The sequence below is a fragment of the Ylistrum balloti genome, unplaced genomic scaffold (assembly GCF_031769215.1).
Source record: "Ylistrum balloti isolate Yb309-2 unplaced genomic scaffold, AGI_CSIRO_Ybal_v1 Utg370488, whole genome shotgun sequence".
In the NCBI taxonomy this organism is placed as follows: domain Eukaryota; kingdom Metazoa; phylum Mollusca; class Bivalvia; order Pectinida; family Pectinidae; genus Ylistrum; species Ylistrum balloti.
In genome coordinates, this window is record NW_026782318.1 from 6,074 (window position 1) to 78,162 (window position 72,089).

At 35.2% G+C, this 72,089-nt stretch overlaps 3 protein-coding genes and 1 non-coding gene across 4 annotated transcripts; 3 read left to right on the forward strand and 1 right to left on the reverse strand.

Annotated features, from left to right (window-relative positions):
• Positions 1-5,819: 5,819 nt before the first annotated feature.
• Positions 5,820-8,431, forward strand: LOC132555436 (innexin unc-9-like). The gene is made up of 2 exons (XM_060219786.1): positions 5,820-5,848; positions 7,031-8,431. The coding sequence occupies exons 1-2, from the start codon at positions 5,832-5,834 to the stop codon at positions 8,325-8,327; spliced, it is 1,314 nt and encodes a 437-aa protein (XP_060075769.1). The 5' UTR covers positions 5,820-5,831; the 3' UTR covers positions 8,328-8,431.
• A 17,787-nt stretch (positions 8,432-26,218) lies between these two features.
• LOC132555440 (innexin unc-9-like) lies at positions 26,219-32,900 on the forward strand. Its single transcript, XM_060219791.1, has 2 exons — positions 26,219-26,235; positions 31,544-32,900. Exons 1-2 carry the CDS (start codon positions 26,219-26,221, stop codon positions 32,898-32,900), a joined length of 1,374 nt encoding a protein of 457 aa, XP_060075774.1.
• Positions 32,901-43,539: 10,639 nt separating this feature from the next.
• Trnaa-agc (transfer RNA alanine (anticodon AGC)) lies at positions 43,540-43,612 on the forward strand. Its single transcript has one exon. It is a non-coding gene; the product is annotated as a tRNA-Ala (tRNA).
• Positions 43,613-65,963: 22,351 nt separating this feature from the next.
• LOC132555419 (uncharacterized) lies at positions 65,964-71,168 on the reverse strand. The gene is made up of 3 exons (XM_060219770.1): positions 71,114-71,168; positions 69,183-69,362; positions 65,964-66,112 (listed from the first exon to the last, which is right to left on the reverse strand). The coding sequence occupies exons 1-3, from the start codon at positions 71,166-71,168 to the stop codon at positions 65,964-65,966; spliced, it is 384 nt and encodes a 127-aa protein (XP_060075753.1).
• Between the last annotated feature and the right edge of the window lie 921 nt (positions 71,169-72,089).

The following is a 72,089-nucleotide window of genomic DNA, read 5'->3' on the forward strand; positions in this document are numbered from 1 at the left end:
GATGTTTTCCATGCAATTAATTTTTCCTAACTTTGAGGCGTGTGTGGCTTAACGACAGTAAAAACCGTTTTGCTAAATATACACTACAAGCAGTTAAATGATTAGTGCAGTATAATGAGTCACACACGTGACTGAATCTCACCCTGTCAACACGAACACATACACGTACATGTGCAAATAGATGCATGCACAGAAATATACAACTGCAAATGTACCATTGAAGATGATAATGCCTACAAACATGTAATACATATCCGTTTGTGAGTCACAAATAACTTTACTTTGTGTTGTCATGGTTACTGTCCCTTTTTTTTTCCTTTTGACGTGTATAAACAAATGGAAACGGTTATTTTCTTCAGTCATATTCACATTAAAACACGTCATACTGACCCTATTACTGGGGCACGTGCATTTGATTGACAAACCAGAACTAAGAATGCAAGCAGCCGCAGATTTTCCCACAAAAAAATCATCATCAATTTTACCAACTAAAAATATCGATAGATAGTTTAAAATGTCGATCATAGTTGTACCTAAACTGTGTTAAGTCATTTTAAACATTTAGAAATCCGGACCATTAGAGGCGTTAGTGACGATCACCTGTCAACCATAACAGAATTAACTATGGTATACAACTTGCGATTTTTCTTCATTTCCTACATATTTTATGTTCTGACACAATCCGTATAATCTTACTTTCTAACGATAACATATACGCGCCGGATGCCTACTTCCTTTTCCCGTGTTTCGGAGCTCTTGAACATTACAACTCTTAAATGATTCCTACAGACAAGCATGTAACAAAATCGAAATGAACAAAATAAAGAGACATTATCTAAGTCTTTTATCTTTTGTCTAAAGAAGTACCTATACACGAGCGACACAGATTTGTACCTGTATCCGTACATAAAGGTCACACATGTGTTATCTGGCAATGTATCCTCTCCACACATCTATGGCCTTATTTGGTCCGCGACGTTTAACCTTTTGCATGCCCCGTTTTAATTCATTCGAATTGCGTCACGGTTCAGAATACACGTATGTACTTGAAGTTTTTCTACAATTATCAGAAATATGAGAATTATATAGGACTGACGATTCCTAGAAGGACGAAACAGCTGTATGATGCAGTTTAAGTCATGGTTTAGGGCTACTCTGTCTAAACTATTTCTTTTATGAAATGTTGCTAATCACTTTTGTACTTTTGTACAATTCTGTTGAAAACAAGTTTACAATTCTTTTTCTGACAGATTTTCCAACAACTCTTACCAAAGAGAGTAAAAGTTGCTGTTTTCGCTGGAACGAAAAACAGTAAAAACATACATATCTAAAAACAGATTATACAAAAACAGTTATATGACTTTCGTGGAAAAATCGTCCTTTTAAGTTTCTTTGGCGAAATTTTGACTTCAAAATGAAACAATCTTAGTCGTTATTGCGCGGAAACTAGGAACGAGCGTGTACTAAAACGTAATTATTAACACACTGATCCGCGTTTAGTTGGCATTTATGGTCTTATGAATGTCAATAGGATATGGCTAGCTTCCTTCATGTTTACTTTATTTTTACCCAGTTGGCAATCATAAACCCATGAATGCCAACTGAAAGTAGTTCAATGGTTTTTTTTTCACTTGCAATATTCCTTTGCTGTTGGGAGTTCATGAGATGGTAATTCAGAACTGACCTGGATAAGTGGATAATATTACATCGAAGCATTATCATAGAATGGTAAATTTATACAATGTGAGAAAGGATGTATGCCGATAAATGTCTCACTCCTGGGATATAAATGATCGTAAGCGTTCCCATCACGTGCATTCTGATTCACACACCCCGCTCTCAAACATCACTAAAACACCCTTTGTCACCTGTTGTCTGACAGTAAATATTAGTAGACCTGACCGACTATACATCAACAGTTTAAATCCTACCAAACTAATACTGGATAGTTTTTGGTAATACATACTAGTCATTGATAACATCAGTAAATATATGTACAAATGTAACTTATTGTATTGATAACATTAGTAAATACATGTACAAATGTTTGTATTGATAACATCAGTAAATATATGTACAAATGTTTGTGTTGATAACATCAGTAAATACATGTACAAATGTTTGTATTGATAACATCAGTAAATATATGTACAAATGTTTGTATTGATAACATCAGTAAATACATGTACAAATGTTTGTGTTGATAACATCAGTAAATACATGTACAAATGTTTGTATTGATAACATCAGTAAATACATGTACAAATGTTTGTATTGATAACATCAGTAAATACATGTACAAATGTTTGTGTTGATAACATCAGTAAATATATGTACAAATGTTTGTGTTGATAACATCAGTAAATACATGTACAAATGTTTGTGTTGATAACATCAGTAAATATATGTACAAATGTTTGTGTTGATAACATCAGTAAATACATGTACAAATGTTTGTATTGATAACATCAGTAAATATATGTACAAATGTTTGTATTGATAACATCAGTAAATACCTGTACAAATGTTTGTATTGATAACATCAGTAAATATATGTACAAATGTTTGTATTGATAACATCAGTAAATACATGTACAAATGTTTGTGTTGATAACATCAGTAAATATATGTACAAATGTTTGTGTTGATAACATCAGTAAATACATGTACAAATGTTTGTATCGATAACATCAGTAAATATATGTACAAATGTTTGTATTGATAACATCAGTAAATACCTGTACACATGTTTGTATTGATAACATCAGTAAATATATGTACAAATGTTTGTATTGATAACATCAGTAAATACCTGTACAAATGTTTGTATTGATAACATCAGTAAATATATGTACAAATGTTTGTATTGATAACATCAGTAAATACCTGTACAAATGTTTGTATTGATGACATCAGTAAATACATGTACAAATGTTTGTATTGATAACATCAGTAAATATATGTACAAATGTTTGTATTGATAACATCAGTAAATACCTGTACAAATGTTTGTATTGATGACATCAGTAAATACATGTACAAATGTTTGTATTGATAACATCAGTAAATATATGTACAAATGTTTGTGTATTGATAACATCAGTAAATACCTGTACAAATGTTTGTATTGATAACATCAGTAAATATATGTACAAATGTTTGTATTGAAAACATGAGTAAATACCTGTACAAATGTTTGTATTGATAACATCAGTAAATACATGTACAAATGTAGCTAATTGTATAAGTTGGTACGTACTTTTTATTGCCATTTGCTGTTATTTACCTTGTAAGTAAAATTCCATATCTTACAAAGCTATATGTGGGTACAAAAGTCAGATCATCGTCATGGATTTTGAAAGATAAAAAAAACCGCCATATTGTGTGTCAGATCAGTGTGACATTTCCGCATCAGATATCCTATATATAAATCAGTTTAACTTTCAGGAACAGTTGGTGCATTTATTGTCTACTATTTCATATAATTACATAGGCTCACCTTTCAGGTCAGTGTGCTGACGTCATTCTAAAATAAATGAGAAAGTGTGTTTTGTCCAAAGTTTGTTGTATTCCATGTAACGCGCTAAAGAAGAGATTATATTACAATTTATATCTTGATGGAACTAAAGGTCAAGTATTTGAAGGCCGGATGACTATTGTTGTACAGGTATAATGCCAGTTTTCTATTTTTAGAACTGATGGAAGGAAGTGTGGAAATTTCCTATTTTCTTTCATTTCGTTATTTTTTATAAGAATTAATATAAAATTACAGTGTTAAATTGTACATATGTATTAACGATAAAAACATATGTTCTCGTTTTTTAACAGTCCTCTTACGTACGAGGATTGACAAACATTAGAAGACGCTGACACTTCAGGAAAACGTTATCTTATTCTCCGTGTAAATGTTTCTTCTCCTATTCATTTTTGCCATGGTTTCATATGAATTGAGTCCAGATCATGATTCTGTTGACACGAGTAAAATCCTTAACCAATACTTTCTGTAAATCACTTTTGTTATGTAAGTACGTTTTGAAGGTAGGTGAAGATTTTTATTTATTTATTTATTCGCATTCGGGCATTCCCAATGATCACATGAATTCAGGAACATCTTCCTCGAAATAGAACTGATGTGTAAACATCAACGATTCCTATACGGATCTGCATTTTCATGCTATGATTAATATTGTACCACATGACTATATAATGAACGAGATACTAGATATCAAGAGATCGAGTTTATATACATATATGTATAAACGTTTTTGGTAAAATGTCCTGGCGAGTGGTTTGAAGTCTGTCACTGTCAGCGGATGTTTCATCTTAGCGCCACGACAGTTAAATGTCAAAGCCTCGACACGGCAGGATGACACAACATCCAGTCATGTTATACTGACAAAGATCCTTCCACGAAGTACTGTTTGTATGACTTTTGTATATCACTGTTTAGAGACATAGTCTTACGTTATGGAATTTGAGTGTGAATTATAATTATGTTGATATATTGGTATTTTATTGATGTTTTTGGCGGCGTTTAATCCAAAATGAAATAAAGTATAATGACCGAAAGAGGTGACAACATTTGTGATATTATCATAATCTCATTTCTAAAACGTTTTAGACGTTGACACAACCTCGTTTTTGGACTCAGTTGACTTGTGACTTTGTGACTTTGGATTATGTTGCCTGGCCGAGCCATAACAATTTTTGAAAATAAAAGTTATCGTCGCCTGTTTGTCGTTCAGCACAATGGTGTGGTCTCGACTGGTTCATTGTTGTCTGTACAATGGGACCAGGCTGTGTGTCCTGCTGAAGGCCTTGGCAGTATACTTCAGTATGGTAACACTATGAAGTCCATTACAGTTCTGCAAAATGCAGCCTTTCAAAAATACAGTGGAACCAACTGGCAAACAAACATACACTTTTAATACATGGAGTCACTTCGCAAACACAGGGAGGATGTCTGTAAATGGGCCTGGCTGTTGTTTGAACGTCAAACGATATATAAGCAAACCAGCCAATACAATTCTTCCGTCTTACCTACAGGCAGTGACGTTCACAACAGGGTTTTATGACGTTCACAACAGGAATTTATGACGTTCACGTCACGCAGGGTTTTATGACGTTCACGACAGTGTTTTATGATGTTCACGTCAGTGTTTTATGGTGTTCACGTCAGTGTTTTATGACGTTCACGTCAGTGTTTTATGACGTTCACGTCAGGGTTTTATGGTGTTCACGTCAGGGTTTTATGGTGTTCACGTCATGTTTTATGGTGTTCACGTCAGGGTTTTATGGTGTTCACGTCATGTTTTATGGTGTTCACGTCAGTGTTTTATGGTGTTCACGTCAGGGTTTTATGGTGTTCACGTCAGTGTTTTATGGTGTTCACGTCAGTGTTTTATGGTGTTCACGTCATGTTTTATGGTGTTCACGTCAGGGTTTTATGGTGTTCAGTGTTTTAGACAGTAACTATTATATATGATGGCTGATTACGGTCATCCCATGTCGTCGCCTTGTCGCGATTTGAAAGCGCAACAAGACGACATTTTATGTACTAAATCTAGAGTTGTCGCAGTTAATGAATGCGAAAAGACGACAACACGACAAAACGAGATGTTCGTAATCGGTCGCAATAATCATACTCTTGGTGATCAGTCCAGGTATGACCGATTTTTAGTGGGCTTGTGCGAGAGAATGCATGTTGATACGCCCCAATAAACGTCACGTGACAAACGTGCACTGGCGTGTAATGTTAATAATCATATGCATACTAAATAAACATTTTGTCTCTTTCAGATTAATCGCCTAAAGACGCCTACGTTCCTGCCATGCCTCTTGTAACACTGTAAGTACATAAAGGTGTTTACCATAACGTTACACTATTTTCTACCTTACTGTACAAAGGGTTATAGAATAGCCGAAAAGGCTGGTCATTATCATACCACCTTGTTCACATTAGTGTTAGTCCGCTGCACACTGGTTATCAATCTGACACTCAAATGTTCGAAATGTTCTTGACTAAAGGCTTTTTAATATATATTATGTAAAGGATGCTGTGAATATTATTCAAACTCGAAGAATGTTGAGATATTTGCTTAATAAGAAATTATTATACTGTAATTCTTAACAGACAAGTTTATCGCACCTCAGACAGGGATATCACATCATCCTAGGTTTTCCCGTCTCCCTATCTAGTACCCTTACATGCGTTTTCGCGGAATTTTTTTACGCATCGGTGTATTCATCCGCGTGAAGGTGTAGGTGGTAACTACACACGTGCATTAAAAAGTGCATGTTATATCGTTTCAACGATATAATATTTAGAGTAGATGTTGTAGACAAAGTAAGATCTTCAATGTAAAATGTGTTGTATTTTTCGTAAGTGCGGCCTACATTGTTTACGCGGCATTATCCAATCGTTGTTTAAAAGTAAAGAGGCTATGTGGGTAGTTTGAGGCTCCCGTGGGATACGCCAAACGCTGATGGAATATTGAATATCACTGATGAGTCCTAGAAGGACGAAACAGTTGTATGATGTAGCATCACTGACGAGTCCTAGAAGGACGGAACAGCTGTATGATACAGTTTTATGAATTATTTGGCTCTGCCGCATCGACGAGTCGGTATCGACGCTTGTTCTTCCGGAACACATGGTCTATTAACTTTGTACTTTTCCACGGGTATCAGTGTAAATTATTCTTTTGTTCATATTTTCCCCGTAGTTAGCGAATGTCGGTATTTTTTTTTTTTTTTTTTTTTGTTCAACATTGCAGATTTTAAGTTCACAAATGTTAGAAACGCCATGTTACATGTACCAATCTTTAAAGTTTTTGAAATATTGACGTAGTTTCATGTACAGAAACCGAATTACCATCTCAAGTTACACTAACAATCCGTTACCAAAGAATTGGACATCGTACATAAATATATTGTTGAAATACAGAATTGAATCAGGAAAATTCGTGCACGTGACTTTCCTTCTGGAAAGTTGTTTCAATAGTCACTGCCTCTTTTCTTTCTTTCACAGAATCTACCAGGTGATCAGAACTAATGGTCGGTCAGCTGACGGTAAGCGTTATGTGTATGATGACAACATAATCGACAGACTGAGCCATTATCACACAAACATGCTTCTGATGATGTTCACGGCTTTAGTGGTCACTAAGCATTACGTCGGCTCGCCAATCCAGTGTTTTTGTCCTGCGCATTTCACCGCTGTCGAGGTAAAATACACGAACAGAGTGTGCTGGGTATCGAACACGTACTATATCCCATTTACACGGGAAATCCCTTCAAACTATGAAGTTCGAATGTCAACAGAAATCACATACTATCAGTGGGTGCCGATCATATTGCTGTTAATGGCATTGTTTCTAAAACTGCCACGACTTGTCTGGCGACTAGGTCTGCAGATGTCGGGAATTGCTGTTAAAAACAGTCTCAAACTAACCCACTTGACTCAAGACCTCAGTCCGGAGGATCGCGAAAAACGACTTAAGGATCTGTCGAAATATATCGGTCGCTGGGCAAGCAGTGGTGGATCGCCATATAGATCCGGAATATGTGGTCCTTTCCGAGAACGGCTTGGAAATTACTGTTTCCTTGGCTGTGGCCGCCATTACGGAAACTACTTAGTAAGTCTTGCGATATTGATTCGAACATTGTACTTCATCAATAACGTCGGAATGTTGTTTTTCTTAAACGAATTTCTCGGAAACAAGTTTTATTTGTTTGGGTACGAGGTTATTGCTTCTGTCCTGAAAGGTGAGGAATGGGTCATGTCTCCGAGATTTCCTCTGGTGACTTTGTGTGACCTTGACCTTCGACAGATGACAAATGTTCAAAGATGGACTTTGCAGTGTGTCCTTCCCACAAATTTTTACAACGAACGTTTCTTCGTGTTTCTGTGGTTCTGGTTTACAATGCTTGCTGTGTTAAGTTTCGTTAACCTTCTAGCTCTTTTGTTTTCCACGGTGGTTCCACAAAATAAAGAAAAGTTCATCAAGAAATATCTGTTGTTGAACAACTTAGATCAGTGGGAAAATAAGAGCGCATTTCCAAAATTGATTACAAAGTTCGTTGGCGGGTTTCTGAAACCTGATGGAGTTTATTTATTGAAATTAATAAGCAGTAACTCCCAGTCCACTGGAGTTTCCGATATTATAAAGTATCTTTGGGAAGACTTCCGGGAACAGTCTAATATGACTAGCAAAAATAGAGTGGATTTGATCCGGAAATATGGACGCCCTAATGCGGAATCTTTGGTGCGGCTCGTGAATGGAACCGGAACCATACACAATCGATATAAAGAGTATTTCTTGTGAGCATTTTTTTCCCTGTTAAGACAAAACTGTTTGTGCGCGCATGCGTGGTTGAAGTACAAACATATCATATTCTATAGTCGTGTGAAATATATTATTATACTTGCTTGGCCTGCTTATGTAAAAGAGTTGGTATTACATTCTTGTAACTATTTTTATGTATACAGTCATATGTACTAACCCTCTTAAAGTAGCTAGTGTTGATATAAACTACTAAATATAGACCATATAGGTCTTACGTTTGATTACATACACGAGTCTAATTCAATGGCAGATTTCATCTTTGTTACAGAAAAACATCCAAACATTCCACAGATCATTTTCACTCTTGAAGTGGTACCTACCAAATTAATTCTTTATGTATAATCGACTGGCAGATTTCCTTGGAAATTTCATTTTCTCCCTTCCTGAAGAGGGCATCTGGCTAACGTGTGTCAATTTTAAACTTATGATTCCACAACCTTCCCTCGTCTCTCCTTCCTGTGACTACCACTCTTTATACAAAACGACTTTCTTAGCTCACATCAACAACCTCCTTCAATTTCCTAATCTCTCCTTCAGTTCACTACTTTTTGCAAATCTATATTCCTAACCCACATCACCAACCTCCTTCCCTTTTCTCTTTTCTCTTCATCCGTCACTTGACTGTACAGACAAATCTCCTTAACTCATATCACCAACCTCCTTCCCTTTTCTCTTTTCCCTTCATCTACCACTTGACTGTACAGACAAATCTCCTTAACTCATGTCACCTACCTCCTTCTCTCTTCTCTCCTTCAATCCACTACCGGTACTTTACTTTACACAAATCTATCTTCCTTACCCACATTACCATCCTCCTTTCTCTTTCTCTCCTTCGATCAGCCACCTCACTTTGTTTTTTTCTAGAATCAATACAACTTAGTGTTGACATGTTTTAACAATATTTACATATCAATCGTATACGATTTATAATTCCGTTGTCCTGTGAATGAATTCCAGATATACAGAATCAGGACCGTTGGTCATTCCCAGCTATCGCACAATTTTCATTAATTGTCTCCCTTTGTTTAATTCCGCTTCCAAAGCAAGTTTCTAGACAACTCAAAAGTAGTTTTGAAAAAACCCAAATACCATTTAGCCATTAATCCACTCTGTCTAATCTTGTTTATTCATAAACTACAACCAATATCGTGTTATAGGTGAAATTCTCTGGAAATTTTTTATTACTGTCTTCGTTTTATGAGATAAATAGTTTTTATTTAAGTGATTTGTATATGTGTCCAGCAATGCGATAACAACAGGTCAAGAATGGAAATTCATTGTAGTGTGCATGTTTAGAAATAGAATGCACAATTGTTCATTTCTTTTCTTTATCTTTTTTTATGTTTTTAATGGATGAGGGGGCATATAGCCTTACCCATGTTCTTCCCGTCTCGTCCCCTCCCGTCCCAATCCAATGTAAGCACTTAGCAAATTCATTCAACAGATTTTGGTCAAACTTTATACAGATGTCAATAATGAATATACGTGTACTTTGGCCACTGTTGTGTTTCATGGGTCAAAGGTCAAGGCCAAGGCCAGTAGTGCTTTATAATCTTATAGAACATTGACACTGATTTTGCTAGGCGGCGGTGACATTGATGTCGGACAGAAATTTAAACTGTCTTACTGACAGGCAAATGTTGCTCTCCAAACTTAAACAACTAGGTTGTTCATATTCCTGGATAGTTTCAAAACGTCTTGTATATCAATTATAACTTTTGGCAGATTACAGCGATAGAAAATGCATGGTAGACACTTTTTACAATGAAATGTTTTTAGTTTTTGCACATGGCTCGTTTATATGTGTAAAAAGATACTGTGTCAGGATTTTAGTGTGAAACATCTGTAGTTGTTCCTACATAGTCATAGGGTTGTGTTGTACCGATGTATTGTGATTACGTCACAGTGTTACAAAATGTTGTGTAAAGGTCTGATGGACACGAAATCAGGTCTAAATGTAGGAACACTTTACAATATTGTCTATAGTGTTACACCAGAAAGCGTTTAAATTATTCCATTTAGTGTTTCCATACTTCAAATTATCTTATACACAATTGTTTCTTACCTTCTGTACGATAGTTGAGTAGTTCCGACACCGTTACTATGAAAGATGACGCCTCCATATCTTAATTACAATTTGTATTTTTTAATTACAATCAATAAATCAAATCTAAAAATATCTATTGAAGTTTTTGTTGTTTTTAGATGAATTTAAAATTGTTTATCTGACATGTTGATACCAACATGTACATATAGAAGAGAGGGTTTTGGAATAAAACCGAAGTATATAACATCAAAATAGGATTATCTTAGTATCTCACTAATTTATAGGCTGTAATCAATTATGATATATGGGATAGCAAAAGAAACACGTGTTTTATAAAAGTGTTATTTTCCGAGCAAAGATTTGCGTAAGTATGTATACGCCTACCCAACCCAGTCCTGAAGCCAGCAATGACAACAGCTCATGTTAAGGGGGATAACTCGAATCGATTTCTCGACAATCTTGTATTTGAAGAGAGTATCACAGTGATAAGATTATTTCGTTCATAATTAACGAATCTAATGATCCTAAATCTTGTCCGGAAACTGACAATAGTATTAATTCTATGTATACTCGAAAAATATATATATTGTCAGAAATTATAGAAATAGATTCCAAAACATACTGTTCAGACTGGTTCTTAGAATTTCTCATAGATATGAGCTAAATGTAATTACATCGGTAGATCTCAATTTTATATGGAGTTCACGAAACAGGTATAAGAAATTGAATAGATAAACCTCGCGTGACTAATTATTTAGGCTGTCAAACAGTATGAGGGTCAAACAAATTTACTTTATCATTCTTTCACCGTGCACACCCCCACACCACCCCTAAATTGATAGGGTGTAGTTGGAGGGGTATCATAACTTACGTACATACATAGTACAGCCTGTTCAGCACATGTACTTGATCATGCAGTCTGTTACAGGTCTTTTTTGTGATGAAATAAAATCGTATGAACCCTGGAAAAGTTAAACTCATTACTCACACCCTTGCAAAAATTGCATTCGGTTTTGAAAAAAAAAAAAGTTTTCACTGACAGGGTTAGTTCAGGCGTCTCCTAAAAGTAAATGACGGCTACCTCAACGAACATCAGTAAGGAGTCCTGTTGGACCAGGACACAATCAGGTTCCCTCAGAAACACAAATCGTCATGGACTGGGAGCGTCGAACCACAAACCTGCGAAGACCTGCCATTTAGAAAGTGTTTTTTATAAGTTTCCATCCCCAATCAGTGCTGCTGTCGTAGGCAAATAAATCTGATTTCAATTAGAATAAATAAATTATAATCGCTAATATAATTCCCGAAGTGAGACAGGTGTTCTGAACGCGAATCGTCGACGTTTCCATGACGACAGCACTGACGTCATAATGGTTAAAAGCTGGAGGGCATGTTCTTGTATAGTTACTGGCATCGCCGCGTGCAAATGTGAAGTAGAGTTAGGATAGGGAAATGTATAAAGGGAAGCAACTCTTGTGAATGCATCGTAAACTTTATGCATCACACTAAGCCCATATCCCGTGATAAAACGTGCTATATTGTATTAGTGTATCAGTGTCTCTTTAAGGTATTTACATCGTACAGAAGTTGCCGAAGTATTCGTTTTAATGTCACTCATATTTGATATTATACATAAATAGTTTATGTTATATGATATCAAATACACACAGATCATAATTTATATATGAACTGAAATTCTTACGCTATGTGCACAAAACATACAAATATAAAACCGAAGAAAAGCAAAAGAATTGAGCACAAATCAAATTTAGGATCAGATTCAAGGATGCGTACATCCATTCATCAAACATATGGAACTTCGATCTCCTTTTTCTTCTAAAATCTCATCTGTAACTTGAAACCTTTCCTCTCTCGATCCCCAGCCGCTCCCTGGAGCCAGGAGATTGGTAAATGATCCCAGTCCTTCCCTAGAGCCAAGAGGTAAACGACCTAATTCCCTCCCTTGATCCAAGATCCAGATGAACAACCTCCAGTTCGTTCCTGGAACCACATTTAGGAGGCCGGAAGCGACCCCTAATCCCTCCCTGGAGCTACTGTAAGAGGTCGGTAAACGGCCCATAGTACATTGCTTGTACATTTCAGATTCTAGAAAGACGTGCTAGTCCAGTCCAAATATTCAGATTATTCCAGATATGGCCCATGAACAATTCACGTGATAGGCGAAGTCTACTTTCAACTCTCGTCTGACATCTTATCTTTTTTTTTAATTGTTTTATTTAATGTTGAAATGAGTTATGATTCACACATATTTACATTTTAAATGGTAAACGATCCGGCACTATGTATATACATTTACATTAATTCTACAGTGTTTCCATACATATATGTAATAAATACTTCTTGCCAATTTGTGAAATTAAGTTATATAGCATCAAGTACATATATAGGAATATTTACAAGTTTTATATAAATGTACGTCGTTAAGATAAAACACTGTATAACGACTTCAGGTTTCGTGAAATAATTCCGATTTATAATCAATTTCAGATTTAATGTTTTTATGTATTTTGACAGAAATTTGGCAAATGAAAAATGATACTAATGATGATGTAAACATCCTATAAATACCTATATAAGTCACGTGAGCAGTATTATCATTTTAATGATTTACGTACATCTACTCTGATGATAAAATGTACCTATTAAATTGAAATCAAATAAATGCAGCATTGGAAAAAGATAGTATATTTATTATATATATATACAACGTTTCAAAATCTATACTTCATAACATATATCAAGCAAACTCAATCTATAAGATAAACACTGCATCAGATTAAAAGTATGATTTGTGTGTTTAGGGACGTGTTGAGTCAATATTTCTTAAAGTCGAGTTACCTTCCCGGAATTTCATCTATTCAAAAACGATTAAAACTTCTCAAAGCTTAGCCATGACTTATTTTAATGATACGTTTGGTGAATTACGTTTTGCCAGTGTTACATATAGTACTCGGATATATGGCACTTTACAGTTAGCATTTATAAACATACAGATATGGACAACGCTAAATTGTCAACTGAACCAGTTTTACAAAAATCTCCAAATATTGACAGGCTAAAGTGTTGGGCTCTGCTTTATCAAGCTTGGTAAGATAATCGTCGATAAATTTGAAATAAGAAATATTTGTTGTTAATTTTTTTCTTACAAACAATGAAGTAATTTTGATATATATTCAGTCACGGTTTTTTAAATATGCATCGAATCAGATACAAGTTAAAGCAGTTTAGAGTTGTGTAAAATACGATCTGCTATACACGGGCGACAAGGCGCTTTATCTTACATTCTATCATTTACGTGAGCTTTTTTCCCGGTGTCTTAATTAACATGGTGTTATTCAACAAAAGACGCAATTAATCAGCTATTGCGTTACCTGTCAATGCACAACAGAATCGATCTCGAAATCTCGCGTGAGCTGATTACAGGTCACGAGGTCATCGGTGTCAATGCCGTAATGGCGGACACATCTAAATACCACAGATACATTACAAACTAATGATGTCGCGCCTATTGTACGTAAAACACGTTAAAAGACAGATTTATATTCTGAAGATTACAAAATTTATTGCCACGCTGATAGAATTCATGAATTGAATACCACAAAACGTGGTTTATGTCTGCCTTTCCGTTTCCGGAATCAAGCCATATTTCAGTTTACACACAAGTACGAAGTAGGTGACCTTTTCAAGGGAGTCCCTAGACGACATATTTGGGCCTAGTTCAATTTTTTATTATTCAATAATATTTTTCCGGTCAATGGATAAGTCGGCATGCATTAGGCTTACTGCAGGATAAATTTCACAAGACTGCCTGCACATACTAAACGATAATAAAGAAACGACATTTTACAGTTTAAATATTGTCAAGTTTGAGCATACATATATAAATATTATCAGAACTAGTATGTAATGAGGATAGTGAATACCAGTGTGAACAGCGCATCTCTAGAATTGTTTAATGAAGTTTACTATTCAGTAAACATGTGTTTGTAAGTAATAACGAAATCGAGGACAAAACAGTTCGTCATATTTTTAGGTAGTTTATCCCTGAAACAAATTGATTTTTAAAATTTTCAAAAGACAAATCATCAAACATAATAACAGTATTAACTCGATTGTTCTTTAATAGAAAAAAAACCAATACATTTTACATAAAAAGGGCAATCTTCATCATTATACCATAACAAAGTATTGATTTGCTTATGTGATATGAAATTATATGTTTCGATGCCCGTTTGTATATTTGGTGGTATCGTTGTTGTATGTTTTTTTCTCTTATTAGACAAATGACAAGACTTACTAGGATTGATCATGATATACTTGGCAAGTGTTGCCAAAGCAACAAAAGACGCTTACCGTTCAGGAACAACTGGTCTTGTTTTCGTTTTAGTTTTCAGCGATCTCCCTGTATATATTCGTTTGTTTATATCATTTTCACACCGTTTTATTGGTTTTGATTTCGATGTTGTTACCTTTCATTAGTTTTCTTTTGATTTCTTAGATATTATATTTTCAAATATAAACATCATCCGTTTTAATTTTGCCATAAAAATATAAAAATCAACAAAGAAAAAATCTCACATTTCAAAAGAAGATGTATCTTTACAACTCATATCGTCATCCCGTCACAAATCAGCGTCTACCACAATATACAGCGTACTTATACTATTGGTTACAATCTCTTATCAAATTAACGTCTGTGAACACTCAGGGCGAGGAAAGGATTTCACAGTTACATAATCAATTGTATTGTTGATTATATTCGCTTTTATGCATTAAGAATAATGTACCCATTTGTACACATTTAATATCTGGAATGAGATTCTATTCTAAACTTGTGTTCATATCACCTTAATTGACTTTATTATTCACTCGCTTTGACCATAATTTATTAAACAGGTGTCGCCGATGATGTAAAAGACGCTATTTATCAGGAACATCTGGTCTTATTCTCCTTGTACTTTTTCCACGGTCTCGAACTCTCCGTGTAATTATTTGTTATTGTTAGTATTCTGCCCTCAATCTATTTGAATTTGAGTTCGAATTCCGATCACATGTTTGTGTTTTCTTTGCTATTTCTGCCTGAGTTGACTTGGAAATACAGTTTGTTCTGTGTCAAAAGTTTCGTTTTCCTTTCTTGAATCTATTGAATTTACTCTACCATCAATGATTCCTCAAAAGGGCCCCCTGGTCCAATGTACAACGTTATACGCATGATGCAGCAGTCACACGACATTTAAAGCACATTTATGTTCGATCTTAAGAGACATCGAAGACACCTTGGATGATAAAGGGGACGGATTCTCTAATTTACATTATGTTTGGCAAAACAAAACAAAAAATTTGATTGAGTGAGTAGACGTGTAATAATATGTACAATAATTGTGTGATTATGAATATTTCCACCTTATAGGCATTGTGTAAGAATTGATAAGGTTAAACCTTAGTTGACATAAACATGTGCTTTTAGTTGACGTCATATAACTTAGACAAAGGAACACATGTTAACAAAATTTATACTCAAAGTCGACGCAAAGTGGACGAAATTTAACCTATGCCGAAAGTGTACCCGTCTACAGTTTTGTAAATCCACATTTAACTGTACTCGTAATGAAGCATTTATTTCGTCATCGAGTGTAAAAAAACTCGATAATCATGTTTGATACTGTTACAGACCTTATCGCCCCCTTCAGATGGAATTTAAACCAATTATAAATTACAAGTGACCGTTGGTGGTTTAAACAGTATCAAGTAGATTGATATGTAGATGGATTGTTTATAGAATAAATGATGTGTATAATAGTGATTTAATCAAACAATTCTTCCACATCCCACGCTTTACCTCGTAAATAGCACAACAATATGACATAAGATTTGAATTTATCCAAAAACACGTGATTTTTATTGAGTCAAATAAAATTAAGTTACAAATGTATATTTGACATACATATCTACTATGTATACCTTAGACAATATGTGATTAACCATATCAATAGCAGTTTATAATTTAATTAGACATTATTGATTCGTCAATTGTTCAGACGCTATTGTTTACATATTATTGTCGAAACATTTAAATCTCTGCTTCACTGTACAACCGTACTCGATAGTCCGTGAGGGGTCAATTTGAATCTGATTGCTTTTAAAGCTTAATCATTTAAAAGGCTGTAATGTTCATCAAAACATTTTATAGATTCAGATTTGTGTATACTTTTTTATATGTCATACTATGATGACCACTTTGATATCTTCCTTTGATATTCGTAACTTAAATATATCTAATCGATAGGAACAATTTGAGTTTGTTTTTTATAACAGATAAACTTGTTGAAGACATGTACTCTGTACAAATAAACCTTATAACTTAAAGGTTTCCATGCAAAGATTTCATATCTACGGAGCACTTGGCATTTAAAAACTTCTTGTCAGATGAATTTACATGGTACATGAAGGATTCTACCTCAATAGGAATCTTCACAATGGGTAACACACAAAGTACAAATATATGTCACGGTTTACATATTTTCTTTTCTGTCCTTTTTTATCTGTAATTATTTTCTGTGATATAGTTTATGAAGTTTGTCCATGAAATGTGACGTAATGTATATGTCACGTTTTGATTCTAATAGTGTACTGTACAGGAGTATACACACGTATACATACTTAACACTAAACTCTTCACATAAATTAAATTAATGAGATTTATGGAATGCGACTGGTACACATTGCCTCTTGTTTTAATATCTCCTTCGATCACTTTGGGATTTTCCTCATTCGCCAGCTAGGCTTCAAAATTTAGGTCTTTCACATCATCGACGAGAAAGACGAAACGGCTGTAGGATGCAGTTTAATTAATTCTTTGACTCTACTGTATTTAATTCTAAATTTGTGTTAAAAGGTGCTAATCGCGTATATACATTTTGTCTTCAAACATTGTTATTATAGTTACTTCCGCTCTTATTTTGATAAGTCGAAGATGTATTAACTTGAATTAGAAACTCTAACAATAAATATATCATATTCTCCTAGGTTTTTTCCACAAACCTTTCTTGGAATATCAATATTAATTTAAAATCTACCTTTATTCGCTTATCTGTCTTGGTATTTGCATGTTACATTTGATTCGATATTCAATGGTCTGTTCATTTATCACGATTTTTGCGCAAGACGTTATCTGATGGACAAACTCATAACACTTTGTTTCAAAAGATGCAGGTTGATGAAAATTACGAGGACGTTTGATGGTCGCCATAGTGACCTCAATGAGAAATATTCTATTTTTTGTGTGATGTGAGGCCGGACGTGTTTGATGCTCGTTAGTTTGCCTGTTGGTTTCGTTGTTGTATACAACCTCTCATTTGAGAATATGGCATTACTTGCTTGGATTGACCAAGGGTTTGCATGACGGGTGTTGTAGATGAAGCAGAAGACACTTACTCTTCCGGAACACCTGGTCTTATGCTTCTCGTACTTTTTCCGGAGACTCTGTATAAATATTTCTTTTGTTCATATTTTCCTCTAGTTTTATCGAATCTGAGTTTAGATTATGATTATGTTAGCATGTTGGTATTTTGTTATTTCTGTCCTAGTTTAATTAATTCCATTGAGCTAGTTTATCGAATATGTTTTGCGTACTGTTGAATCTTAAATGGAGGAAATTAACTCAAAGATGAGGAAAGTGAAAATAATTTTAGTTGTCGAAAACTTTGTTCTTAAAAGTAAAATGTTTATACAACATTCCACAGTCGTATCTATATCCAATAATTCGTGTTATAAAGTGATTTTCATTGATATAAATAACTCTACCATCACCAAGCTTTATTTATTCAAACATACTATTCATTTTGCTTTGTAATTTATTAATCCAGATTGTAGAATCATTGTCACTTCTAGTAATATATATGTACACATAAACTCTGTCATAGTCTCCTTGTACTCTCGGACAAAAATGATTATGCCTGTAATATTTCACGGGAAGAGGAATTCACATAAAAATCTAGCTTGTTTTCCCCAATATACCTGGTTTAACGAACAACTGTTGTAAGACCCACAACTATACAGCCAAAGGAATGCATGGGTTCCTGAGTAACGCCAATTTAATAATTAGGGAATTTAATACGTTGTTTTAAAATTTGTTAAAATGATTTGACGATTTATGCTTCAAATGTGAAATTATACATCATACGGTGTAATGGTATTACATTACGAGTTCCCGATATAGACGGAGCGAGGAGTTCAAACTGACACTAATGAAAGTTGTGAAAACATGTAATTGATAAAATATTCGTTGTTTCATGATGAATAACTGTTGCATTTCATTTCGTGAGGTGGAAACTTGGATATTTTCCACCAAGTATCAAAGTTCTCTCCCCACTCGGTGAATTGTTATTGTTATTCATGTACAATAACGACTATCGTCTAAACATCATACTAATTGGTTCACTGTCTTTGGGTTGCACTAATTATGAAATGGTTTTAGTCCATAACAGAAAATATAACAAATAATGATGATGATAATAATCAAATGAAAAGGGAGAAAAAGATACATATATAATGCATCGCTCTGAACGCATCTAAGTTATCTTGCGTAATAATAACTTAATATTACTACATAAATATTTGTTAGATAATAAGATATTTTGAACAGAAGTCTTACTTTGAATGAAAGAATTAAGGTTATGCATGTTATGCTTGAGAATGTTATATAACTCCTTGGTGGATATCTTTTACCGGTACAAACCATGAAGTTGACGTAATCCAGAAAATCTCCTACACGGAAGTCGATTTTTAGCCCTCCATATTTCATGGAGGAGCATAATGTACAACCATATCTACGTTAGTTTTGCGCTTTTATTGGCGTTGCAGATGTAAGAGTTCTACTGACTCATCAATGCAAAGCGTTTTTGTGATCTATCAACTATTGTAGGAGTTTGTCGACCCATTAATCACAAGAGTTTTTACGCAAGCTTTTACTGTTGTAAATAGGCACTTCTGATGTTATTCTCAAAATGTATCTCCTAAACTTGATGCTACGCACTAGACAAGACAGCTAAAGATAAAGGCTGGCATGATTCCTGTACTTCAGCAGCTTGGTGTAATTACTGAATTCTTCACCATAGTGACTGTGTGGCCGTGTACTTAACCTACAGACGTCGAACTGATCCGTGTTCGGAACTGGACGAGAGATGTTTAACAGATTAGTGGGAATACAAACGAAGGTGTTTCCTCATCAAACTTCGTTTTAGTAGAGACTTTCCCTTATCACCTTTCATCAAAATGCCACGATGTCGAGGTAATGTTTCACGGATTTGCAGCACGAACCCGGAATTGTATTAAGACTGTTTAACAGAACGAGAAGTAAACAGTTATTTCACTAATACTGTCTTGTTGCTAGTATTTTAGTTATTAACACATTAAATTTACTTATAGTATAATAGTTGTATCTTAAATGTTTATAACTTACCACTACTGGCATCTAAACAATAGAAACACTAATATCATATCTTCTACTAGCATCTTTGCATCAACAACTAGTATCTCCAGGTAATATGTCGCTTTTAGTCAGATCACCGGTATCTTTCTACTAATATCTTTTAGTATCCGAGCGCTGGTGTACTGCAAGTATGTCTCTTAAATTAGGACAAGCATCTATCAATTCTTACAGAATTACGCTCGTGGGTAGAAATAGATGCACATTTAATCCAAATTATCATTTGATGGTTGGCAACTCATATGTTTTATATATTTAAACACCTGAAAATGAAGAGTAGGCCTTACGCATGTAATTGTCTAACACACTCTAAAGGATAACACAAAGGTCTCTAATTATACAGGTGCTCACGATTCTGATATTCTTTTTAACCTCAAACTTCTTCACGTCTGCGATTGCGTCTATAATTTCATTAGACATAATAATGGATATTAAAACAGCACGCTGCGTTTTTCAGACGTGAAAAAGATAACAAAAACATACTCCGCTTAACGTCCCCCATGGAACTGTAGAAGAAAACGTGCCACTGAATTATTTCGGATAGACCGAAGGATGGCGCCAAACTTTTCCTGGCTGGAGTTGTAAAGAACAAAAAAGAATATGCAAAGATTTATTAAAAAGGTTGTGTAATTATATCAAGAGAAATGGAAGCCTAGACTTGATACCATCGCATTCATCATTGGTAGTTGGTAATATAAAACATGACGTATACATGTTACATTGCAATGCAACAGAGCAATTCTTTATCATCTCAAAGCCTTATGATATAGAAGCAACCTAACAATGCATTTACATTCTGTTATCAATTTCAACTTCATCATAGTTGTCATAGCTACCATAAATTGGCACCAGCTAGACTTTTACCCATGAAGACCTAGCCCTGTTATCATGCAAAAACATAACAAAACATCTTTGTTATGAGCTGACAATGCTTTGAATACCGCTGAAGATAGATGGTTTGTCAAAACGTTGAAATCTTTTATGTGGTGGATATTTGGTTGCCCCGTGTTACAAACGACTTGTAAATTATTGAAATTAATATTCCAGGTGTGTTGAGTTAGTTCCTCGCTCTGTTTTGTACATTACTTGGTGCGTTTCAAGCTGTGAGTTCCTACGTGAACTAGCAAACTTAGCAAGTCTGTTTGGAGAAGGAAGATGTTGCTTATGTATGTAACTGTGGTTTAACTTCTGTTGCACTGTTACATCTAATATACCTCGTTAATTTAACACAGCCCTGTCCGTACATTGACGTAATCCGATTTATAGAAAAACCCCATCAACACATGTATTACATGTACGTCCTACGCTTACTGAGGTCAGTAACGCTTTACGCTATGGTAGAGATTCATGTTTCGTTTTTCCTCTAAATGCTTGGATTATTTGTTTACATTCATCGTGTCTTTGCATTCAGCACGTCTCAGGCTCGCTTTCTTGTACATTAAAGCTCGATAAAGATTTGGTAAAATCATATTGAAGGAAAAGATTAATTTTTGAAAGCGATTTTTTAAAATACAAAATATTTAACTGGTAAAATTTGTTAATGATGAACCTGTATGTTATGTTGTGGAAAACATATTTGCATTGCTGAGATATCGTATGGTACACGATTTTAAAAAAACGAAAGTATACAGTTTCAAAATAAGAAGTTTCTTCCATCCCCTTCCTGATGTTTCCCAACTGATATTTAGCCATTTTATGAGCAATCGCCCTTCTAACACAGGAGGGTGGTGGATCCTGTCTCCAAATCCAAGATATATCAGTGTCTATAAAAGTGAAGACATACCAGTGTCTATAAAAGTGAAGACATACCAGTGTCTATAAAAGTGAAGACATACCAGTGTCTATAAAAGTGAAGACATACTAGTGTCTATAAAAGTGAAGACATACCAGTGTCTATAAAAGTGAAGACATACGAGTGTCTATAAAAGTGAAGACATACCAGTGTCTATAAAAGTGAAGACATACCAGTGTCTATAAAAGTGAAGACATACCAGTGTCTATAAAAGTGAAGACATACCAGTGTCTATATAAGTGAAGACATACCAGTGTCTATAAAAGTGAAGACATACCAGTGTCTATAAAAGTGAAGACATATCACTGTCTATAAAAGTGAAGACATACCAGTGTCTATAAAAGTGAAGACATACCAGTGTCTATAAAAGTGAAGACATACCAGTGTCTATAAAAGTGAAGACATACCAGTGTCTATAAAAGTGAAGACATACCAGTGTCTATAAAAGTGAAGACATACCAGTGTCTATAAAAGTGAAGACATACCAGTGTCTATAAAAGTGAAGACATACCAGTGACTATAAAAGTGAAGACATACCAGTGTCTATAAAAGTGAAGACATACCAGTGTCTATAAAAGTGAAGACATACCAGTGTCTATAAAAGTGAAGACATACCAGTGTCTATAAAAGTGAAGACATACCAGTGTCTATAAAAGTGAAGACATACCAGTGTCTATAAAAGTGAAGACATATCACTGTCTATAAAAGTGAAGACATACCAGTGTCTATAAAGTGAAGACATATCACTGTCTATAAAAGTGAAGACATACCAGTGTCTATAAAAGTGAAGACATACCAGTGTCTATAAAAGTGAAGACATGCCAGTGTCTATAAAAGTGAAGACATACCAATGTCTATATAAGTGAAGACATACCAGTGTCTATGAAAGTGAAGACATACCAGTGTCTATGAAAGTGAAGACATACCAGTGTCTATGAAAGTGAAGACATACGAGTGTCTATAAAAGTGAAGACATACGAGTGTCTATATAAGTGAAGACATACCAGTGTCTATAAAAGTGAAGACATATCACTGTCTATAAAAGTGAAGACATACCATTGTCTACGAAAGTGAAGACATACCAGTGTCTATAAAAGTGAAGACATACCAGTGTCTATAAAAGTGAAGACATACCAGTGTCTATAAAAGTGAAGACATACCAGTGTCTATGAAAGTGAAGACATACCAGTGTCTATAAAAGTGAAGACATACCAGTGTCTATGAAAGTGAAGACATACCAGTGTCTATATAAGTGAAGACATACCAGTGTCTATAAAAGTGAAGACATACCAGTGTCTATGAAAGTGAAGACATAAGTGTCTATATAAGTGAAGACATACCAGTGTCTATAAAAGTGAAGACATACCAGTGTCTATAAAAGTGAAGACATACCAGTGTCTATATAAGTGAAGACATACCAGTGTCTATAAAAGTGAAGACATACCAGTGTCTATAAAAGTGAAGACATACCAGTGTCTATGAAAGTGAAGACATACCAGTGTCTATGAAAGGTAAGACATACCAGTGTCTATAAAAGTGGTAGTTATTACCAGGAACGTATAATACTGTATTATATGTCCCTGTTATTACTTACCGCTAAGTATTGTGGTTGTCTTACCCATTTTCAGTATAATGTGACAGCGTTCCCCTGAAGACCATCAGTGTTATGATGTCAGTGTTGTAGCAATAGGAAGCCGACTTCAGTTCCACATTATCACAAGGAGGCTTACAAGCATGTCATAGAAGCCTATCCCATTCACTCATCTCGCATATAAATGACCTTAGCTGTTGAAAAGACGTTAAACTATATAAAACTAATCCAATGTTCGATATTGTATGTTAGAGCTGCCCAATCTCCTGAATATTATTGAGACATTAATCTTATGACTTCCTCGTGGAAAAATCAAAAGAAAAACACTTAAAAGGAACAAAATGTCTTCACGTATATGTAAAACTGACTGTTACCTTATACTGACTGGAATATGTTCCTCCCACAATGCAATGTAATGGAATTAGGCATGAATATAGAACAAAGCCACGGGAGAAATGTAAACATAAAAAAGGAGAAAAACCTATTTTCAGAAATGTCTGTACTATGAAATCAAAAAGGAAAATAAAATCAAAATAGGGCAAATGAAGTGAAATAAGGGTTCAACATACATGTATATATAATTAATGAAACATCTCCCATCTGATATAAAACATTAAAAAATATTCACTATCGCAGGTATGGTGATTTTCTTTTAATTTAAAAATGTGTAAACATATTATTCCTATTGTTTATTAGTGGTAAAGCATTGAGTTGATGAAATATTTGATATTTTATTGAGTTTACGACTAATAATAGAATTATTTCACCTTTATATTACATGCCAATGGTTGATAAATCAATGTATCATCTTCATCAGATGTCAACAACAGTATATGTCAACCGTTACTAAAACAGTTGATTTACACGACACTGACATAAGAATGCCGGACTCTGCAATACAAGCCTTTGTTTGACACCTTGCTGATCCAACACCTCATTTACCAATATCCAGAACTAAAATCATATTTAAGATATTTCTATAAGCATGTAATTAATTAATGACTCACTATTATCGATTACGTCTGTGCTAATGGTAGTTAAATCACGAGACTGGTATAGATTCTTATTGTGTCCCTCGGGCTATCTCTCTGTCACCTGGTTAGCGGTAGCCGACAGAAGAACCGCGGGCGTGGAGTTAATAAAAAATTAAATGGTGAAGAAATATTTCAATTCTAAACCAGTCGTTGTTGATTCAACTGAATGGATGGTATTGTATTAACACAACATGATAATTAATGCAGAGGCCGAATTTCTATGCCATTGACTGTTGAAACAGTCACGCATTAATGTGTTAATTTAAGATTAGTCAGTTAATTATCTTCAATTATAAACTCCCACAGATATAGGCCTATCGAGCGTACAGCGTAGCTATATTTAAGGTTATATAGATATTGTGATATCAAAGTACGGAGGTACACATGGCAAATCTGAGACAGTCGTTCCGTGAGACATTAGAATTATACCGCTAGTCAATAGACGTGACGTACTCAAAGTCCACACAGACACACAGATGGTGATGTGGAAATGTCTTTATACAACCTTCTAGGTTTCTATTTCATATCTTTTAATAGGCAAAAGAATCGACAATTATATCATTGATAACATTAAATGGGATCCACATATCATTTTTCTACCTACAAATACCTTCTTTATATGTCAGGTGGCGTTTCCTCTCACCGTTTTACTAGTCTGCCATATCCAGGAATATCCCGTGTTCAAACCCCAGTATAAAGTATTCTGAATTATACAAAAAACAAACTGATAACAGTAACTTATGTTGTCAACCTAACTCACCTTTTCGTATCCTAAAGCCGTGGATAATGTCTTCATATGACTTGGTTTCTGTTAAAAGTAAACCTCGACACCTCTACAGTATCGGTAATTTGGGACTTAAGCGCATCATGGATATATAACTGAATTCAGAAAGGCAGAGATGTTTAATAAATAAAGTCAGAGACGTATATAACACAGTCTACACAGTGTGCTTTCTAGAGATTATTCTTTAAGAAGATATAAACATTTGTGCCTTTATGTTGACAATGCTGTTGTTATTTCTAGATCAACCTATATCACACCTGTACTGAACATTAAGCCCCCTACACTTGTAGTATTGCATTTGAGGATTGAGACAAGTTACATATAGATAATAAGATTTGTTTATTCATAATTTGTTTGTTAGGTAGCTGCACGGCCTGGTTAATAATTTTTTTTTTCTTTTAAATTATTGCCCTAAATTGTAAATTGTTAACATTATTGACAAAGTGTAGCTTTCGATTTACGTTTTGTACCATGCCTGATAGAAAACATTTCTCGACTATCTACCCTTATTTTCTATCATATCTGAAGAACCAAAGACGGAAGACAAAAGCTTTTCGCACGTTTTTCTGTTTTATTCGCATGGTATTGCTAGTTGTTTGTTATATTTGTATATTATTTTATAGAAGTTTTAACAACAATCGGCGTAATGTGTGGGATAAATATTCTAGTCTCAATATTTATCGTATCCAGGTGATATCTGTTAAACAACCCCATTCTAGGTTTCTTATACGACAATAACATTATCTTAAGGTAAAACAAATTTTACACGATATATATACAGTTAAAAATATAAGCGTACCTAGACTTATAAACCAATCACAAGATATTTCAACAGCTAAAAAGCGTGTACGATTTAAAGTTGTGCACTGGCGTGTATAGGGCACCGTAGGGAGGCTTCTACGTACGTATATATATATACACACACCTGTATACTTCTCTAACCAAGCGGCATCCGTTTCTCATTGGACCAAACCTTGGCCAAATCGCGGATCAATTAAAACATGGCGGAATACAGGATTAACACACTTTGAAAACATGGACGTTGGTCAACGTGTTCAGCCTCCTGATTAGATACTGACCATTACACCTTGACCAGTAAAAACGCGGGTCAGCCATGCCTGTTGTAACATTGTAAGTATTTGGGTGAGACTAACTAAGACTAAGGGCTATCAATAACAATGTTTTCAATGTGACAAGTTTGATGTGTATCAAATTTAGGACATTGGATACCCAAGAAAATTCTGATAGACGCCAATGACACTACACTTTATAGTAGAATGATGTTTATATTACTAACAAAAAAGACTGTTTTTCATGTTTAATTAATTTTCTGTTTATTAATGATTTTCATTAATTGAATTCCATATCATACGAGTAAAACAGATAACTTTAACGATTTCACCATTAATATTGAAGCCGTTGATATATTTTTGTACAAATATGTTGTATTCCCTGGTAGAGAGACCTATACGGCCTTTTGTCCTGGTTGTAATTTTCAGATGAAGCAAACATGTTTTTGTGTCGTTAACCATTTTCATGGTAATTTAATACGCTGTATACAAACTGCTTCAAACGATATCCGTCCACTGAAGTGTATTGTACATTCTGTTTATAATACTGCATGACGAATCTTAGTGTTCGAGAAATGTCAACGACACAAAAAGAATTCTTTACAAAACCATTTTCACAAATCTGTTCTCATTTTTTTCACAACGAACGATATTTTTAGAATTAATATTTCGAATATCACTGCTGATATTAAAAGCATTTGAAAAAAGCATTCTGAGACTGTTAAACAAGCAAATATGACATCGAAATGGGTATGAAATATTACACACGTGTATTTTATAAACCATGGTGGGTTCTATAACAGAACATACCTATTTTTTGCTTTTCGCACAAAATCATGAATTACTCAAAGCAAACGCTGCAGAGTATTACTGAATAGCATACAATCTTACTTCACTTTGAGTAGTTCATTACCATGAGTAAACAGAATAGTAAAAATAATCTATTAATTGATAGGTCTATTCTGGGATAAGACGAGGGCTCCACTTGTGACGGTGTATCAATCGGACAGGTTGAATACACATTCATGAGCATATAAATGCTTACACGTTTACCTAATGTCGTAAAATGCATGTTGTGTGTATTGTATTGCTCTGATGTGACATCACATCGGTTCTGTGGCTGGGGTAGGTGATAAAAGAACAGTTACAAAGTCTACGTAACACAATACAATGCACAAAAATACAGCTAGAATACTGACACTTTTGCCCTCTTCTCACTAACTGGCGTCAGATATAAGTATTCAGTTTACATATCGTCTGAAATACTCTTACCTCTCTAAACTAGTTTCAAATGTATTATTCAGCTTTTATATCGTTTTTATCGGATGTCTCTGGCCAATATAATTGTATAACGTTCGTTGATGTGAAGGTGCTCTCATAGTTGGATGGGTTACCAGCTGAGTGCAATGTTAACTGATACCCCTGATACCACGGGTCAGTCAGTCCGCCATGTTTCTTCATAAGGGCCAACACCCTGCTCGTTTGTATAAATACTCCCACTTTACCAACCAAAGCAAAAATGTTAACCATATTTCCCTCCTAATGGATTCGTATTTCTTTCTGACGCTGTCTGAGATATCAGTAGTTATGTCTACTTAAAGAATCGAAACATTGTTAAGATATTTTTTAACAATACATGTTCATGAAATTGCTTAGGTCAAGAGAGTTATTGAATCTGCTCTAGATAATTGTAAAATATTGGTACAGATTAATTCTTAATGCAATGAACTGCTTTGGGCTTAAATGACATTTCGTGCAACCATATATTTTGTACATGGCTTTCTCTGCTAGCTGAAATATAGAAGTAAACTCAATAATAAATTCTTGGTTCACAACTTTGACTGATTATCATCATTATTTTAAGTCAAAGTTACACTGTGGCTACATAGTACATTTGTAGTTACCGTGAAGTTAAAGTGTGGTTACAGTGTAGTTACAGTGTAGTTATAGTGTGGTTACAGTGTAGTTAATGTGTGGTTACAGTGTAGTTACAGTGTAGTTAATGTGTGGTTACAGTGTAGTTAATGTGTGGTTACAGTGTAGTTACAGTGTGGTTACAGTGCAGTTACTGTGTGGTTACAGTGTAGTTACAGTGTAGTTATAGTGTGGTTACAGTGTAGTTAATGTGTGGTTACAGTGTAGTTATAGTGTGGTTACAGTGTAGTTAATGTGTGGTTACAGTGTAGTTACAGTGTAGTTATAGTGTGGTTACAGTGTAGTTAATGTGTGGTTACAGTGTAGTTACAGTGTGGTTACAGTGTAGTTAATGTGTGGTTACAGTGTAGTTACAGTGTAGTTAATGTGTGGTTACAGTGTAGTTATAGTGTGGTTACAGTGTAGTTAATGTGTGGTTACAGTGTAGTTACAGAGAATGTGTGGTTACAGTGTAGTTACAGTGTAGTTATAGTGTGGTTACAGTGTAGTTATAGTGTGGTTACAGTGTAGTTAATGTGTGGTTACAGTGTAGTTACAGTGTAGTTATAGTGTGGTTACAGTGTAGTTAATGTGTAGTTACAGTGTAGTTATAGTGTGGTTACAGTGTAGTTAATGTGTGGTTACAGTGTAGTTACAGTGTGGTTACAGTGCAGTTACTGTGTGGTTACAGTGTAGTTACAGTGTAGTTATAGTGTGGTTACAGTGTAGTTAATGTGTGGTTACAGTGTAGTTATAGTGTGGTTACAGTGTAGTTAATGTGTGGTTACAGTGTAGTTACAGTGTAGTTATAGTGTGGTTACAGTGTAGTTATAGTGTGGTTACAGTGTAGTTAATGTGTGGTTACAGTGTAGTTACAGTGTGGTTACAGTGTAGTTATAGTGTGGTTACAGTGTAGTTAATGTATGATTACAGTGTAGTTACAGTGTGGTTACAGTGTAGTTAATGTATGATTACAGTGTAGTTACAGTGTAGTTACAGTGTGGTTACAGTGTAGTTATAGTGTGGTTACAGTGTAGTTATAGTGTGGTTACAGTGTAGTTAATGTGTGGTTACAGTGTAGTTACAGTGTAGTTACAGTGTAGTTATAGTGTGGTTACAGTGTAGTTAATGTGTGGTTACAGTGTAGTTACAGTGTGGTTACAGTGTAGTTAATGTATGATTACAGTGTAGTTACAGTGTGGTTACAGTGTAGTTACAGTGTGGTTACAGTGTAGTTAATGTATGATTACAGTGTAGTTACAGTGTGGTTACAGTGCAGTTACTGTGTGGTTACTGTGTGGTTACAGTGTAGTTACAGTGTAGTTACAGTGTGGTTACAGTGTAGTTAATGTATGATTACAGTGTAGTTACAGTGTGGTTACAGTGTAGTTAATGTATAATTACAGTGTAGTTACAGTGTAGTTACAGTGTAGTTACAGTGTGGTTACAGTGTAGTTACAGTGTGGTTACAGTGTAGTTAATGTGTGGTTACAGTGTAGTTAATGTATGATTACAGTGTAGTTAATGTATGATTACAGTGTAGTTACAGTGTGGTTACAGTGTAGTTAATGTGTGGTTACAGTGTAGTTAATGTGTGGTTACAGTGTGGTTACAGTGTAGTTACAGTGCAGTTACAGTGTGGTTACAGTGTGGTTACAGTGTGGTTACAGAGTAGTTAGAGTGTAGTTACAATGTGGTTACAGTGTAGTTAATGTGTGGTTACAGTGTAGTTAATGTGTGGTTACAGTGCAGTTATAGAGTAATTACAGTGTAGTTAATGTGTGGTTACAGTGTAGTTACAGTGTAGTTAATGTGTGGTTACAGTGTAGTTACAGAGTAGTTTCAGTGTAGTTAATGTGTGGTACAGTGTAGTTAACGTGTGGTTACAGTGTAGTTACGGAGTAGTTACGGTGTAGTTAATGTGTGGTTACAGTGTAGTTAATGTGTGGTACAGTGTACTTAACGTGTGGTTACAGTGTAGTTACGGAGTAGTTACGGTGTAGTTAATGTGTGGTTACAGTGTAGTTAACGTGTGGTTACAGTGTAGTTACAATGTAGTTACACTGTAGTTACAGTATAGTAACAGGTTAGGGATATATTATGAGGTTGTTGCGTGCACTAAACAATGATACGAGTATATTTAACATTAAGCTATAACACAACAATGACCGTATCATTAGCCAGACAAACCTTGTCACATGATCGTGTGCATTTAACAACCTTTTGTAAAATCAAAAGAATTACAAAGCATGCTGATGAGTTATTCTCATCTCCTGGTATTTCCTTAATCAACTCTAATGGATTGCTAACGAAACCATACCCTGATTAAGACCACAGTGTTAGTTATTGATTACAGTATTCTGTTTGTTTAAGCCATTAAGTATTCTAAAGACGTCAGATCAAATAAAAAAAACAAATATATGTCAATGTTTTATGATATGTCTGAAGTGCTTGGACCAAGTACATGGAGATATTTGAAGACCACGAAGCTATAAAAGCTCATTAACAAGGTTTTTTTGTACTAAATACGTAACTGGAATTTCGTCCAATGATTATCACATACAAAATGTATGTTTAGTAGTTTACAGTTGTAATGCTTGGAGAATACAATATAAAATGCAGGGTTATAACATCATTTGGTCATGTGATCTCCTTGTGACGTCACCAATTTTATTTCGACAAAAGCAGTTTACATGATGGTTGGTAAAATAGCTTGACAAGGCATTGATACTATCTGCTATGTTTATAGGAGCTTTCGAAATCTTCTCTTTCCGTTATCAGGCAAAGAATGCAAATGACTGGGTCTTGCAGTGGGACGAAATCCGTGATGGCGATTTGACTAATTATTTAACGCTTTCGTCTAACCGTAGATGAGAAAATTATCGCCATGACCCATCACTTGATACTAGAAACAGACATTTTTGTAACCTTACATATACACGTAAAATTCTGAAGAAATGTCTATCGTTACTATTTGCATAATTATAACAATCTTCAGTGTATGATATGAATCATTTCTTGGTATTTTATCTCGTGTAACCCCCAGATATAATTTCAAACGTAAAATTTCCCTGAATACTGCATAATCATACATATTATTTCAAGTCTTATTCACTACATTTAATTTTCGCGGTTAGTCTACAGACATTTTGTGTTATTATACAAGTACAATTTTGACTCTTTTTCTTGATCGATATAAGAATTTACGGAGCAGCGAAGATAAGCGATATCGACCGAGGTCGGAGGTCAGGGTTGATATTTGTTATCTATTATAATATATTTTGGTATAAAACCAGATTACAGAATGCTCACGGTATGATCCCAAACCATACGATTGGCAGCTTCATTTTTATTACAACATTGTATTGCAATTTATCGCAATTACATGAAAATGTAATAAACAGTATACTATGCTATGTTAGTTAGTTATTACATTTTGATATTATTCATTCCAGCTTGGACTACATCCTTGGACCTCTGATTGTCAACCCTGGATACCGGAAAGCATTTGACGATAATTACATCGACCGGATATCTCGTTACTACACTATAATATTTCTATTGTTTTTTAATATATACGTGGTTACTGAGGAATACGTGGGAGAACCGATATACTGTTGGTGTCCACCAGAATTCACAGACAATGAAGTCTACTACACAGAAAATGTATGCTGGGTATCCAACACATATTACATTCCTTTTACTAAAACGATCCCTCCGAACTACCAGGCGCGTAAAGATGAATCGATAGACATCACATATTACCAATGGGTGCCCTTAGCGTTGTTTTTGATGGCCTTGCTCTGCTATATCCCACGTTTCATATGGAGATACGCAACGGCAATGGCTGGTCTCGATTTGAAAAAGTTCTGCATCATTGCTAAGCATCTCCGACATGAAACCACGGAAGAGAGAGAAAAGCGCCTGCGCAATATGGCTACATATATGGATGTTTGGTGTACTGGAATCAATCGTTACAGATCAGGATTGTATGCCCCTATTAGGGAAAGACTAAGTCAGTATTGTTCCTTGGGGTGTGGAAGACATTTCGGAACCTTTTATATTAGTTTAATGACTTTCATACGATTCCTATACTTTGTTAACGCGTTTGGACAGCTCTTCTTCTTGAATGAATTTCTTGGTAATAAATTCTATGTGTACGGCTATGAGGTCATTCAAGCCTTCCTACAGGGTAAAGACTGGACAATGTCACCAAGGTTCCCACGGGTCACATTGTGTGATGTGGAATTTCGCCAGCTAAGTAACGTACAACGTTATACTCTACAATGTGTGCTGCCTATCAATTTGTATAACGAAAAAATATTTTTGACTTTGTGGTTTTGGTTTCTTGGCGTCTCTATATTAGCGCTTATTAACTTGTGTTGTACCATTGCTATATTTCTCATCCCATCTTTCAACGAAAGTTTCATAAAAAAGTATTTAAAAATGCAAGGAGTTTATGGTACCTCGATGTGTTCAAAGAAATTGACTTATAAATTCATTCACCGCTATTTACGACAAGACGGAGTGTATGTCCTCAAAGAACTTTCCGCAAACGCAAACACTGCGATTTTACAGGAACTGTTCGGCTATATTTGGGAATGTTTTATAGAGAGAGAAAAGCGGAACGAATTCGTTCCAGTGTACCAGTACAAGCCGACGAATCCATCATACCGTAACATGTCGTTGATATCGCTGCGCACTGCACCCCTTAGACAAGGAACTCCGCTCATAGTAAGTAACGGCACGCTCCGTCACATCAGCGAGGAAGACCTTGACATTGAAGAACACGGAACGGAAACTTTCGTATAACATCATCGTCCATCGCAAGCTGTGTATATCCGTACTATGTCAGGCTTTTATGTATAAGATACACAATGTTTCATTATTTTATTTTACAAGCTTAAAGTTTTCTTCAGTGTAGATATTATATATATATATGGCGTCCGATTCTTACAATGTCAATTTGAAAGGTAGATTTTAGTAGATAAGTTGATTTTTTTAACCGTCTTGCACATGTGCATGGCTTACATGTATATTGTAAATATCCACGTGATCTATTTAACTGACGCTTCAAACACCAATAGGAGAAAGCTATATTGTATTTGTTTGAAAATAGCAAAGTACAAATGAGAAAACGCAGAAATATGATCATTTTATGACCATAGACTTTAACACATGTACATGTGGATTAAGCGTTGTTTGTTCTCTATTTTCTGCCGATATATGCAGAAAATAATTATGATTCAACTGTTTTTGTAAAACATGTTTTATGCTGCAGGAGCTTTGATGAAACACACGCTATATGTGATGGAAGAAATTACTATTTATTAACTACTTTTTATCCTGTAATATCAATAATTTTCGTGGGTAATTTAATTTCGTTTGATTGATGGGAACTATAAATCCACGAACTCGTATGTCTACGAATTGATAATCAGCTTAAAACTAACATCGCAGTATGAAGGGGTTTTGTGAGCATCATACAGTTGTTTCGTCCTACCAGGACTTTGTCATGGATGATTCAGGTCTAAATTAAAAAGGCTAGGAGGCGACTGAGAAAATTCCGAAGTGATCGGAGAAAGTTAAAATATAGTTTAGGAGATGCACATGCACAATTAAATAAGTTTGTAATTTTCATATAATTTTAGAACAATTTTATGTGTATATTTAGAACAGTGCAATCATTCGAATGAAAATAAACATGGTGTGCAGGTTACAAATAAAGAACACAATTGGTGAAAATGAATATCCCTCCATTTTTTCAGTAAGACAATATGACTTTTTAGAATTGGAAATAGAAACTTGATGAAAACATAATTGCAGAATGTTTGTTCAACAGCTGTCAGACTCGAGATAAGATTGTGAGAAATAAAACTGCTTTCAATGATGTTTCAGGTACAACATTGTCGATGTTAAATGTTATATAACCTGTGCTATTAAATAAATGTTAAGTTAAATATATATTGTCTGTTCTTAATGTGTACAACTTGTAAGGTGTGCTATACAATGACTTACTACAGTGCATCTAGTTTCACGCTAGCAGCGACATTACTGGGGTTTCTACCTTCGGAACTAGTACCGACATTACCGGGGTTTCTACCTTCGGAACTAGTACCGACATTAATGGGGTTTCTACCTTCGGAACAAGTACCGACATTACTGGGGTTTCTACCTTCGGAACTAGTACCGACATTACATAGGTTTCTACCTTCGCCACTAGTACCGACATTACTGGGGTTTCTACCTTCGGCACTAGTACCGACATTACATAGGTTTCTACCTTCGGAACTAGTACCGACATTACATAGGTTTCTACCTTCGGCACTAGTACCGACATTACTGGGGTTTCTAGTTTCACGCTAGTACCGACATTACCGGCGTTTCTACCTTCGGCACTAGTACCGACATTACTGGGGTTTCTACCTTCGGAAATAGTACCGACATTACATAGGTTTCTACCTTCGGAACTAGTACCGACATTACTGGGGTTTCTACCTTCGGCACTAGTACCGACATTACATAGGTTTCTACTTTCGGCACTAGTGCCGACATTACTGGGGTTTCTACCTTCGGAACTAGTACCGACGTTACATAGGTTTCTACCTTCGGAACTAGTACCGACATTACTGGGGTTTCTACCTTCGGAACTAGTACCGTCATTACTGGGGTTTCTACCTTCGGAACTAGTACCAACATAACTGGGGTTTCTACCTTCGGAACTAGTGCCGACATTACTGGGGTTTCTAGCTTCGGCACTAATAACGACATAACCTGGGGTTTCTACCTTCGGCACTAGTACCGAAATTACTGGGGATTCTAGTTTCAAGCTAGTACCGACATTACTGGGGTTTCTAGCTTCGGCATTAGTATCGTCATTACTGGGGTTTCTACCTTCGGCACTAGTAGCGGCATTACTGGGGTTTCTACCTTCGGCACTAGTACCGACATTACTGGGGTTTCTAGTTTCGGCACTAGTACCGACATTACTGTGGTTACTTCCTTCGGCACTAGTACCGACATTACTGGGGTTTCTAGTTTCACGCTAGTACCAGCATTACTGGGGTTTCTAGCCTCGGCACTAGTACCGACATTTCTGGGGTTTCTAGCTTCTGCCCTAGTACCGACATTACTGGGGTTTCTACCTTCGGCACTAGTACCGACATTACTGGGGTTTCTAGTTTCGGCACTAGTACCGACATTACTGTGGTTACTTCCTTCGGCACTAGTACCGACATTACTGGGGTTTCTAGTTTCACGCTAGTACCAGCATTACTGGGGTTTCTAGCCTCGGCACTAGTACCGACATTTCTGGGGTTTCTAGCTTCTGCCCTAGTACCGACATTACTGGGGTTTCTACCTTCGGAACTAGTACCGGCATCACTGGGGTTTCTAGCTTCGGCACTAGTACCGGCATTACTGGGGATTCTAGTTTCAAGCTAGTACCGAACTTACTGGGGTTTCTAGCTTCTCGCTAGTACCGACATTACTGGGGTTTCTACCTTCGGAACTAGTACCAGCATTACTGGGGTTTCTACCTTCGGCACTAGTACCGACATTACTGGGGTTTCTAGCTTTGACGTTTTCCTGCAAGTTTCCAGTACTTTTTGTTTGATACTTTAGTTTTTAAACCATGATTTAAACCTATTATGTTCTTCATAAACCCGTTTAAATGCCTGCTATACTAACTTCATTTAAAGGTAGTTTGATGAGAGCGTATTCTCGATATCGCGGATGAGACAAGATGTTAACAATTGACATATAACAACGCAACATTTGGAAAAGATCAGGTAAATAAAGACTATGGAGAAGTGTTACGGTCGCCATAGTGATCACATTAGGAAAACGCTCTACATAAATGTGCGATATGAAGTAGAATGTGTATGACGATGGTTTACCTTGTAGTTCCGTTATATTCTACCGTGTTCACATTATAAAATTGACATTTCTTACGCGTGATATATTGAGATTTTTTCAGGGAACATGAACATACCTCATGTTCAAATATTGCCCTCGGTTAATCACCATTTAATGAAACAGTTGTTTGGTGTGCTTTTTCATGTTTTGGCAAGGATTTTTGCCGCAACGTTGCGGGTGCTGCATGTAATAAAAATACGAAAACACCAACATGTCAACACAATCATAATCAAAATTCAAATGCAATAAAATTAGGACAAAATATTGACAAAAGAAAGCTTTACACAGATACCGAAAAAGCACTAAGACCATAAAATTGGGTGCTCCTGAAGAGTAAGCGTCTTCTAATTCACCCGCCATGTAAAACCATGGTCAATCCAAGTAGGTGATGTCAATTTCTCAAATGAGCACAAGGTATATGTATTGTAATAAAGGAATTAACAATTATACTAACGAACATCAAATACGTCCAGCTTCATATCACTCAAGGAAATAAGATATTTCTCAATGAGATTATAATATTGGCTGTAAAACTTCCCCATGATTCTAATCAACTTGCATCTTTTGAAACACTGTGTTACGAGTTTGTCCGTGAGTTGACGACTGTTCGCACGAAAATAAATGATAATAGGACCAGGCCCTTCGATATCGAATCAATGTTTACATGTAAACACCAAAGATTAGGGGTCGTTACAAAAGGTGCATTTATAGTTGGCCCATATTTATAGATAATGGTGTGACCATTTTTGCGAAAGTGGCATTTCTTACTCGGATTCGCCAGTATTTACTGTTGTTTGTTGTCGATGAAGCAGAAGACGCTTACCTTTCTGAAACGCGTGGTGTACTTATTCTTGTACTTCTTGAAGGCTCTCCGTAAAAATATCTCTGTTGATTAAACATTGCCTCGTTTAATAGAATTTAGATAAATAATTTGTTGATATGTAGGTAGGTTTTCTTGTATTCAGCAAGGATGTTTTACCAAAGAATGTTCAACATCGTGGCGAACACCACAAGTGGATACAGGGACAGTATGACGGCTATTGTATATGGTATACTGAGAAAGAATGTGTCAAGAGCCAAAAGTAATAAGGTAAAGACATTCATCCGTCGTGATTGGACATATGGAAAACCTTTTACCTTTCAGACAAACACTGACTTTTTGTAGTTAATGTTGTGATAAGTGTTCCATAAATGACAAAACAGAAAAGTAACAAGGTAGAACGCCGAGCAAAAGGAACCATTTCGTGAAGAGAAGAACCATGTTATTTTCATCACCATCTCGATGCGTTACGTGATGGTGGTTTTAATGTACAAACTGTATATATAAATAACCGGAGAGAAGACTTCACGTTGAATTAAGAATTATTTTGTAAATATACAACTCAACTCAAAATAACGCAACAAATTAATTTTCGAACTTTGGGATTGAAAGACATGGAATATTTAGTGTAAGCCGTTCATTTACGTATCTATACGGTTCTTCATGGTATTTAATCACCAATGTATGACTTCTTATCTTAAATAGGATCTCCTACCTACAGTTTGTACTTCGATGTCCATGTGTGATACTGTTTAATTGTTTTATTATCAAGCTTGAAAGGTGACAATCGCGTGACGGTACAAACACTTGGGTTATTATCTAGTCTCAGTGCTTGCACAGTATTAAGGGCCTTATTTCATTAGTGAACCGTGACCTTGTCGACAACTTCAACTTAATCTGGACTAGACAGCAGGATAAATGTTTTAGGTCTACTTTACTTGATTTTATCTAAAATTCTTTTCAAAAATGTGTATACGTATTTGACCGCTAAAGATATTTTATAGCAAGAAAAAATTTCGGTTTTTGGTTTTTAAGAGACAAAATAAAAAGTGATTAGAAATTAGGAATCATCAGTTTTATCAAGCTTACAAGGATTTTTGACAATTTGATCATAGCGTTCAGAAAGAACGCTATTTCAGTATGATGAACTCAGTTATTATCTATTGCGGTTAGTTGGACTGTGTGGGATGAGACGTGTCACACTATGAAACACCAACACGTTGGTCTTGTTGTAAATTTCAGGATTTGTTCGTCAGGAAACTGTAGGTGTAAAAGTCTCCGATTCGGCCATAGGTCATAAACACGTCAATGAATGTTATTATTGAATTTGAAGATAGCAAATTAATTATCGAGACAATAAAATAACATATTTCAAATTTTTGCAGCATGATGATATCCAAGTATGAACAGATCGACAGTGAAGGATATCACACCCTACTGGAAAATTACACACCTATAGTGACATGAAACAAATTAGCATTATCTTCTCAGTGAAAAATGCTATGAAATATACTTATACATGTAATATAAGTATGTCAGTAAGATACATAAATTTTGAACCATATCAAATATCGCTGTACCCGCAAAATTGAAAAAAAATTAACACGTGCACAGTTTCGTTTTATAGGGTTTAACTTCTTCGAAACATCCGTGGAAAAAACCAAGGAAAAGGGCACACAGGAAATAATCAGGAAATATCAAGTTTGGCTATGGAAACACAGATCTATTCTAAGATAAGAAGCTTGGCGTCCTTGATATAATTAGTTTATCTGTTGGTCTCCTTGTTGCACACGTTGCTCTCATTTGAGACCTTGACATTATTTACTGTGATTGGCAAAGGTTAACATACTGGGGGCCGTCGATGAAGCAGAAGACGCTTACTCTCCCGGAACACCAAGTCTTGTTATCCTTATATCTTTTCATGAGTCTCCGTGTAAATCTTTCTTTTGTTCATATTTTGCGCTAGTTTTATTGAGCTTGAGTATGGATTTTGATGATGTTGGTTTTTCCTTGAAGTTTGTTACTTCAACATCCCCTTTGCAAAATACACGGAACAGATAAGAATCCAGCAGACCGTATGATCGGGAAATCTGATGACCCACTGAAAATAACCGTGTCCCCACAATCAATTATATCCGATGATATGCAGTAAAATGTAGCCGATAAATTCTATAATCATCTTAACGAGTGTTGGTTCGTTATCGCCATGGAGCACGTCCGATAATTTTTCGAAATGTCGATTCATTGAGTTGATTTTTACATTGTTTGATGTACTCGCGACAACCAGGTTTTATATGGAGACGAGTGTCAAGGGGAAAGTGTAAAATAAAAATGAATAGACAGAAAGGAAAGAAATATATCAACACACCAAGTGCCTTAATGGGGACAGTAGAAATGTTTTGATATCTTCAACGTCCCTTTAGCAGACAATAAGGAGCAACACTTGCGATTCTGAGGGGGTACTTAAAATGGTTTCACGGATGTTGACCTCGGCAATACTAAATACACTATATAGTGGTACTCTGGGAAATTCGTTGAAGTTTGGTGCCCTCAAGTACAATTCCTATTCGTTGTTCCAAGACGCTCGCTTCTAACATGGACCAAGGGAGATAACCCCAAGAAACGATTGCACTCGGGTAATTTGTTCTATATCATATTGTTTCAACCTGCACCTTCTTATATTGTTTTGAAAAGAAAATTTTAAATCTGAAACATCCACTTTCTAGATATTTCAAACTTAGGCGTGTATGGATTGATAAGGTACCATGTTGCCTGATTTTTTAATTGCCTTTGATACTGTCACTACTATGATATGAAATACGCACTCTCTAAAGATGTTTTTTTTACTCATTCAAAATAATTAGTATATTTTAATTTTCACATGAAAGCATGACAATATGTTTTGTTTGTCAAGTTACTCTCTCTCTCTCTCTCTCTCTCTCTCTCTCTCTCTCTCTCTCTCTCTCTCTCTCTCTCTCTCTCTCTCTCTCTCTCAAAGAGCGTTCTAGTCTTTTTGATGTGCTTGAAAATATATAAATAATCAGCTGGGATGGTATAGCTATTATAACACACAGTACACTGTTTAAATATGTAATTATCGTATACTTTCAAGAAGAAAAAGTCTTCATGTTATTAATAAATTTGTATATACAAACGTGTTTATACTGTATGACGTATACGATGGCGTTTTCCCCTTTTGTACTTTTGTTAATAGGGATGCTAGAAAACCTATATTTAGAGACGTCCTTCAATTTTTCCCGCCATCTCTGTCTGCAAATGTTCAATAATGTAAAATATTTGCAACTAAGACAAATTATCAACTTTTTAAAATATGGATACAAAATATGTCCACAGCAAAATAAAACTATATTAAGCACTGTTTATATATAACCAGTACCTGAGGTACACATAATGTGTACTTGAGGTACATATCATGTCTTCTTATATAACAAACTCAAACGTGTACTGGAGGCACGGGAGAAGGGGAAGTGAGACTATAAGATAATGCCATTGAATTTTCCATCAAAATCATTTTTGTGCTTTTGAAGGAGATATCAAAATTGTGAGGGACTTACTAACTAGGCACGAACGGATGTTGAAAACCATATATTCCTATTGCCTACAATACAGAAAAAAGTCATCCAGAGCTCATTTGGAAGATAAATGGCCATAGTACAATCATGAACGATAAAGAAAATGATACTAAAACAAAAATTGATGACTTCATTTGGTAATAATTCCTTCAGATTAACAAATTAGCATTACCAGATACTTAATCTTTAAAATTTCATTCGAGCGAAGCCAAATGTCAGCTCGTACATAACATTGTCAAAATTACCTAAACTTTTCTCAGCCAGTTTCGTTTAAAAAAAGAATAAATTATATTAACTGTCTATGGTGTTATAGGTGAGAAAAACAAATGACGATAACGTAACAAATATTGCGTTTATCAGGGTCAGCTATATGGATGAGAGAGAAAAAAATAGACCACTCAAGTTTTCTCAAATTACTACACCCACCTGAGGTTGTGTACTTGAAGATTATATCGAGTATTACAATCCTGTCGAATTTCTGTAAATTTTTTAGTGCCGTTTTAAAAGATTCAAACTGCAACTATACGCGAAAAATATGATAAACGTGATCATATCGATTTCTCTATAGTTGTTTTTCCTTTTTTGGACAGCAAAATCCTTGCATCCACAATTATAGTGTTTACATGTCCCAGTTAAGTTAATATTTCTTTATTTGATGTTAGTTATTCTTTACAGATAAGATGTGTGTAATAAAATGTTGTAAATATATATAGCCTTTATATATATTTATATATATAATAGATTTAAACGTCATATACACAGCAAAACCACATATTGAAACAAAAAAACAAAAAAAACCACAATAACACCAAACTATACATCCCAGCCATAACTTTCTGTAGAAACGCTTACAAACAATGTACACACAAAATTTCAGTAGACATCAGACAAACAGGGAAGAAAACTGTGGCAGAGGCGAGGAAAGAGATGCATGGAGATGAAGACACACCCGTTCAAACAGGTGAAATGTGACCATACACCTGTTAAACTGATTTTTTTTTTTATTATTTCCAGAATATGAGAAAATCCCCATCGAAAGGCCTATAGGCCTGAACAGTCACCTCATCCTTATATAGCCATGGTAGTTTTAATGACCCAACATGGGGATAACAATGATAATCAAAGTACTGAAAATACTGAGAGGCTAAACGTATTGAAAAATGTTCACAAATAACCGCTAAGCTATATTACTTTCCCCATACTCCTACACTTTGGAATGCAAAAATTACTAAAATAAGAGAACCAGAGGTTATTTTTCTTAATTTTAAGCGATTTTATATATTCTTTAATTCTTAATTCAAAATTGACGACAATAATGTGAACAAATCAAAATAGGAAAAAACATAAAATACACACAGCCATATATTTATTGCTAAAAAGCCAAATGATAAATAGCTCTATGATGAAGTTGACTAAATAAAACCTTTGAAAAAACCAAGATGTTGAAATTACTATCCTATCAATATGAGGATTTAGACAAATCGAAAGGACTTTATACCTACTTCTTTATTCTAAATGTATTGCAAAGTAATAGTCCTTACTTATTATAATTATATTTGTAGTTGAGGAAACTAGATAAGGTGTACACAGCATTTCAGATAGATGAAAGTGTAAGTAATTACATTAAACGTATTAACATGCCTATTTTCCTTGAAGTATCATGGTTAGACTTTTCTTCCAGTAATTATATCTATAAAGACATAGTTCTATGAGATTAAACCAAACTTCCATATATATACAAAATTTACAATATTTTCACTATAGCTACTACTATTTCTGATCTCCAATGCATTAGATAATGTCACCATGATGAATAAAGATGTTAAGGAAATATTTCGTTCTAGTTAGTTGAAAATTATAAACATGAATATTTTGGGGTTTTGTATACGCGCGTTGTTTGAAGGAATATTTTCATTTCAAGGAACTTTGATACACATTAACAAACCTTGAGAAATCAGCACAATCAATCTTCATCAAATAAAACTAAAAGACAAAAAATATAAGTTATAACAAAGTCAACATCATGATCGGTACAGTATTAAAAATATATCATTCATAAATCATGAGCACCCAATGTACCTTGCCTACGAACCACAAACTTTTTATATTCAAAAACTTGAAAAAGTGTCATGGCGATTGTTGTGAAAAACCTGAAAAAAATGTCATATCGGCGGGTGTGCGCGTAGGACGAAAGGTCCAATTTTGTGACGTCTAATGAGGTAAAGTGATGTTATATATTAAGACGATCTCGCCACAACGACATGGATTAAAGCAAAATTGATGTTCTGTTTGTGAGTTTTGTTTGTTTATAAGTGCTGTTAGCTGATAATTCAGACCAAACCCCCAGACTAGCTTCTTATCATGGCGACAACTCGCACGTACAGTGTTTTGTACGCTTACGTCATGTCTAGAAGGATTCATAATCCCCGCCATACAGTAAATACACTGTAAATCAAGTCATGCAGTTACAATAAACTTTGAAGATACAAGAAACCATTTCTTTGCTTACTTAAGGTAAATATGGTTGTTTTCTAGGAATATTCACAGAAAGCGATAAGAATCACGTCAGCTCGATCTTCTTCAGCAGAGTTGTCCGTGAGAAAATTCAGTAAAATATATTGTTCAAAATTTATCCAACCACACTGTGCATCTTTTTTTATAATACATAGTAATCGTATTGTTATTTTCAAAAAATAAACAAATTTTGGATGCTTTTAAAATAGCGATTTGAAAGATCGCGGCATTATTTACGCAGAAAATTGCCGCTAGAGGGCTCTAACTCTTTTCTTTGTGTGAAATAAAGCCGGACGTGAGGACATTAACCATTCCTGTGTAAAACCAGAGATATTCCAACAAATTCCCCACCATCTTTGTCTGCAAGTGTTAAATAATGTAAAATATTTGCAACTAAGGCAAATTATCAACTTTTCAGGATTAAACATACACTTTTGTGTTCTTATTTATCAGTGCATATGTGTATGCACCCTTACCTTCAGAACAAAACAAATGAATTTATGTCTTTTTCGTATACGTTCTTGAGCCGAATCGTAGGCACCGGTGCCTGTGTCCGAACTTCTATCACAAAGGTCAGGGACTTGACACGAATATTATTTATCATGTAGGGGAATTAGCTCAAGTGGTAGAGCGCTCGCTTAGCATGTGAGAGGTACCGGGATCGATACCCGGATTCTCCACTTTTTTTTTCTCTCCCATTCTGATCTCCAAGTTTACTGACCTCCGTTTCAATCTGGTAGTTCCTCTGATGTATCCTTCCACTTTTTTCTGGATTGAGGTTCAGTCACGAATAAAAGGGGGCTTCCGGTTTCATAGATGATGGTGGACACGTGTTCGAGTTACTCCCAGGTAAATCGGTCTGCATTTTTTGGATACCGGATATTTTGCTGACTTCCGGTTTCATGGATGAATGGTGGACACGTGTTCGAGTTACTCTCAGGTAAATCGGTCTGCATCCTTTGGATACCGGATATTTTGCTAGTAAACTTTTGTATTTGACTTTTTGAAAAGTCAACCTTCACTGTGTAGTACATATCTTTGAACATTTTTCACCTGTTTGGTGATTTTTGCTCTTGGAAATGGCGCCATCGGGTGGTGAGGTGGTCGTTAAAAATGTCAATGGTGACAGGACAAAATTTGAAGAAAGAAGGTCCTTTTTGAAAGACAATACAGTAATTGTTGCTGTGAAGGATAACTCTGCAGTCAAGGCTAGTAGACATATAACCGAAATTAGAGAGCTCTGTGGTGAGGAGGCCCTTTTGGCCTGTGTACTTAAATCCGGAAAATTTATATGAAGTAACGTTGGATGGTAGGGCTCCAACCAACATACTTATTGGAGGGATCACAATTGACGGTAATGTATATGACTGAAGCTGAACAAAATTTTTTTTTGCATTTGGCAGCATACATGTCGGATGATGAAATCATTTCCAGGATGCGTGAATTACGTGTGGAACTGGTGTCCCTTTCAAAAGGCGATACTACCCTGGTACCAAAATAGCGGACGGAACTCGTTATGTCAAAGTCAGGCTTCCTCCGAAGTTAACATCTTTGCCATATGGTATGAAATTTGGATCTGACTATTAGCGTGTAATTCACGACAATCAAACAAAAGTTTGTTCGTTGTGCTATTCAGACCAACATATGATCAAGGACTGCCCACAGTTTGTCCGTTACAAGTGTGGTAGACAAGGTCACTATGCACGCACGTGCCGTACACCACCGTGTAATAGATGTGGGTTTCGCGCTGGGTTTGAGTGCACCGATGAACCCCGGTCACAGGTAATGTCACTGTGTGAGGAATGCGGTCAATTTGGCAGCGCGTGCAAAGGTGAACAGGTGAACAGGTGTATAAACTGCGATAAGATCAACTGTGTTTGCGTGACGGAGCGTGAAGAGGACTGCAGTAAACAAGAGGTCCATGGTACCTGTGACGATATTAATGAGGAAATGACTGAGCCCAGATTTGTCAAAAAAAGGTGTCGTGTTGGAGGACGAAATGGATGAGAAGGATGATGATGATGATGATGATGATGATGATGATGATGATGATGATGATGATGATGATGATGATGACATATCTACTGAGAGTGATAATTATGTATTGAGGGAAGGATGCTTGGAAGGAAGACTGTGGGAAAATGGTGATGACTGGGAAGAAGAGAAAAGCGAGGACGATGAGAAACTTGATAAGGCTCGTGATTTTTATAAACACAAAGTGAATCCTGGAAATATTCATAAAAGAAGTAAGAGGAATAAAGGTAGTGAATTCAAAAAAATGAAAAAAAGCTGTTGAGGAATTAAAATCAGCATGTTAATTTTTTATACAGTTCTAATAATTAATATTGTTTCTTTTAATGCCAATGGCTTAAGAGATGTTGATAAATTGAAACATGTTTTTGAAAATTTTCAAGAATGTTGGTCTAATATTATTTTTCTCCAGGAGACTTTTTGGAGTAACAAGTATGTCAATCAAATTAAGCATTTATGGAATGGGATGATTATTAGTAATAATTCTAATGATGATAGAAAAGGTGTTGCCTTTTTGATCTCCAATCGTTTTAAAGATATGATTATTGATTCTGATGGTTATGATGGCCGGGTTCTACATTTAAAAATTAAAACTGACGATATTGAGTAGAATTTTGTCAATGTGTATGCGCCTAATATAGTGAATGAAAAGAAAGTATTTTTTGATAAGCTGAAGGGATGGCTTGCTAGTTACTGTGAAAATTTAATTATTGGCGGCGATTTTAATACAACCTTTTCAGGTATTGATCGTACAGGTACAACTAGACACCAAACAAATGTAAGTGTGGCTTTCTTAAAGTCTCTAATGTTCCATTATAATCTGTATGATATATGGAGGCATAGAAACAGAGAAAAGGCTACTTTTTCTCGTAAACAGGTACGTGAAGGAGTTTTGACTCAGAGTAGAATAGATTATTTTTTAGTATGTAAATGTGTAGGTAGCTACATTCAAAACATATCTTACAATGATACACATTTTAGTGATCAATCCTATGTTACATTGAAAATTGACTGTACAGATATAGAGAAGGGACCAGGTATTTGGGTTCTAAATAACAGTTTTTTTATTGGAAGAAGACTACAGTAGTCAAATTAGATCTATTGTTATTGAGGCAAAATCATGTCCATTGTATGAAAATGAGACAAGTGTTTGGTGGGATAATTTAGAGTATCACATCAAAAAAAATTCTGAAGTATATAGTAAAGAGCGTTATAAAAAACGTATGTCTGAATTTTATAAAATACAAAACAAACTGCAGACATTTTCAGCTAAAATTTCAACAGGACATGGACTAAGACCACAATTAAATACTTCCGGGTTCAGTACCCACGAATGAAGTCCCTAACAAATGTATGTATATTTGAGAAAAAAATAATATGCCTCTTTGAATTGGATGTTTGCCTATAAATTTGATGTAGATGTGTTATAGAGATGATAATCTAGCTGACAGTGTGTAAATCATCCATATTGAACATGTATTTTGTGCTGCAGGATCCGGTGTAAAAAGTCCTGTTTTCACCTTTACCCCTGACCCAGATGTATATAATCGACGTTGGTGACACACATGGAGGTATATCTCCAGAAAATGCCCAACATGATGGGTTGAAACTTTTACATTTTGCTTCTCAGATGTTGATCTTGGCCAGGTGAAATGGAAATTTGCAGATGAAACTTTGGGACTTAGTTATGAATTTTAATGTTACAATGAAACATATAGTGAAATTAATTGTGGTCTTAGTCCTTAATGACATGCCTAAAAATCCATGTTTTTATTTCTCATACCCACATTTTTTGACCGATTCTCATACAAATTGGCATGGTTGTTCTATATTTCATGACTGATTAGGTAGTGAAATAATTTTTAATTTATCACTTCGATTATAATTAAAATCTTAATTAAATTAAATTTTTTAAAAAAAATTTTAAACTTTATTTTCTGGAGTGATCAGGACATCTATAAATAACATCAAATTAGCATATTTGTGTTCTTGTGTATTCCTACGCCAGATTTTTAAAAGTTAAGATGGAGGATTTTTTTCAAATTATACAAGTACAAGATCTTAGAAAATTTTGTGGTTAGCCCAGATAATGGCTTGTGTAGGATTTGGATTGGACCTGTAACAAGGACAGGGAAATATGGAATTCTGTCATTTAAGGACCCCATTGATTTAAAATGGAAAAAGAAACATGCACACAGACTTGCTTTTATTTGTTTTTTTTTTTGAAAATTTAGAATTGTCAAGTGATCTGGACTGTTCCCATTTCTGTCATAAAAGTTTATGTGTAAATGTAGAGCACATAAGTTCAAAACCTCATTTTATAAATAATAACAGGCAGTACTGTTTAAATTCAAATGTGTGTTATGGTCATTTAGGGTTCAGTGACTGTATGTTGAATTTGAAAATGTAATTAAGTTTTTATTGATTTGAGGGTATTAGCTATTGTACACTGATGTATACAACATTGTCCGACTACCACCACGTGGAGGTTCCCTCATTTGGTAGTCATATATTTTGTTGTTGTTGTTGCTGTTGTTGTTACATTATTTTGTGTTTTTTTTTCTGATTGTTGACATGTCTCTAATAAATTTGTTGTCACCTCTTCTTCTCAATACAGGTGGTCCTGAGGTCGGTTGTCTCCCCTACATGGATGGATGTTGGGATCTAGCTGACCTCTCCTGTAGTCAGACTTCCGAGCGGACCTGGACCTTTTCGCATGCTGCTTGTGCTGTTCTGCTAACAACAACATACTTCTTTTCTTGACAGCAGGTTTGTATTGGTGCTGGCGTTGATATATTTCCTCTGAGCTGAGTTGATCAAGTTTATGTTTGACCTCCCTACTCAGAGTACCACCAAAGTGTTCCACCTTCTTTTGAATGGCTTTCCCTGCAGTGTTGTTTAGGGTCAGAATGGCATTGTCTAACCTCCCCTCAGCATATCTTCCAAAATTCTGATGTTTTGGTAAAGACACATTCAGGCTTCTGTGACAACCTTCATTTTTCTGTGTGGATGTGCTGAGTCTCATAGATCGAATAACATCAGTGCTGAGTTTCATTTTCAGAAGCTCCAACACCAATATCTCATCCTCCGATGTCATTTGAAGTTGATGGATCTGGTTTGAACTCAGGAACATTGATCGCACCCACCAGTTGTCGCTGTCACCACCAGAGCACACCACGGATTGCTACTTGCACTTGGAGCAGTCACCTGTGTAGCAGGATACAGTTGCATCTAACACTGCAGGTAAACGAGTCGTGATAGTCTCAATGTCTCTGGAGTGAATTTTCATCAATTCCTTGAAAATCAGACTGCTCCGGGCTTTCAAGTCTTGAGAAAATACCTTCTGAGCATGAGACCTCATCAGTCTGGTACGACCAGGAAACATTGACTCGCTCCACTTAGCACTGTTACATTTCCGGAACTGTGCTCTGCCAAGGTGGGTTGGGTCAGCCAGTCTCTCCACTTTCCACATGGGATGTAAGGCTCTCATGACTTCCTCCAGGCCTTGGGCTCCAGTACCATCGCCATCTGTGGTTGCATATTTTATTAGCACGCCTTGTGTAGCCAGTTGAGTCCCAATGTCCTTTCCCATGGCATACTCGGACAAGCCGTCGTGTCGGTCAGTGTTGGCTGTGCAGTCAGGATGACCACCAGGACAGGTGACATCATATCCTTTCCCTCTCAGCCAAGCTCCTGTCCAGCAAAGTTTGTTGTGGTGGGCACGTCCAAGTATCCACTTCTTAGGGGTAGATGTCTCGATACCCAGACACAACCCCTGTGAGGCATTCATCCCTGGCTTCTTAGCACTTCCAAATGATGTGCTGTTGTACCGCCCATCCACAGCTAGTTCGATGGTGCTCGGGGAATCATCTCCTCTCAGGGTGTTGGCCTCCACCACCAGTCTGGTCTTCTCGGACATGTCCTTTTCGTTGAGGGCAGTAATGTCCTTGGACACTTGATTTGCCTGTCGCTGCATTCCACTCTTGGCTCCTGCAGGTATATTCAGGTGTCCGAGAAGTAACCTGGCTCCTTTGGTGCTGACAGCCTGGCCACACAAAGCTGAAGGCAGGTACTTGTTGACAAGGGCTGGCTTTGGTCCGGGCTTATCCGTGTCTGCCACTCTATATAGTTTGTACAGTGGAGATCTGTACTGGCATTTATTACATCGGACAGCACAACTCCATCCCAGAGCCCTTTTCCGCTCGGTGTCCAGTTCAAACTCCGGTACCATGCATGATGTAGTGTTTGGTTGTCCGGCGTGAAGTCTGATGATGTCGTTCCACATTTTCACCATCAACACTATGTCGATGATCCGGTTTCCTTCTATTACAGGCTCAGAGTTGGATTCTTCAGCTGTAACAGTTGCTGGCCGTAGTATCCGTGTTGGGCATGGTCTGTCTCCAGTATCTGTTGTTACCAGGGAAAGGCCGTCAGGACTGGGCTTGGTGATCAGCTGAAATTCCTGGGTGGTCAGTCTTCTGGTCAGAGCTGGTCTCTCTTCTCTGGTGACAGGTACCTCAGGATCTTCAACTTTAAATACCTGGCCCTTATTCTTTGGAACATTTCCAGGCTTGAAATAATTGCTCCTTCTCTTTCTGTCTCCCTTCATATTGGTAATGGTCAGTAATGGTCAGTAGTGGTCAGCAGTGTGGTCAGCAGTGGTCAGTCAGAAGTAGTCAGATGTATTAAGAATACAAAAATCAAACTGAAGCTGACCATTTGATTGGTCATTGTGATATACACATCATTACCTGTTTGATAATATAACATCAAAGGTGTTTCAGAGACAGGGAGAGCCCCAAAAGTAAACATAAAGGTCCAAAGAGAACACCCCCCCCCCCCCATCCCCTGCCTTTGGCATGGGTAGTCTTTGTATGTATACATGTGGCTGTTAGTTAGTCCAGTGGGTGTCATTCACTGTGATTGTTTACTGCAAGTCTTCACTGTTATCTATTGATTATTTCATGTCCAAATCAAAGCTGAAAAATGCTTTAAAGCAGATTAAATGTTCAGTTAATATTAAAATTTGGTAATTTAAAAAAAAAATTAAAATTCTACGAAAAATAAATGAAGTTGTAATTTGAAATTGAAAAACTTTTTTGTATAGGTATATGTAGGAATTATTCAAGTTTATATACCAATTTACAGAACAGAAATATCTTAATAATTGCAAAATCTGTTTCATTTTTCCTGACGCTTGGTGTCTGTGATATGTACAGCAAAGTGTATGTAAAGCTGAGTTAAAATCTCAGTCTGAGAGGGGTTTTTCAATTCTTCATAACTCCTGTTTTATTTGACCTACGCTGATTCTGTTTACGCCGAAATGTTTGAAATAGCTCACAGTTGATGAAAATATTTTTTTTTTAAATCTAAAAAAAAAGTGTCCTATAATAGGACTAAGACCACAATTAAATACTTCCGGGTTCAGTACCCACGAATGAAGTCCCTAAAAAATGTATGTATATTTGGGAAAAAATAATATGCCTCTTTGAATTGGATGTTTGCCTATAAATTTGATGTAGATGTGTTATAGAGATGATAATCTAGCTGTCAGTGTGTAAATCATTCATATTGAATATGTATTTTGTGCTGCAGGATCCGGTGTAAAAAGCCCTGTTTTCACCTTTACCCCTGACCCGGATGTATATAATTGACGTTGGTGACACACATGGAGGTATATCACCAGAAAATGCCCAACATGATGGGTTGAAACTTTTACATTTTGCTTTTCAGATGTTGATCTTGGCCAGGTGAAATGGAAATTTGCAGATGAAACTTTGGGACTTAGTTATGAATTTTAATGTTACAATGAAACATATAGTGAAATTAATTGTGGTCTTAGTCCACATACGTTTGATTGTAATCGGTATAATGAATTGCGGCAAGAGCTCGAGAACTATGAAAAAGAGAAATGTAAAGGAGCAGTATTAAGGTCTAAATGGGCCGTAGAAAGTGACAAGAATATCGGTTATTTTTTACGTCTTGAGAAATTTAGACAAGATAGTAATTCTATTAAAAAACTGCAAAATTGTCAAGGGGAGGAATTAAATACATATAGTGAAATATCTGATGAAATTTGTTATTTCAACAATTCACTCTATAATTGTGTTGATGTAGAAAATACAGATGTTGATAATTTACTAGATAATATTCAAGCTGAAGTAGGACAAGAAGATAAACTTAAACGTGATGCCTCTATTACTATAGACGAGATCAAATATGCTCTTTTGGTATGTCAAAGAATAAAAGTCCTGGACTTGACGGCTTAACGGTTGAATTTTATTGCCATTTCTTTGATGTTCTACATATTGAATTTCGTCGAGTTATTGAAAGTATACGGAAAGAAAAGGAATTGTCCAGAACTATGCGTCAAGGGTTATTAATTTAACATATAAAAAGAAGGGGGACAAAGCTTTGTTAAAAAATGGAGACCAATAAGTCTGCTTAATGTAGACTACAAAATTCTTGCTTGTATTATGTCAAACCGTTTAAAAGTTGTGTTGCCCTCTATTATCTCACCTGCTCAAACGTGTTGTGTCGTAGGTAGAGATATGTCTGATATCATATCTAGTGTTCGAGATATTGTTGATCTCATCGAGAAAGAAAAGACGGGGGGTTATATTTTAAAAATTGACCAACAGAAAGCTTTTGATCGTGTCAATCATACATATTTATTTAAAGTACTAGAAAAATTTGGCATTGGAGATGAATTTATCAACTGGATAACAATTTTTTTTATAGAAATATATCTAGTTGTGTAAAATTAAATGGAAATCTAACTGTTTTTCACAGTTACTAATTCTATAAGGCAGGGATGTCCAATAAGTGCTATGTTGTATGTGTTGGCAGCTGAACCTGTAGGCCAAATGATTCTTCAATCCCAAGCTATTTCGGGCATTAGAATCCCAAAAACTACTATAGAAACTAAATTATTCCAACATGCTGACGATACTACTCTTACACTTTCAGATAAAAATTCAGTTGGTAAGGGATTTGAATTGTTGGAAGTATATAGTAAGGGATCTGGGGCTAAAATTAATAAAGATAAGTCAGAATTGTTTTGCTGTGGTAACGGTCATTTTTCCGAAAATGAGACCGAAAAGTTGGGGGTTAAGATGTGTAAAGAGGTCTTGTGTGTTCCCGGGGTGTATGTAGGTGAAAATGTCAAATTATGCGATGAATTAAATTGGAATACTTAAGTAAAATCTATTATGTCTATTTTGAAATTGTGGGTACAAAGAAATTTAACTTTACAAGGCAGAGGAACTGTTGTTGGTAGTTTGCTACTGTCGATGTGTTGGTACACATTAATGTCACAGACTATGCCGGATAATGTTGTAAATGTAATTAAAAATATGTGTATGGGATTTATATGGAATGGTGCACATCTGGTTAAGTATGACACGGTTATTGGGAAAAAACATGATGGTGGTTTAAATATTCCTGATATTAGTTTAAAGCTAGAGTTATTAAAGTTGAAGTTTTTAATGAGATGGCTTGACAAAGAATGTAAAGCCAAGTGGAAGAATACGTGTTCTTATTTTTTTAATACTATAGAAGAAATGAATTTAGGTTATGGAACCATTTACTGTAATTTTGATAATAAACAATTAAAACAATGACCATGTGTATATAAGGAAATGCTATTGGCATGGTCAGATTTTCAAAAATATTATGATGTTCACTTTAATAATGATGATCCATCATTTGTTTATGAGCAGCCATTGTTTTTTAACTCGAGTAATACAAGTTGTGGAAGAGCTGTCTTTTCATCCATATTTGTTAAAGCTGGAGTAACAATAATAAGAGATCTTAACATATGAAGTTTTACCTAAGTTTCTTCCCTTTAATGCAATGGTAGATATTATTCATGAAGTAGATCCTGATATTTCCAAAGGTAAAATTCTCTCAGATTATAATCTTGTGATGAACTCAATCCCGGGAGATTAGAAAGTTATTGTATTATCTAATGTATATACACATGTAAAGACACAAATACATATAAGGCCTTCTGTTGTAATAAAAACGGAGAGTGGTGGCTCATGTCAAATAACTCCTGTGCATACACGAGACTTCTATGATCTATTTATAAAGTACAAATTTAAGTGTCCAAGTGCAACAGAATTTTGGTCAGTGTCATTTCCCAATGTGTCTTTAAAAAGTGTTTTTTCAGTAATGTATGCACCATGTTTTCCACCAGATTGTGTAGATTTACATTTCAAAGTTGTTCATAATGCTATATTTACAATGGATAAATTAATGAAAATTGGAAAAGTTGTAAGTGATGTGTGTCCAGTTTGTAATTTAGAAACCGAGACGCTTCAACATTTATTCATAAACTGTTCTAAGCTGGCTGAGCTTTTTTGCTTTCTTGATGGATTTTTTGTAAAACTATTATCCAATTCAGACTCAGCTGATACTAGAGATTTATCCATACAGGATGTTTTGTTATTGGGATTTACCCGAAAAATTAAAAAATGTAATCGCTATTTCATCAATTTTTTATTGGATGTAGTGCGATTCTGTATATATAAAAGGCGGACATTATGTACTAATGGGATACACAATGGAAGTATTTCTCCTATGTAATATATTACTACCAAAGTACAGATAAAAGAAAACTATTTTTGAAATATTTGCTTGCTGATAATCCTTTGATAGAATAGAAAAGTAATGAAATTTCTTTAACTGAATTTTCCTGCTATGTACTGTCCATTTAATTATAATTACTCTTGTTGTCCATTCTAGCTTTCATGTATTAATTGTTACAATTTTGGATATAACAGATGTGAATGAAATGTGTTTTCTTGATTTTAATAAAAGATAAAATAAAAAAAAAAAAAGCGCTCACTTAGCATGTGAGAGGTACCGGGATCGATACCCGGATTCTCCACTTTTTTCTTTCCCATTCTGATCTCCAAGTTTACTTACCACCGTTCCACTCTGGTAGTACCTCTGATGTATCCTTTCACATTTTTTCTGTATTGAGGTTCAGTCACAATGCTTCCCTAAGTCAATCGATGCTTTGTGTTACAAGATGTCGCGAAAAATGTTTCCCAAGTAGAAATTGAGAGCGGAGACGTTTCGACCAACCAGAGCTCATCTTACATGAACTGTTCGATTCGAGATAAGGTCTAAGAACATACATTATTATAAGTATCTGCATTCATACTCTGCAACTAAATATGACAAATCATTGGTTTTCTAATTAATCGTTTATACATAACTGTATACCGAGATACAGATTTGAACATTTGTAACGGCGCTTCAGTATTGTTCAAACATCTGCTCTCTCTCTCTCTCTTTCTCTCTCTCCAATTTCCTTGAATGTTTAACATCCATGTCAGCGATATAAACAAACATAACACAAACCGTTAAAATTTTAAGGAATTTTCTGATGAATTAAACGGAACTTGTGACCCTAACTCTCCACATATCACAAGGTCCTGTCTCGGCACTTCAACCAATAGTTATAGTGATTGTCAACTTATTGTATAGATGTTAAGCAATGCCGAGGGGTCTGAGATTTCAGGGGAAGAGTATCAAGCTTTCCGAAACAGTGTCTGTTTCCGGATTCCTGTTATGTAAATCATGGGGATCTTAAGAGAACACATACTCAAAAGCAAAATTATAACAGCTAAATCCTATCGTCTTGTCGATAAATATGACAACGAGAAAAGTTATTGATTTATTTTGTTCTGGCGTAAAAGAAACATATGCACATCTGGGTCGCTCCGCCTCGTTCCGGTTGGCTGAAAGTATGTCTCACTGATAAGTATATCATAACCGAACTAGATCTGTGTAGAAATGTGTAGAACACTTTGCCATACCAGTGGTGATATGTTACCAGGCCCCACGACGGGGACGTGGTTCTACTCGGGGCCCAGAATTTGGAATAGGAATACTTTTATCTGTGTTGTGGTTGTTTTGTCATACGTGCTATACAACATCCGTTTATCTAATCGATCATTCATCAATATTTTATACTCAATTAACATATATATTAAAATGTATTTACAAATCATCAATATTATAATTAGTATTTCTCCACTTATTAAAAAGTTTGGGACAACGTTATATTGAAATTATATATATATGCGCTCAACATTCCACATTGAATAGACATAAATGATCATAGAGTAATCAAACTGCACATTACCTGAGAACTACATATGTATGACAATTCAATCAAAACAGGACAAGTATATCTATTTACAATACCAAAGAATCATTTTGACGTCACGCCTAAAAATGTTTTTATAAAAACCCAAACAAAAACGTGTAGGCTCATACAATTACATATTATTTAATAATAGAAATTGCCTACAGCGGTTAAATATGTGACAATGTTGTGTAATGCTGAATGGTTGGTTATGACGAAACTGAAATACAAAAAAACTGCAAAAAAAATCGAGACATCGTTCAAAAAAATGTTATCAAACAATGTTTGACGAATATAGACCACACCGTGCTGAAAAAAAATCAATGAATCACAAAATATTAACTGTACAAACATGGATTGAAAAAAGTCACGGCATTATTGAGATACATTCTCTATTTACAATAAGCCATCAATAATATAGATGTATATGCAAAAATACATAATCATTGGATTTCAAATGTCATTAATTAATACGCACAATAACTACACATCACAGGACAATACAGACGTTACAAGACGAACGCATCATACACAACCGACTCTCGTACCTGACGTAGGACAACAATATAATGTTACATCACAAGGACAAAACAGACGGTGTAACACATAATATTAAGAGACTGTTGTGTGGCAATATATATAATCATGATATACTCCGACTTTCAGTCTAAAAAATCTAAAACCTCGAAAATAAGACGCGACTTTTTTATTTCTTTTATACTAAGTAAATGAGCCATTGCTATTGCATGAAACTAGAAGATTACTTATCAGGTCGCTTTATTTTCGAGGTTTTATCAGGTCGGTTTATTTTCGAGGTTTTATCAGGTCGGTTTATTTTCGAGGTTTTATCAGGTCGCTTTATTTTCGAGGTTTTATCAGGTCGCTTTATTTTCGAGGTTTTAGGGTATACACCAATTACTGTTTTTTAAAACTGTAACCATCAAAACATACCTGGGGAAATGAATAGAAAAATCTGTTCAAAAATGCAAAATATGATTACTGAATATCAATTTCAAAAACTTGTTGAATCGAAATGCAGATTAAGAAACAGAACTGTATATTTACATAATTAAACTAGCGAGATTCAGGCGCACAGTATATAAATACAAAATATGTTTTCAAAAGTTATTCCATGTCAAATTTGACCTGCCTTATACTTGAGGAGGAGATATCAGAAAACGTTTAGATGAGAAAACATGCAAAGGAATTATCTTAATGAAAATATATACAAAACAGGACAACTCTAAAATGTCAAGTTATTAAGTACATTGTAGATATTGCTGTATGTGGTTTCTTTATGTTTTAAATAAATAACTACTTTTTTTATATTCGCGCTAGCGATAAGAAAACCAATTTAGAAACGAGTATATATGCCATTGATAGTCCCTCTGTTGAATATTATATCATATAATTCTACCGTTAATGTATTCAGACATTGTTTCCAGAGAAGCGGAAAAGACAAAATTGAAATAATTCAAATTTGGAAATAACAAACATACCGTATGGTTCTGAGCAGATGACACCTCCTCTTCTGTCTTCTTCAGGATCATAAGGGCAGCGCATTTGAACATTGCTAAATGTGCATTCGTAGATACTCGATTCTGACCCATAACAATTAATAATAATCTTCAGTATCGCATTTTCCTTTGTGTACCAATTGTACCTTGGATAGTATTTAGCAGTTCCATTCCTAAAACGCAACACAGTATGTGTTAAGGATCTTATCTGTCTTAGATATAATTTGGTTTTATATTGCTTTAAATTCCACCATAATCTAGTAAATAAAGGCGGACCCGTCATACATGTTGGTGCACGCATACATATGTTTGTGAAAAGGTTGTTATATGTTTGTGTCAGCATCCGTGCGACAGTGTAGAATTAAAATCGACTTTATAGTGCTACCCCACTGAAATATTCTGTTGAAGACATATAGTGTCTTTCCAAATGACATCATAATTACATCGGGCAATTTATACCCTAGAACTAGATTCGTTGTCAAATCTGTTAATTTCAAAACTGATAATGTACAGAGATTTAATCATTTTGATTGTCCAAACCTAAGTTTTTATCAACATGACCTGTTCTTAATACCTGAAACCGAGCATCCGACAAACAATTTCCGCTTCTGTATCGTCCCAGCTATTGCTGCAAACCGTTGTTCTCTGTCCACCAAATATTATCTCCACTGCACCAGTGGATCTAGAATTACCATCGATAAGGAAGACAGGTTGTTCTTCATTAGGACCTAGTGCGAACGAAATGTAAAATGTTATATACGGGAAAATGTGTTGTAATTCTTTTCCATTCTACCTGTAGCTACAACACGGCAGTCGATCGGTCGGTGAAATCGCATAGCAGTATCATAACCACAATTTAGTGTTCTCAATTTCTTTTTTATTTGTGAGGAAACCCCGAATAACGAGCCGTAAAAACATAAATATGAAAATGACCCTGAAATGTCAAAAACATTAAGTTGCATAACGATTGTTACATTTTGCATGCATCACGATATTTAGACTATTTACATATTATTTTGATAAGGGAACTCAGAACATTCTGGTCGATATACGAATAACATTTACATTTCATTTGACATTGATTTCTATATGCTTGATCAGATCACATAAGGACTATCAAAGGAGATGAGTTAAAATTGATATTTGATACTACCAATCGAGTTGTATGCACCTCTCGCTCCGAACATAACGATGTCCAAACACCATACAACTTTTTGATAGTCAGTAATCACATTGAACATTATACAGTTACCTTGTGACTGGTTATAACAAAGGGCAGTAGCTATACCAAGATTATAGTATAGATCTGTAGTATAAAAAGGACAGTCAGCATAGCTTGTTTCCGCGCCTGTACAACGTCTCGCCATCCACTTGGGAATTGTAGTGTATTCAATAAGTGACCCTCCATAGTGAATTCCGCCACTGAAATATACATATTTTATGTCATACATATTTCACTAGTTTAACTGAATAACTGTAACGAGAAGAAACTTTGTGCAACATCGGGGAAGAATTTCCATTTGTTATCTGATCTAACAAGAATTGTATGGTGGTGATTACACGTTCATGGCGATTGGGCACTAGGAAAGCGAGTGTGTTTACATTTCGGTTACTCTGTTTTGGTATTTGCAAACAAAAAAGGTGGGGATAAAATTAAGTATTCCTGCTGATACGGTAAATGTTATCTTTACGGGTTCAGGTTTAACAGTTGAAAATGAAAGTTCATTTCGGGAAGCATCGTGAATGCATTGTAAATCTCGACTCTCCAAAATCCTAGTGTTTGTATATTTCAATATGTTAAACGTGAAGAATATTACGAAATCTAGCAGTGTTCATTCACTGGTACCTATACATATAAAAAAACAAAACCTTATTTTGCTTTAACACGGTGCATTTTTTCTTAACACAAACAAATATGTAATGAATATTCGTTATTGTTGTCTTTGTCTTTCGTCAAAAATGGTGGAAAGAATATTTATTTTCAAAATGATTCAACCAAAACCCGCATTTTTTCTCAACACAAACAAATATGTAATGAATATTCGTTATTGTTGTCTTTGTCTTTCGTCAAAAATGGTGGAAAGAATATTTATTTTCAAAATATTATTCCATTGTGATCCAAGAACATATAAAAGATGCATTTTCTCCCTCTACAAAGCTTGAGGTTGTGTCATTTTAATGCAATAATACTTTGTGTAATCCGTAATCCTGTTATTTCCGTTAACCACGAGACTTTAACTCTAACCACCCTAATGCATTTCATGCTCACGTTTTTTACAATTTGTTTTCAGTAATAATTGAACTGTATTCTTTAACCAAAAAGGAAAGACTGTAGTCATTATTGCATTGATTGCAAAACAAACACCAGCATATAAATGTTTGTAAACAAATTTTCTATTGGTCAGATTTTGTCTTCTTAAAAACATGCGCAGATTTATGAAATATGTTTATCATATTAAAAGCTAGTACTTAGGATCATGCCTAAAATGTGTTTCCGGCTTTATGTACTGTCAACGTGTTAACATTCCAGCGAGAGTTGCTTACGATGCTCATCTGTCCACCTTTGATTAAATCGTAAGTAACATACTGCTCGCAGATATTTCTTAGGATCATGCCTAAAATGTGTTTCCGGCTTTATGTACTGTCAACGTGTTAACATTCAGATTTAATGACATTTTTAGAACACGCAATATCTTCATTCTAATTTTTCCTGTTTTGAAAGGTTTACTGTCGATGCACAAAATAATACAGTTTCAGGTTTGAATACCATTGAATTATGCAGAGTAAGACTTATGCGATACGGGGCATCTCTGTTTACTTTTAAAGGTGTTTCGTGGATTTAAAACAACCCGAGATATATGCTCCTATAAGTAGTAATATTACCTGTAACCAAGCATCCTGCATACAACTTTGGCCTCGTTGTCCAAAAACACGGTAGAGCCTACACCTCCCCAGTAGCTGCTGTAATGTATTTCAACATTTCCATACCCGTCTGACCTTCCATTTACCAATCGAATTTCCATAGGAGAGTCGTCTAAAGAAATAAATGTATTCATGTATATGAAACACTAAATCAATGATATCGAGACTGAAAAGCGTTTCCTTAATTAATTACAGACATATTGTAAGTATCCAGTTCTTGAAGACATTTATATAGTATTCAGTGTTGGTGATGAAGTAGACTCGTTATCATGTTTACAGACTTCATTGCTGACAGTTATGTTTCATTCTATTTACGATAAAGAGAAATATGTAAATATGCAATAATGTTAATTGTTTTCAGTAAAATACTAACGTAATTGGGCGTTAAGTTAGCATCATAATTTCAAATGTCGGAGACATTCCTCAGTTTCATAAAAAGTATGATATTTTGTAATTACCTTCAATGTAGCAGAAAACATATGGGTTGTCATCTCCAATAGAACACTCTCCAATACTCCATCCATCAAACGGACAGTCAGCAAGGCTGGTTTCAGTACCAGTACACATAACGTTATTCATCTGTATTTGGCTTGTATCAGTATCATTACCATACCATTTGTACCAGACCGAGTCTTGTGTATAATATCGTGAAGGTACGAGAGTCCCATGCCTGAAAAATTGACCATAGTAAGGATAGCATAGCTAGCATATTTCACAGCTAACTCTTACAAAAAGTTTTAGAATTTATGGATTTATGGAAAATTTATAGGATATTCTACAGCATGAACTTTGAAAAGATTTTTTGTAATAAAAGCTCCTTTATGATGCTCCACCTTATAGATCCGGGGTTGTGGCCAACGTTTTATTTTCCTATATTCATCCGCTCTTCATAGAGGGTTCATGAAATTTTACAATTTTGATAAGAGCTTTGACACTTCCACTTTTGTCACGTTTTTTCAGGTTTATGAGGGTTAGTTTGTCAATTTCAATTGTCCTGATGTTGATAAGTCATTTCATTCATTCTGATGAAAAGCTAAAGGATAAGTTGTCATACATAAAGTTGCAAGAAACAAACAGTAACAATGTAAAGCAAAATTTAGTCTTTGAAGAACATTTCTACCAAACAAAACAGTTGTACACAACAAACATGGTTTTGTAGAGTATTTCATTTCATTCAAAAATGTGATTTCGTATTCCTTTTTTTGTGAGTTGTATACATCATTTATGGATTTCGTTTACAGAGAAGCAACGCCGTATCGAAGAAGTAAACACTATCAAACACCTAGAAATTGGTTGAATGTAGAGGTTTACACGATAAATACCCAGTATTTAACCTTTTTTGTAACTTACTATTTGCCTTTCAGTATATCTATAAAACGTATTAGATAGCTTACGTATACCCAAGCATTCTGCATGCAACGTTGGCATCGTTGAAAGTCCAATCACGATCACAGATTCCTCCCCATTGTCCTTCGTAGTATACGCCAACTCGTCCACTGTTATTGTACATACCGTTTTCAAGGCGTATTGCAAAAGGTAAGTCTGTTGTCGTCGTCATACTTTCTATTGTCGTCGTCATACTTTCTGCTGTCGTCGTCGTACTTTCTGCTGTCGTCGTCGTACTTTCTATTGTCGTCGTCGTACTTTCTGCTGTCGTCGTCGTACTTTCTGCTGTCGTCGTCGTACTTTCTGCTGTCGTCGTCGTACTTTCTATTGTCGTCGTCGTACTTTCTAATGTCGTCGTCGTACTTTCTAATGGAGTCGTCGTACTTTCTGATGTCGTCGTCGTACTTTCTGCTGTCGTCGTTGTACTTTCTAATGGAGTCGTCGTACTTTCTGCTGTCGTCGTCGTACTTTCTGCTGTCATCGTCGTACTTTCTAATGTCGTAGTGTCCTGATAAAGTGACATCGTTGTCGTCGATGCCGCTGTTGACTCTGGAATATACATACAAATCAATTCAGTGGTTTTCCTTTTATATACTGTTTGAGAATACAGGCGGTAAACTAATGGTGGCCTTAAATCCACGCGATTTGTCATAAACTGTATTCCATTTTTCTATTGCATGTAATTAAAGTAATGTCAAAGTTCAGCCTTCACATGCACACTTGGGAGTTCTTTTTTGAAAAAAATCAGCACTTATTTGTTTTAGATATTGTTTTTTAAAAAGAAGGTACATTGTACCTCCCAATATGATTTTTGACATTTATTCTAAAAAAAGAAACTTTATTTCCTTTGTCACATTCTGTCTTTCATACTATAAAGGCCCCTGTATTCCTAAAAGTACAGCACGGTTGTATCAAGCTCATTGATCAAGTGTCATCTAGTGCTATTTTCGTTAAAGTAAAAGATGTAATTAATTTTCGTGTTTTTTGTACAGTTGTATCATAGAAGTAACGTCTATGTTAATGTTATGTATAATGTTGTGTATTAATCCAAATTCAGTTGTGCTTTGTTTACATGCATTGTATCATACTGATTGTTTACATAAAAAACTGTTTATGATTATTTGTCACAATATGTGTAGAAAGTGCTAGGCAGATTTTTCTAGAAAGCTCGGTTACCAGAATGACCTGTGTGTTTCCGGAAGTTTCTAAATCAGGAAAGTTCGGTTATTATAATTACCTGTGTGTTTCCGGAAGTTTCTAGAGACACAAGCTAGGTACTTGCTAGTCAATAATCATCTAGAAAAGAACTCTCTAGAAACCTTTAGTGTATAAACACATGATGGAACCGAGCCTGACTTAAGTCTGTAAAGTGTGGACTTGTACAGTGATTCAGTGATAGTGCCTTGTGGACTTATATACCCAGCGAGGAAACAATTCTTGAACTTTTCTCCTGTTACCCTGTTTTCTGGACAATCTATTGTGAATTCTTCTGGATTTGGAGGATTTCCACGGAAAGATAAGTTCTGACTTTTGATTAATTAGTAGCTAGCTCTGTACACCATCGCAATATTTGTAACTATTGTAAACCTAGCTGTTGGGCTTCATTTGCTGTACGTTAATTCCGTAACGTAACAGTTAATGTATAGGGCACTGCTGTCCTTTTCACTATGAGAGACAGTAGTTATTTCTTGTATTCGATATTTTTCACATGCTAAGCAAGCTAAATACCATTTGAAAGAATGACTTCCGTTACTTTTTTGGCTGTGTTATATTTGAAACAAGGCCAGTAATCACATACTTTTTCATTGTGTCTTCCTGTTTCAAAAAATAAAAGAATTACAATAAGTTCAATTGGCTCACAAGCCGTGCCGGAGTCAAAACGAGCGACCTATCCAATCCAGTTATACCTGGTATTAGTCATGATTTCCACCACATCACATTGTGCTACTAATGACGTAAATAAAATCTACAGCATGAAGACAGGGTCAATGATGCCTTTTTTTTCCAGATTGCTGAACAAAAGGTAATAACAATGAGCTGCTGAATTTCAATGGAATCTAGAGCCTTGTGTGCTGACATGACAGTTTTACTATTGAGCTTTGGTTTTATAGGGCCTGTACCTTAGTTTGAATGAAATGTTTGTACCAAGAGATCTTTTGTTGAAGTATGATGAATATTGGTTAAGTAATATTACACAACTAGCACTAATATATGTGACTGATTTGACTTGTGCCATTCTTTGTACAGCTCCAGGAAAACAAATATAGTTCCATCATTTATAAAAAAAAATGGCGGTTACCGTTCCCTGCTTAACGCTGAGTATTGCGATAGTGTGGAGACTGATTGTCAGTATGAAAGTACGAGGTTTGGGTTATCCTGCTAGGGATTAAACAATATATAAAAGTGTGGTAGCCCTCTATAGTTACTGGAGATCTGTACTTCAAGAATGAGAATTAACATATTTCATTCACTCAACACAAATCCTTAAATAACCTTAGCCATTGAAATGATGTTTAACAATATGAAGTAAAACAGCCATGGTAATATGCCACCAGTATCCATGAATAAATGAACTAATGGCAATTTTAAAGTGCCTTCACATTGAAAACTTGAGCTCGATATCATGAAACTCTGCTCGGTCATATTTTATAGAAAACTATCCTTATACGCCAATGTTGCGCGACAATCAGGAGGAACACAGTCCTATATTTATAAATATCAACTTTTTTTGAATTAGTTGTGTAACAAACTTTCAGCCTTTATTCATCACTCGTGATGACCCAGTTGGAGAAGTGTTCGAGGGTTTTTGTGTGGGAGGAAAGTGAGGTAACTTGTCAAACTTTGTAACGAAAATCTAAGATGGCGGCTCTGCTGAAATTGAATGTAATTAGTGGTCTCACAAACATCATTATGATAGTTATGATAAAAACTGTCGTTTAACTTACCTATTGATTCATAATAGAGGATGAAGAAAATGAAGATCGGTGTTTTTAGATTAATCGCCATTACATAGATTGTTTACAGCCGTGAGAATACCGTATGGTAACGAAATGTCCTCTTCACTTCAATATACATTCCACTGGCGTCAACAACACATTGGTATGTTACCTGAGAACGAGGCCATTCTATAGGCTTATTGAATCATAACGGGAGCCCATGCCCAATGTTTCAAAAGAGGCACACACCTGTTTACCCTCTGACGAGGAAGCTACACATGTTTACCCTCTGACGACGAAGCTTTTATTGTATCTCCGACAATAAGAATGTAATTTGTTTTATGACATTATACGGAAACCCACTGTCAGCCGTCAATGTATTACATACACTGTATAGTCTCTAGTATACTGTTGTAGTAGCAATGTGCTTTAACAGTGCAAATTTCTTACCTTCTGTTTGCATTACAATGTGACCAGCTGACTAGAGTATTTGCATTAAAAAACAAAGGTTTGGTTATATTTCTTTACGTCCTACCAACAACTACGTTAATTTAAGGACGGCCTTCTGGTGTATGCGAATGCATGTGTTAAATGTATGCATGCGTATGTTTTCCAATTGACAAAATATTGTTGCCTTACGTCCTATTAACAGCCAGAATTATCTAAGGATGTGCCAGGTTTGGAAGTTGGAAGATGGCGGACACCGGGGTTTCACGGATGAAAACACAGACCCGCAGACAGTACCTAGCTACTGTCCAATATATGATTATAGCCTGTGTCTCACAAGTGAAGTTTAGTGACAATCTAATTTGTGAAACTCGTGGTCTTTAAGTAAAATTGAAACAGACAAGGTCAGATGTTAGCGAAACAAAACCATACATATCAGTGGTAGAATATCAGGACTCGTATCATATGATAATGAGCTAGTTCACCTCATTACGTGACTATACCATCAGGGGTATGCTAGGCCTGTTTGTCAAATAGAAAATAGTTGGTCACATCACATGTCGAGAAAATGATTTGTAGGATTTTCAAACTGTTTCGTTATTATAATGGTAATTTAAAAATCTACAATGATTTTAAAGACGTATTTATACATACGTTGTACCAGGAAGTTCAGTATAAAGCACATGCAGTGATTCTAGTGAACACGATATGTCGAAAGGTCAAATCGTTATATGTATCAGATGAACGATTTTAAGTATGACGTTTCTTTATACAGTTCGGTCTGTGAATGCTTACTGTGCAATGTGTATAAGGTAAACATATTTATGTTGTTGTAATCTGTCTGGCAGCTATTCATATTACAACAAAAACAAGACACAACATAAATACGTTGATCAGTTTTATTGGCCATTAAGGATGAACTCAATTGACTGATATATATGGTAAAATAGAGATAATGAAGTACTTGTATGTGCTCATCAATTATGGATAAATAGATATTGTATGTTGCCTTAAAGCATGATAATAAAACAAAAAAATCGCACATGTTCAGCTAGTGAAAAATAAGCTATTAGTATATGATATGATATCTGTATAAGAATGGGATTGATGAAAAAGTTTAAATTGTAAAATATAATAAATGTCTTATTAAAATAAATAAAAATTACATATGAAATAAAAATTCTCACGACCTACACCGTACAGAAGGAAACAAAAAGGAACACCGACACATTATCAACAATCCCTTCCCCATATCGTGTGTAAATATTCACGTGAACTTTAAGGTTTTTTTCGCTGTCGGCTGGTAAACCAAGAACAAATGCGACGTAAACAGGTACAGCTTAAAGGCGACTGATTGTTTCCGTTAACACTGAAGCCATTTGTGATTTCCCACCTAACGTACATATACATCGCTTGGTTTTAAGCATGTAAGTTTTACATACGTACATGTTAAACTAGCGAGAGAGGAAAATTAAAACGCAGCTCATTGTAGGCAATGGACACCTTTTATTTAAACATTGTATAATATACATTTTTAGTGATATCATTCTCCCCTTTCTTCCATATAACGATTTATAAATACCGTTGGTCCATACGACAATAAAACATGTATGTTATTTTCTTGTCCAGATCACATGAGACAGAGAGATAGGAACGTGACACGGCGTTGACGGGAACAACTTGGTATGCTCTTATTGCCACATGAACACATGTTAACTCCATCCACACTAAGGAACAGTTGACCCTGTCGGTAAACTTTCCCTCCATCAATACATGTGCCTATAAAACCAAACGTTCATCAATTTTAGATACATTTTACAAATTTGTAAGAAATCATAACAAATAGCGTGTAGAAAAAGCACCCTATTCATTTATGGATTGTGATTATGCTGACATGTTGGTATTTTTTTCTTGATTTTGTTCCCATTATGACCTAGATTTATTGAATTTTGAATTGACATGTTGGAATATATATATATATATGGGCAAGAATTAGCTAACGTAACCCTAAGTGTGACATTGCAAGAAAAACAATATTTATAAGCCTACAACTTTTGTTTGAAGTATAACTGTAAATGGTGTCTTTCTATGTGTAACAAAAAAAGTCATTTTGAAACTTACTTCAGTTAAGAACAATGAGAATTAATGAATTTAGAGCATGTAACCTTGACATTATTTCCAAACTGAGATTGATGATTCTTTGACCTGTTTAAAGTTTAGTATTAGGTTTGTTTATCTCAAAACATTGTCAATCATCTCGACCTAACAAATTACATTTTGTAAATTTATCATGTATTTCAGAAATTCTATGAAAACAGGTTTCCTCTTATTGTTCTGTCAATGTTACATGCAACTATTAAGAGATAAATATAATCAGAATTATGTTCTTGGTAAACAAGAAAAGTCATTTTTTCATTATGTTACTATCGTATAAAGAAAATTCTATCAATACTTTTGCAACCTTCTCATTTCAGTAATAAAGTAATTACACATATGTTGCATGTAACATGGACACAAAAAATATAAATCATAAAGCATGTCATAAATGCTATTGAAACATATAAAAAGCCCCCCAATACACTATCTGTATGTAAATTATAATTATACTCCCACATATCTCAAATATAATATCGTTTAAGTAGTCGCATGTAACATTGACACCAAAAACGTGCAACTATTTATTTTCGAGTCAAGGATACGTACGGAAATCGTCCCCACCAAAAAACGCTATCGTGAGGTCAAACATGTTTCAAATACCAGATCTACTGTTTTTTGTTGAAAAATACAAAGAAAAAATCACACAATATTATCAAAGATCATATTTTACTCCAAATGTGTGCGTAACACTTCGTTACGTGATCAAAATTACCAGATTCCGTGATCTCGTCGAGTTCCTCTACACCAATAGACGCTATTTTTGAAAACTGCATAGTCACGTGTTAACGTTACTGGAAGCGGGTCGAAATATCGCAAAAATATTATCGTTACGCGATCTGTTACAGGAATACAACTGTTCCAAAGAGAGGGGATATTTTAGGGTAGTTTGGACACGAAAATTAATTATATTTTATTACTTGATATATTTTCCGAACTCCAGTTGATTGATGAAAATTACAACAATTATATCGTACCTTGTGTTGACACTGCGTAAATTTGCAAATGCCGTGTCGATGATGCTTTTCCAAACAAATTTATTGAGGGAAAAGTGCACGTAACGTTTGTTGACGCGAAAGGTTACGTACATTGGTCTATTTTCAATCCCATTTTTTTGCAGCATTAATCAAATCCTGTACAGAACAAGCGTTTTTTTATCGATAGACAGGTCATTTTGCAGTTGATTAACAACTTTTACAGAACCACAATTCTTCAGGTATTTGATAAATACGACTCGGAGTTTCACTACTGCAGAAATGTCACACTTTTTGCCTATAATTTATCCACTGGCAGAGTACAACTTGTGTTGCTTCCTTACTATTTCATCGATTAGATCAATTTGTTTTTTCATATGACGATAAAAATAAACCAACTTTAATTTTTAAACAATGTCTATTCTCCATACTTGCATGATTTTGTTTGTATTTTATTGGATAAACAACTTTGACACTAAAATTTCATTAGCGATTTCTTGCCTATATATGTATATATATATTTTTTAAATATTAAATATTTTATCGAACTTGAATTGCAATTGTTGATATGTTTGTATTTTCTTGATTTTTTTTTTCAATTTTATCCACGTTTTATTGATTTCTAATTTGGATTATGATTATTTTGACATGTTGGTATTTCAACGTTTTTTCCTTTTTATGAAATGTTAATTCTAGGACTATTGTATCGGGGGTAATAAACCCAAAGAAACCAAGTCACATTAACTATATGGCTTCCTTGAGTAACCGTGGAATCAATTAACAAAATATCCCAACGAAAGTCGGTGGTTTTGAATAGAAAAGGGGCTTTCATAGGAGATATTGCACATCCTTGTCAAGCTAGGAATACAGGTACTCAAGTGAAATCTTTGTTATTTCATCTCTGTGGGACTAACGACGGTTTACAATGATCCCAATTGGATATTTATAAATTGAGATGTAGATATCGAGGTAAAAATACCAAGTTATGACATGACTGTCATTAACGTGCTTCATATGGCCACCACTTTTTCGTCAGTATTAAATAAAAAGCGCAAGGAATAGGCTCGATGTCATGCTAATATTGTTATAACGTTTCAGTGTGACTTCGCTATAAAATAAAAGCGTCAGTCAGTGGTCACATAATCCGTGAACACCATCTCAAGATGCTCTCAGTTGCATCGATCAGAAGCAGAAGACGCTTACTCTTCCGGAACACCTAATGTGATTATCTTTGAACTTTTCAGGAGTCTACATGTAAATCTTTCATTTGGTCATATTTTGCCCGAGTTTCATTTAATTTGAATTTGGATTATGATTGCGTGATATGTTGGTGTTTGTTTCTATTGGGAGGATGTGGAAAATCCCATATCATGTGAAGTGTAAACAGACAGATTCAATCATCCATTGATTTAAATCCAATTCAGGGAGTCCCCGTTCCGTTTGATTGCACTTGAGTTGATATGTTTAATCTTTTGCTGAATATTGATGTAGAATTTCAAACTTTAAAATGCTGCGCGGATAAAATGTTAGAGGAATACGCATTCTAATGTCAGTAGAATTATGATCCTCCAGTGCGCGGCGGAATTAGCGCGGTAAATCGCAATGGATATAATAAACTTATTGGACACTATATAATTTGATATTGACTTAAGCATCTCCCCTCTGTTGCAGATTCGCATTTTTTCTATCCATTGTACTAAGCAACATCGAATTCCCATTACCTGGACACACCCTACAGTTTCCTTTTCCACCTCTATCATCACGACAGGCTACTGGTGGACACTGCCATTTCTTACAGACGTGGAATCGTCCAACCTGCATACAGTAATGGTCCCGGCCGACACTCGGACGGTCTTGCCTAACATTCGTGATAACACAATTTCCTATTGTCATTTTCAAGCCTGGAAAGAGACAAGGTAAACATGGTTATTGTTTTTATTTATTTTGAATTTCCTCTCAACAACCAGAGGTCCAAGAGGGATCCTGGTCCCCACTGTAGTTTGAGTATTTTTTTCTCTTTTATCTTCTTTTATTTCTTGATCATGATTATATGAAATTGGAAAATTTACTTTAAAAAGTAGCGAAAATTAAAATATCTAAATTTCATTGACTAAAACAACGACCACTGACAAAACTAAAAGAACACAACTAGAGACCAAAAGAAATTACAAAAACAAACCTTCATGGTTTCAGCGATGTTTGTTACATCTCCAAACATTTGCCTTGCCAGGCACACTCAGGTGAACTTACATTTGAAACTTAGAAATGATCCATTCATTTCTTCGACAAAAATAGCGATAACAAATTATGACTGTCAAGAAAAAAATAAGAAGAAGAAAATGAACAAAATGACCTCCTGTCTAATATTTTGTTTTGCGATCTATCTCAATATTGACAATACGTATCAATGCTCAAAGCGAAAGATACAAGTAACATTAGATATTGAGAGATAGCGATAGAATAATCATAACTGTCAAAATTCAAGATGGCCGCCTGTTGAGAGATTTTGTTTTTTCTATCAATCCGGGCACTAAGGTCACATTTGTTAATTGTATGCACAGTACACATATACATCTTATTTAACTGTATCTTTTTCAAAACAATAACCAAACTATTTCAGCCTATACTAATCACTCTTGTTAGCCTGCCGGGTGTTAGCATGCGAGGGTGCTTACTGTGGGAGGACTGGTGACCCTTCACGTTTCTTCTGAGAATCTAAAAACCTAAAAGAAATGTGCTTGTTTTCTGCGAATGCAGTTAACGTTTACCAAAAAGCTGACCAAATGCAAGTTAACAACCTTTTTTTATTATTATTTTTTTTATGAAAGATCTTGATCGTAGAAACCTGGAATACTACCATACGGAAGTCTTTAAGAGGATTCATTTTTACCAACTGTTATAAAAAGACATGTTTAAAGTGATCGTTCGTTGATGTACAATATAAATTATAGTAAGTAGAATGTATGGTTATGTTCATAAATGTGGTCAGAATCATTATTTGAAACTCAAATGGAAGAAAACGTCGCCCCAAAAATAGCAAAGAATGCCCCTGATTTCAATGAAACAATTAAAAAGATATCAAAATGGATGTTTCTTACTAGAAAAGTTAAAATGCTTAGTCATCACAGTTGAAAAATTGCTTGGCACCTCTCAGTTAAAAATAGCACGAGTGCATGACTTGTTTGTCTCAGTCTGGTAGGAATGATCAAGTATAGCATTTGTAAAATCTCAAATTCGAAGACCAATGTCCACAAGCACGCCACTTGGCAATATCAAAGACATATATAAACGTAAAAGGAACATACACACGTAAAACACATGTGTTTGTGTAAATGTATATAACAGAAGCCAAATATTGAATTAAACTGCATCATTAAGCTGTTTCGTACTTCTAGGAATCGTCAGTGATGTTAAGAGTACAAATATTGAAACCTTCGAATGGAAAAAATATCAAAATCTAGATACAGAGGAACTGCAGCAGCATTGATCGTCTTAGTCCTAGTTTCTGATATATCTGATGATCTTGGAAGATTTGTTTAGTGTATACTCTGAACCACACTACTATTGGAATGAATTATACAGTATTTAAGATGTACTATTTTTAGATAGCCTTGGGATACTAGAACATAATCCATGAAAATAACATACTTACCTGTACTGGGTGTTAGGAAGAGACAAATTAACACGAGAATGGAATACATATTCATTGTATTCCATATAACAGATGTAAACATGTTTGTCGTCGACTTCTTAATGGTTATCTCCCTTTGACACTCTACCTTATGTACATGTTTTCATCACCATATGTCATATGAAGGTTTTTTTATCAATGATGAGGTCAGTAAAACGTACATTACTAGTAAGCTAAAGTTCAAATAGTCAATATAAAAAAAGTTGTTATTTCCATGCCCAATCAATGCTACGTTCTCTAGGCTTCACGAAACACACCAATCGCCTGAAGTAACCTTTTCACCGGGATTGACCTAATGTGTGTACATCATTATATACATGTGATACAGGTGTAGTTCGCAATGCATTTAATACGTATGTTAAAAAAAATATTATCTGATGCCTTATTGTTTATACAAAATTTATTACATATATTATCGTTACGGTAAAAGAATGAGTGCTGATTGATAAGATGTGAGTCCATATTCAAGGGTTTAACTTTTGGTGGACATATTGCATTATGTTTCAATATAGTCTCCTTCGGTATCTATACGCCTTTGTCGGCAATGTTTAGGATCCTCAACGCCACTTTAAAAGACGTACTTTTCTTGACAGTTCAGAAAGTCCTCCATTGCATATATGACGTCATCATCTGATCGAAAGTGGGAACCGGATATGGCCTTTTCTCAATTTTTGAAATAGATGAAAATCTGATGGAGGGAGATCAGGCGGATAAGGCGAACGCTTAATTAATTCAAAACCACAACCGTTAATGGCAGTCAAGGCAATGACAGACTTGTGAACAGGGGCATTGACCTAGTAGAACAGCACATCTTTTCTTCGTCTCCGCGGCACTTGACTTTAATTTTCTCTTAACTTCCAAAGAATTTATGCATAATATGTGCGATTGGTTGTTTGTCCCTTTTGCAGATTACCTACTATCAGAATACCCTCAGCAT

Excerpts from the sequence above, each read along its gene's own strand:
- LOC132555419 (XM_060219770.1), bottom strand. The coding sequence starts at position 71,168 with ATGAATATGTATTCCATTCTCGTGTTAATTTGTCTCTTCCTAACACCC. Across the intron at positions 69,363-71,113 it reads CTTCCTAACACCCAGTACAG|GCTTGAAAATGACAATAGGA; the intron begins GTAAGTATGTTA and ends GTCTCTTTCCAG. Across the intron at positions 66,113-69,182 it reads AAACTGTAGGGTGTGTCCAG|GCACATGTATTGATGGAGGG; the intron begins GTAATGGGAATT and ends TTGGTTTTATAG.